General features: G+C 50.9%; 3 protein-coding genes across 3 annotated transcripts; all 3 read right to left on the bottom strand.

Annotated features, from left to right (window-relative positions):
• Nucleotides 1–18,911: 18,911 nt before the first annotated feature.
• IVD (isovaleryl-CoA dehydrogenase) lies at nt 18,912–37,503 on the bottom strand. Its single transcript, XM_034061529.1, has 12 exons — nt 37,364–37,503; nt 35,263–35,352; nt 33,318–33,369; nt 30,568–30,737; nt 28,319–28,412; nt 27,737–27,873; nt 26,755–26,851; nt 22,512–22,605; nt 21,367–21,448; nt 20,968–21,072; nt 19,716–19,788; nt 18,912–19,585 (listed from the first exon to the last, which is right to left on the bottom strand). Exons 1-12 carry the CDS (start codon nt 37,487–37,489, stop codon nt 19,452–19,454), a joined length of 1,254 nt encoding a protein of 417 aa, XP_033917420.1. The 5' UTR covers nt 37,490–37,503; the 3' UTR covers nt 18,912–19,451.
• Nucleotides 37,504–37,597: 94 nt separating this feature from the next.
• Nucleotides 37,598–44,618, bottom strand: KNSTRN (kinetochore localized astrin (SPAG5) binding protein). The gene is made up of 8 exons (XM_034061571.1): nt 44,495–44,618; nt 42,172–42,304; nt 41,968–42,021; nt 41,716–41,815; nt 39,957–40,071; nt 39,576–39,637; nt 39,386–39,460; nt 37,598–37,925 (listed from the first exon to the last, which is right to left on the bottom strand). The coding sequence occupies exons 1-8, from the start codon at nt 44,556–44,558 to the stop codon at nt 37,794–37,796; spliced, it is 735 nt and encodes a 244-aa protein (XP_033917462.1). The 5' UTR covers nt 44,559–44,618; the 3' UTR covers nt 37,598–37,793.
• A 1,706-nt stretch (nt 44,619–46,324) lies between these two features.
• DISP2 (dispatched RND transporter family member 2) lies at nt 46,325–64,168 on the bottom strand. The gene is made up of 8 exons (XM_034061457.1): nt 64,068–64,168; nt 57,731–58,177; nt 55,060–55,089; nt 52,945–53,068; nt 52,179–52,294; nt 51,596–51,714; nt 50,646–50,743; nt 46,325–49,758 (listed from the first exon to the last, which is right to left on the bottom strand). The coding sequence occupies exons 1-8, from the start codon at nt 64,130–64,132 to the stop codon at nt 46,339–46,341; spliced, it is 4,419 nt and encodes a 1,472-aa protein (XP_033917348.1). The 5' UTR covers nt 64,133–64,168; the 3' UTR covers nt 46,325–46,338.
• Between the last annotated feature and the right edge of the window lie 2,404 nt (nt 64,169–66,572).

The raw sequence follows: 66,572 nt of genomic DNA, 5'->3' as shown, positions 1-66,572 counted from the left end.
CACTGGCTCCGGTGGCATGAGAGATGGGGTTTAGTGGTCCCTCCTTTTCTTCCCTGCTCCAGTAAATATGAAAGGCCAAATGAATCCCTGGTGGAGTTCTATTGACTGACTTGGAATTACATTACACCAAAAGAGCAAATTGGCTGTCAGTATTTAGGGACGCAGCTTCCCAGCTGTGGTTACACAGGCAGCTTCCTTTGAGCTTTCTGCTTAAACATCAGCTTTTGCTCATTCTTAGCTGGGTGAAATCTTCCCTTTTCCCATGGAAAGAAGCCAGGAGGGATTTGGGATAGATGAGGGGGGTCTGCCAAGCCCAGAGGTTCCATCCCTATCTCATCACCTGCCTGGAAAATGGCAAAGGAAAAGGGCTGTGCTTGTGTCTCAGGGAATCACCTGCAGTTTTCAGCCTGGTTACTGCTCTGAGGGTTTCATTTCTGTCTGATTTCAGTCGTACTTGATGCTGCCTCTGATGCTATCGTCCACCGAGCAGCAGTGCCAGGGAAGCCCAGCCCATGTGCACTGCAGAAGGAGGGGGATTGCTGGTATGGTTCTTATTTAACCTCTCATCTCAACACTTCCAAGTGCCTTAGTGAGGAATACATAAGCACCAGTAGCCAAATCCATTGCTGGAGACTAAAAATGGAGGGACAATGAGTTTTCCTGGAGATGAGCTTGGAGGGGACCAGGAAATGAGACCTGGATTAAAGGCAAGCAGAAAATCCCAGGAGGAAGAGTTAAAGCCGAACCCAAGTGTTATCACAGGCAGAGGTGAATGGAGGTGTGTGCATAACTATAGTGCAAAATCCGGATTAAAGCCACGGATGCTGCTTTATGAGCTGGGTCGTGGCTGTGCTAGTGCAATATTCCTCTGCAGGGGAAGAATCCAATGTTCTGCCTCACGTTCCCGAGGTAGCCATTGCTTTATGAAGTGTGATTCACAAAACCAGGGAGGCTGGAGAGATGGGAACACGAAACACATGTCCCAGGAAGACAGGATGGGAAAGCAGTGACTGCAGGACCATCTGTGGCCGCACTGCTGCAGGAGGGGGCTGCAGCATCACTCGCCCCCCGCTCGGATGCTGGGCTCGGGGCAGAACATTCCCTTGGATCAGGCAGTGGGAACAAACCCATCGCTGTGTTTATGACTTCAAACAGGGCTTTTTTCCTTGCACAGAGCTAATACAGGAAACCCAGAGAGAAATCCCGGAGGCACAAGCTCGGCCAATCCATGTTTCCATAGGAAACAGCTGCAGCTCCAGGAGAAACTTCAGCCCCTTCTCTCCATGTCCCTAAGGTGGATGGGAGCTCCTGCCAGCACACGGATGGGACAGGGATGTTCCTCAGGTCCCTGCCTATGGCAGAGGGGACAGCATCTGCTCCTCCACGCTCTGGCAGCTGCATTAAGACAACCTGCTTTGGTAGCAGGGAGGGACAAGAGTATCCTGGGTGCATGGAGAGCAGTGTGGCAGCAGTCGAGGGGGTGATGCTCCCCCTGTGCTTGACCCTGGTGAGGCCACATCTGGAGCACTGTGCCCAGTGCTGGGCTCCTTAGTACAGGAGAGACAAGGAGAAGGGTCCAGGGGAGGCCCTGAGGATGCTGAGGGGTCTGGAGCATCCCCCTGATGAGGACAGATTGCAGGAGCTGGGCCCCCCTGAGAGGGGATCCATCACTCAGCAGATCAAGAGCCCAAAGTGGGTGCAGGGAGGATGGTGCCAGACTCAGACAGGATGAGGAGCAATGGCCATAAACTAAACCACAATAGGTTTCACCTCCACATGCAGAACTGCTTCTTTCCACTGAGGCTGCCCAGGGGGGTTGTGGAGTCTCCCTCTCTGGAGCCATCCCGAAACCCACCATAGACACGTCCCTGTGTGCCCTGCTCTGGGTGCCTCGGCAGGGGTTGGACTGGGTGCCCTGAGGTCTGGGATGTCCCTATGGGGTAAAGCAGGGAGGATTTGGGGTGGCAGCCATTGAAACCACTGCAGCGGCTCCTCTGCACCCTGCCCAGGGTTCAAACAGACAGGACCGTGGTGTTCTGCTCACCCAAAGGGGTGTGCAAGCAGCTGAGCACCCATGTGCGGTGCTGATGCTGCTGCCTTGGCCAGGACCGACCAAGGGGCTGAGCTGGGATTCAAGCTCCTGCTGCTCCTTGTACCAGCTCCAGCATCGACATTCCCTGAGTAAGGAGCTGTTATTGCCTCAATGAGGCTTTGGGGGCTTGTTCTCTACAAAGAGCCCATGGAAGTGTTGCTGCATCCTGGAGATGCTCTGACCTCAAACTGCTGAACGTAACGAATAGAAACAACCCTCAGGGCAGAAAACACCCGATCACCTCTGAGTGGGACTGCTGAGCATCACTGGGAGTGTGGGGACAGGATGAGAACGAAGCAGCCAGCAGTGACCTTTCATTTTCACATAGAACAACAACTACAACAGCAAATGGTCCCAGCTCTGAGCCAGACCTTCTGGGTTTGGAGACGTGATGGGTGCTGCAGGGGTCTAAACAAACCTGTGATGGGTGACCCTTTCCCTTCAAACCCCAGAGCATGGGTGGCTGGATGCAGATGAGCACTGGCTTCAATGGGCTGTGTCTGGAGAACCGGTGGGATTGATCCATCATTGCCCCAATGGGCTGTGTCTGGAGAACCAGTGGGATTGATCCAGCATTGCCCCAATGGCTGTGTCTGGAGAACTGATGGGATTGATCCAGCATTGCCCCAATGGGCTGTGTCTGGAGAACCGATGGGATTGATCCAGCATTGCCCCAATGGCTGTGTCTGGAGAACTGATGGGATTGATCCAGCATTGCCCCAATGGGCTGTGTTTGGAGAACCGATGGGATTGATCCAGCATTGCCCCAATGGGCTGTGCCTGGAGCACCCGAGGGACCGTGCGATGGGATAACCCACCCAAGCCTTCTCCATAGACGGGCACACGAAGCTGCTGGTGCGATGTGCCCACAGATGGAGACCCTTCGGATGCGGCTGGTCCCCGCTCCCAGCGCCGGCCGGGCGGTGCCTACCGGAGGCTGCTGTTTAAGCCCCGGCCCAGGACGGACCCAGGGGCTCCCCTCAAACCCAACCGGATTCCTCGGCAGGAACTTTCCTTGTCCGATATTTGGGGTGTCAGGACCCCCCCCCCCCCCCCCGGGAGGTTGCGCAGCCGCCGCCGCCGCCCGCTCCCGGGCCGCCGATCGCCCCCCCCCGGATCCGGTTCCGCCCCTTCCCCTCTTTGTCCCCGCTCTCCCCGCCCTGGGCCCCGACACCTCCCCCGGGCCGGGCCCTCCCCGGCGGCTGCACCGGGACCCGGCGCATGGACCCCCCCGAGCATCCGAGCCCTGAACCCCCGAGCATCCGAACCCCCGAGCATCATCCCCCCACCTCTCCAAGCATCCCCACCCGAGCATCCCACCCCCCGAGCATCTGACCCTCCCACCATCACCCCCCATCCACCCGAGCATCTGACCTCCCAAGCTTCCGACGCCCCGAGCATCATCCCCCGACCCCCCAAGCATCTGAACCCCCGAGCTTCACCCCCCGTCCCCCCAGCATCCGACCCCCTGAAGAACCCGTCTCGATCATTGTACCCCCGAGCATCCGAACCCCCAAGCTTCACCCCACCGTACCCCAGCATCCAACCCCCTGCAGAACCCTGCCTTGATCATTGTACCCCCGAGCATCTGAACCCCCGAGCTTCACCCCACCGTACCCCAGAATCCAAGCCCCTGAAGAGCCCCACCTCAATCATTGTACCCCCGAGCATCCTTCCCCTGTCCCCCACTGCCCCATCGGCCCCCCAGGACCTCTCCATGCCCCCCCCAGTGTGTGTGTGGTACAGCCCTGCCCGGTGCAGCCGCGATGCCCCCACTGCAAGGGGAGGGGGTAAGGAAAGGGGTGACCCAACTTGGGTGGAGGAGAGCAGGGAGCCAGGGCTCAGGAGCCTTTGCTGGGCAGGTTGAATTCACCTCCTAGGCTGGGGTTTGGTTTATCTGCAGTTGTTACACACATACACACACCTGACATTGTGGATATATAATATCAATGGGATCTATCTATCTATCTATCTATCTATCATCTATCTATTCATCCATGTATCTATCTATGTATCTATCCATCTATCTATCTTTCCATCTATCTACCCATCCATCCATCTATCCATCTATGTATCTATCTATCTATCTATCTATCTATCCATCTATCTGTCTGTCTATCCATCTATCCGTCTGTCTATCTATCTATCTATCTATCTATCTATCTATCTATCTATCTCTTTCTGCATGGCACTCCTACCAGCTCAGCTCAATGGGTCCAAAGTGAACCTGGACCCATTTCAGACTTCAGTGGAGTAATGCAAGTGATGGAGACAGCCCCATCCTGGAGCCCCATTGGCTTCATGGTGAGCAGCTCGTGTGCAGGGTGAAGACACCCAGTGACAGAGCTCAGCAGGGAAACAGAATGTGTGGCTCTGTATGATTGACCACATTCCCAAAGGCCCCAGCACAGGAGGGATGTGGATCTGCTTGAGTCCAGAGGAGGCCACAGGGATGCTCTGAGAGCATCCTGCTGCCACCCCCTGCTCTGTTCAGGACATCAGCTGTGCTCTATCCATCATATGTATGTTCTTGAGAATAAAACCCACATCATGAAATGAAAATAAACCATACACAAAGTATGTGCAGATTGAATATGGAGTGTGTGTGACTGAAATGGTGTTTATCACAGCATCCCAGACTGGTTTGGGTTGGAAGGGAGCTTAAAGCTCCTCCAGCTCCAACCCCAACCCCTTCCCATGGAGCAGGATGCTCCAATCCCTGTGTCCAACCTGGCCTTGAGCACTGCCAGGGATGGGGCAGCCACAGCTTCTCTGGGCACCCTGTGCCAGCGCCTCAGCACCCTCCCAGGGAACAGCTTCTGCCTCAGAGCTCAGCTCAGTCTCCCCTCTCTTGGGCAGGTTCAAGCCATTCCCCTTGGCCTGTCCCTACATCCCTTGTCCCAAGCCCCTCTCTGGGTTCCCTGCAGCCCCTTTAGGCACTGGGATTTCCAGTTCAGTTCCCATTTCTGTCCTTCCTCTTGGTTCAAACCTGATGTATTCCAGCAGAGAGGAGCACTCAGCTCTCAGCAGGTGTCCTTTGGAAAAACACTGTGCTCCTCTTTAATTCCCTTCCCTTATCTTTCCTCATTGTTCTATTACAAGAGAGAAAAAGGAAAGGGATAAAGAGGGAATCCACCGTTTCCTCCCAGGCTTTGGGACACGCGTCAGCTTCGGGATCAGGTTTGATCCAATGGGAAGAGAAAACCCATTGCAGCTTCACTGCCTGGGAAGGGGCCTCAGAGAGCCCCCAAACCAGCTCCCATCTCCCCACCAGCCTCAGGCCTATATCCATGAGGAGTTTCCCACTATGTTTCTGGTCACTTCTCCCTTCTTTTCCTCTCTTTCCAGCCCAGGTTTGTCCCTGTGATGGTGCTGAGCAGCAAATGGCACTAAATAACTGCTCAGGCTCAGTGCACTGCAAGCAGCAGAACTGGGATTGCTGCTCATCCAACAGCCTCCTGTGCCTTGGGAAACACTGGATCATGAAGGAGCCATGGGAAGAGCTCAGCTCCCTGCACGTAGCCTGAGGAACCACAACAGTGACTTCAGTACAGGTGGAGGAGCTGCTGTGAGGCTGCTGGAGGTGCTGCCATGGCACAGCTGGGCAAAAAGGGGGTCTTGGGGGGGGGGTAATGGGAAGCTGGTTTGGGAATCAGGGCTGGTTTGGGCTGTGATTCAGTCAGGGGAGAGAGGGATGAGCTGAGCGGGTTTACACAGCTTAAGGCAGCATGTGGGATGATGGGGTATGGGATGATGGGGATACAGGATGATGGGGATGTGGGATGATGGGGATGTGGGATGATGGGGATGTGGGATGATGGGGTATGGGATGATGGGGATGTGGGATGATGGGGATGTGGGATGATGGGAATATGGGATGATGGGGATGCAGGATGATGGGGATGTGGGATGATGGGGTATGGGATGATGGGGATGCAGGATGATGGGGATGTGGGATGATGGGGATGTGGGATGATGGGAGCATGGGATGGTGGGGATGTGAGATGATAGAGTGCTGCTGCAGAGGAGGATGTGGGTCCTTCTGCAGGCACTGCCCCATGGCTGGGCTTTGTCAGAGGCTTAAACCAGCGTCCTGGCTGCTGTAGCCCTTGCAGAAGTAGTTATCAACCCCAGCATCCCTATTAGATGCTCACATGAGGACTCCACCAGGTGAAAGTATTCCCACAGTGGGAAGATTTCTGCCTTTTGGAGGCAGAGAAAAGGGAACTTGAATGCATTGAGGCAGTTTGCTGTTGAGCTCTGCCTGGCACATGGAGCTGAGGGTGCCTTGGGCAGTGACCACAAGCTCTGAGCCATCAGGGTGATTAATGACCACCAACACTCATCTAAAGAGGGGGTTCATTTCCCTAGAGCAAGGTAAGGTGTGATCCCAGCCATTGACATGGACTTAGTGCTGGAGCCTGTGGGGAGCAGTGTCTCATCAGACACTGGATGTTAATGATTGCTCTTGGCCTTACATTTGATAACTTATTCCTTGGATGTATCAATGAAATCCCAGCTTCTGTCCCAGCCCCACATCCACACTGGAGGAATCAGGACATCACTTGTGTTTCTCTCATCTGAGTCTCCATCCATCACCACCTCCTGCATCTTTCACCACCTCCTGCATCACCAGCTCATTGCTGTGCTTTAAAGGCCTGCTCATAGGGACCACCTGGCCCAGCACATGGGCTGGCTGGGTCTGAGCCCCTGTGCTGCTCCTCAATGGGGTGATCACATTGGAGAAGACCCATATTGAATCCTCCGCTTGGGGCAAAGTGGTCCTTGCATGGGAGTGCTCGAGGTGTGAGCTGGGTCAATTGGTTTGACTGGAGTGGTCAGGAAGTTGGGTGGACACAGAGCTCAGACCCCCCCATAGGGCTCTCACACAGCATGGAAACCAAGTCAGCACTGACCAAGCTGAGACTATCTTGTTGTTTGGACAGAGCCTTAGAGCAAAAGCCGTTTATTTCGCTATTACAGTTCATTATTCCCAACAGTGTTACCCTGGATGTTTGAGCTGGGATCTGCCTAATCCCGTAAAGCCTGGCTTGTCCTCGTGCCAGAGCCGGGAATGCTCCTGCTGCAGCCTCCCAGCCTGTTGCTATGGGAATGATGCCACAGCCGCTCCTGCCCACACAGGTGGGAGAAGATGCTTCCCAAAGGGAAGGCTGCCCTGGCCTGAGCACTGCAGGGAAGTTACATCTCTCTCCATCACAATGAGGGCATCAGATCTGGGTTCTGGCTTGAACCACAGCCCAGAGCCAGCCTGGCTCAGCTGGAGCTCCCTGAGGATGCTGAGATTTACCCATTGGGGTCCTTGCCCCATCCCAGCCTTCCCACTGCTCCCAGGTCCCAGAACCCCCCCATGTACTGGGCTGCACCCCCAGAGCATGAGCAGCAGCTCAGGGGGGGGATCCTGCCCCTCTGCTGTGTGAATGGGGGACCCCCCTGCATCCTGATTCAGCTCTGGGGCAGCAGCACATGGGGATGTGGAGCTGTGGGGTTTGTTCAGACCTGGGGCAATGGAACCGATTAAACCCAAGTTACAAGCAAAGACAATCACATCCATGTCGGGCTGTGAACTCCTGCTGAGCCTGGAAACACAGCCCCTGGGGTCTGGATCCTGGGAGATACACCTGGAAAACCCCCCCTTTTCCATAGGCATCCCCTATCCCTGCTGGCTGGGAGAGGATCCCAGTGCTGGGAGAGACGTTTCCAGCTGGGCTGGGCTTGGGGACCAGGTCTGGCCCAAAGTACCTCATTTCCTTCCCAAAAGCCAGAACATGTCCCCCCCTGTGGCTCCTTCCTCCCCTCCCACCAGCATCCTTGTCACAGAGGGAGCTCAAGAGGTTTGATGTGATCTCCTCTTGACAGACACTCTCTGGCTGCTTCTTATCATCTTGTTATCTTCCAGGGGCTTAAAGAGGTTTAAATCCCCCCATACTCCGGCAGCTTTCCATGCATCAAAGCACAGCTGAGAGCTTTAATCCCCTTGGTCTTCCTCTTGACATTTGGGAAGAGGAATAGGAGCGGATCTGCCCTCATTCCCTTTGCTGCTGTGGGTTGGGAGGCACAATGGGTCAGGAATCACTGGATCCTGAGGCTCTTCAGCATCAGCAGCACCGGACCCAGAAGCAAGGGGTGCAGAGCTCCAAATCCCCTCTAGCATCCTCCTCCCTTTCCCTCCCTCTCTCCATCCTGGCAATGGGAAGTGGGGTTAATAGAGGAAAGGGGAATTGCCAAAGCAAATATTTCCTTTCCAAAGCTCTCTCCATTAGTTATAAACACAGGGAACCGCAGTGAGGAATGGATGTGGTTTAAGGGGGGTTGCAGCTCTGTGCTGTGGGCAGGAATGGGGGACACAGAGCTCTGGGTTTATGGGAAGTTAAAAGAGTCATAAGCTATGGACCAGGTCAGACCCCCTTAACTTTGGGCCAAGCAAGAGCAATACCAGCCCCAGCACAGAGCATCTCATCAGCCTCTATTGGCAGATCCTGCTGGGATAAGATGGGATGAAGCCATGAGCATCCCTTGATGCCCCAGCAAATAACCCTGGGAGCAACTTTAAGGCACCTGGGAATGAAAATGGTAAAGATCCCACTATTTCCATTACTATTTCCATCAGTAGCCTGGGGAGAAGGTGATGGGATCTGGTTTGCTTAAACTGAAGGGGGAAGAACTGGGGTAGGAGAGGGAGGAGGAAGAAAACACCTCCTCTTCCCACTGCATCCCTAGAGGGATGCTCAGGACCCTGCCCTGCAGCCATAGCACTGCCTTCCCCTGGCTCCTCTTCCAGTTGGTTGTCATTGTATGATGGGGTGGAAGCACTGGTGGGGAAAGGGTGATGTGGTACAATGGGAGAGTGCACCCAGCATCACTCCAGCAGCCACCTCCTGCATCCAGGGCTGGGGACGCAGATGGGAGATGGCTCCGGTGCCGTTTCCTCCCTCCTGTCAGGGATGATGGGATGAGATTCCTGTTAGTCCCGTTCGGGTGGGCAGCAAGAAGGTGTCTTCTCCACAGGCACATCACCCATTGAAGGTAATCCCTTGCCAGGAGACTTGTGCTGCAGCAATAACGAAGCACCAAAGTCCCGAGGACCAGAGAGCACCAGATGCTCTTTCCTCTTCCTTAAGCACCCATCTGAGCGCAGCAAGGATGTCAAATTCCCCATATCCATTCAGAAGCACAAGGGATGTGCAGACCCAATGGGCACTAAATCCCTGGGAGCTTCCCTCCTGTCCCTCCTCCTGAGGCAGAGGAGCAGAGGGGAGCATGGCTGAGCCCCCACCAGCCTGGTTTGCTGTGACCATCACCCATCACCTCTGATTGTGCCGCCTGCACCGTGTTCCATGCATGGTGTTCCTAACCCTAACCCTAACCCTAACCCTAAGCTTAACCCTAACCATAACCTTAACCCTAACCCTAAACTTAACCCTAACCCTATAACCCTAACCCTAACCCAATGCTCTGCCATCAAACAGCATGGGGGCAGGTGGTGAAGTGCATCCCAGGATGGATAAATGATGGGGTTCATGGCTGCAGTGGGGAGGAAGGAGAGGTTGGGATGCTCCAAATGGAGATGTAATTGATTTAAATGCCATTGTCCATTGTGGTCACCTGGGGTTGGGCACAGGCAGAAGAGATGCAGTGATTAAAGCCACTGGTCCAAAGCCAGCAGTGACTTGGATGTGTGATCCCAGCTCAGGCTTCCCATGTTCTCTGCCCCTTCATCCCTCCCCATCCCCAGGCAGGGATAGGAAACAGGGAGAGGGTCCAGGACTGACCTTGCAGTGCACATGGGGAGCCTGAGGCTGGGAAGGGATCCCAGGGAAAGGGGAAGAAAGGAGGGGAATGGTCCAGGGATAGAGGAAAGGCTCCAGGGGAGGCACTTCCAGAGATGGACCCAGCTTGGAGCACTGGGGGGGGGGTTTGACTGCAATGTGTATGTGGGTACCTGCAGAGGAGAATGGGCATTAAAGAGCTGCTTCATTGCATAAAGGCCCAAGCAGAGCCAATGCCTGGATGCATCCGGAGCCAGCAGCACTGAGCTGTGGTTTCTAACCCCATGGATGGGTCAGGATGACCGTGATGGAGAAGCCCACAGGGGTTTTGGCTCTGCTCTGCTCCAACAGCCCTGGGCAGGACTGAACCTCTTGAGCACGGCTCAGTCCCTGCTGATGGGGCAGGGTTAAATACATTCACTTGGCAGCCCCATGGCTGCATGGAGTTAATGATAACCTCAATCCCAGCACTGTGAGCCCCATATCCCTGAGGATGCTGCAGTCCTGGGTACTGTGGTTTGTCCTATCCTGTGCCCTTCAAACATGGCACATTTGGGGGCTCGATGCCCCCGGATGACATCCCAGAGGTGGGATTAACCTGACTTCGTGCCATATGCTGCTCTTCACAGGAACCAGTTTGTTCTGCAGCCCTGCCCATTGCTCTGCTGCAGGGCACCCATCCCCTCACCTCTGTAAAGCCCAAAGCAGGAGGCAAAGGTTCCTACCCATAAGGATGGCTCAGGAGGTCCCATCCACCCAGGATGGGGCAGAGCTGGGGGACCCCAAGGTGATGCCAGCAGCTGCAGCAGGGCAATAGGGGTTGGTGTATGAAGGACACAGGGCAAAAAGGGGCTTGATCCTGCCATGAGGACAAGAGATGTGTGGCCATGAAGGGGGGTTCTAATAGCAAAGCAGGGGCTGGGAAGCTGCAGGAAGGTCTCTGCTGGTGGCAAAAGCTGGGTTAGCAAATGGTGCTGAGTCAGTGTAAAGGAGGGTGGGAGCCTCTGTGGGCTGTGACTGCAGCTGCCTCCTTTGGGATCCAACAGTCACAGCATTCCTATGGGATACCGGCTGCTCCCATGGGCAGGGGAATCCCTATGGAGGCATCAGCAGGGAGCTGGGTGGGTGAGCAGTGATGGAGCCAGCCTGGGGAGCAGGAGGGATCCCTGTGCATCCAGGGAATAAAGAGCCCATCACACCCTGTATCCCTGGGAACAGGATCCCCATTCACGGTGGGGTCAGGGTTTGACTCCCAAACCTCTTCCTAATGAAAGTGGAAACCAGATCCCAAATGTCCTGATGTGGGGAAGGCTGTGGGGATGGGGGAGCTGCTCAAGGACAAGGGCGTGATACAGGGTAACCAATGTACAGGGGGTAATACAGAGGAATTGTACAAGGGGGTTAAAGGAATTCCTCTGTCCTAAGTACCCCCATTGCCATCTTGCCCAGGCATTGATCACTGCTGGAGGGGGAGAAGCAGATGCAGTTCTACTGACAAGGGACAAAAGCAGATGTTTGGTCCTACTGATAAGCCAGGGAGAAGCAGACTGGGCACGGACCAGACCCTAAGGCCAGGTCTGAAGGTTAAAAGGTGTCAAGTTTAAGAAGAGGAAGACTCATTTACTTCATCCTGAGACCCCTGCCCATGACCAGAAGGGCACTGCGCATGTGCAAAGGACCTTCCGGCTCATTGTAATACGAAGCAGGGATAGATACTAAATATGTACAGGCGGATTGAGCAACCTCATGTCTATGTATACCTTAAGAGAATGAATGTAAAGGGAGAACAGCCCTGAGGTGTGCAGGCTTTGGAGGAGCGATCCCCATGCACCTCAGTGCTGAATGAAACCTACCTGCTTTACACCTTTAACCAGTTGTGGGGTCTATCTGAGCATCACTAGGACCATCCAAAGCTGATGGGGAATCTCAGCACATCCTTATGCAGATGCCTGCTGTGGGCAGTCACATAGAGCAGAGCAGCCTCCAGGCTTCTCTACTCTCTGCTTGTTGCCAGCAGCCCCCAGAGCTGTCCTACAGGGCAGGGCTGATGGATCCCATCACACTGCCCCATGCCCAGGCTCTGGATCCCATCACACTGCCCCATGCCCTGGCTCTGGATCCCATCACACTGCCCCATGTCCTGGCTCTGGATCCCATCACACTGCCCCATGCCCAGGCTCTGGATCCCATCACACTGCCCCATGCCCTGGCTCTGGATCCCATCACACTGCCCCATGTCCTGGCTCTGGATCCCATCACACTGCCCCATGCCCTGGCTCTGGATCCTACCCCAGGGGCTGCATTTCCTATCAAGGAACTCGCCCCAGGCTTTCCAAGCAGGTCCCATCAGCTCAGATGCAGGCCAGCCCCATAGCACAGCATCCTCTCCTCATGCTGGTCCCATCAGCTCAGATGCAGACCAGTCCCATAGCACAGCATCCTCTCCTCATGCTGCTGTGGGCTCTGGATGGCTAAAGCCATACCAGGGACCCCACTGGGCTGACAGCAACCATGGGGCTGGACTCACCAGGAGGCTGCTGCTGCTCTTTCCTGTCCTCCAGGCCAATGATGGGATTGCTCTTGCTCCAGAGAACCCCATGTTCAGCAGGGAGGGATGGGGAGTGCATGGGTTGTGTGTGTCCTAATGCTGGTCCTGGGTGGTTGGCTCATGGGGAGACCTCGACCCAGCACAACCCCCTTGTCCCTGCAGACACCCAGAGCATGGCAGTGATGTTCATTCCTTCAGCAGCTGCAGCCGGCGCTCCTGAGGGCTGGAATTGCCCCAGCTCCAACACTGGATGTCCCCACACAGGATGTGCTTAAACCCCATCTTCCCTCTCTGCCCTGCTTCAAGCTTGGACACCAGCGATGCTCCAATGGGGTCTGTGCTGACTGGGGTGTCTCAGTGCTCATAATAGAGCTCACAGAGATCCAGGCTTGCCCCAGGGCACCTCTGGTGATGACACTGAGGGTAAACTACCCCCAATGGTCCTCATTGCAGGGCACATCCATCCCTAACAAAGAGGGTGATTGGGAGCAGTGGGATCCTCACCGGGTGATGCTGGTGGAGAAGGGTTAGGGTTAGGGTTAGCGTGTCCTGCACCAGCCCTGCCCCAAAGGAGCAGCATTGACTCAGAGAGGCCTGAGCTGCCCAGGGGCTCCCATTCCTCCTGTATCCCTTCCAACCGATGCTCCCTGCACTGGACCCACTGCTCCGGGTGCTCCATGTGCCACATCCCCAGCTCCGCTGCCCCTGCACTGGGCCGCCTGCCATCCCCTTCGGGCTTTATTCCCCCATTGAAGCTGACAACGGGGCCTCAGCATCAGCTGCTGGTTGCTCAGCATCAGCCTTTCAGTGAGCAGCAGGTGCAGGCAGTGCGGGTGTGATCCCTGCTCCCCCCTAGCTCCATATTGTCCCCTCGGCTCAAGAATGTTTTTGTCTCCCCTTCACAGTTGTGGATTCTTTTATACAGTGAATACAAATCCCTTCCCAATGGCCGGGCCGGGGCCGTGCTGCAAGGGGAGGATGCGCTCCGTCCTCGGCAGCAATCGGGATGCAGAGATGCAGGGATGTAGTGATGCAGGGATGCAGGGATGCTGGGATGCAGGGATGTAGGGATGCAGGGATACAGGGATGTAGGGATGTAGGGATGTAGGGATTTAGGGATGCAGGGATGCAGGGATGTAGGGATGCAGGGATGTAGGGATGCAGGGATGTAGGGATGCAGGGATACAGGGATGCAGGGATGCAGGGATGTAGGGATGCAGGGATGTAGGGATGTAGGAATGTAGGGATACAGGGATGCAGGGACGTAGGGATGCAGGGATGCAGGGATGTAGGGATGCAGGTATGTAGGGATGCAGGGATGTAGGGATGCAGGGATGCGGGGATGCAGGGATGCAGGGGTGTAGGGATGCAGGGATGCAGGGATGCAGGGGTGTAGGGATGCGGGGATGCGGGGATGCGGGGATGTAGGGATGCAGGGATGCAGGGATGTAGGGATGCAGGGATGCAGGGATGCAGGGATGTAGGGATGCAGGGATGGAGGGATGGAGGGATGCAGGGATGGAGGGATGCAGGGATGGAGGGATGCAGGGATACAGGGATGTAGGGATGCAGGGATGCAGGGATGTAGGGATGCAGGGATGCAGGGATGGAGGGATGCAGGGATGCAGGGATGCAGGGATGGAGGGATGCAGGGATGTAGGGATGCAGGGATGCAGGGATGCAGGGATGCAGGGATGCAGGGATGTAGGGATGCAGGGATGCAGGATGTAGGGATGCAGGGATGCAGGGATGTAGGGATGCAGGGATGCAGGGATGTAGGGATGTAGGGATGCAGGGATGCAGGGATGCAGGGATCCTGCCCTCACTGCTGCATCCCTTGCAGGAGCAATCTCTGCAATAGGGATGCACTAGCGCTCGCCCTGGCAAAGGAACCGGCTCAGCCACATGTGGGAGACACGGAGGTGACAGCAGCAGGGCTCTGCTCCATCACCAGTGTTGGACCATAGGGAGCTCTGCCAGGAGAAGGGGGGAATGGTTCATCTGATTCATTTCCTCTGCCTTGGGTGTAAGGCAAGCGAGAGCCTGAGCAAGCAGAGGGTTTGAATGCTGCATTGCTCTGTGCAGGAGCAGGAGGGATGCTCTAGAACAGGGATGCAGCAATGAGCTGCAGGATGCTCATGGGGCTCAGCCTCAGCACATCTCTGCATGGTGAAAATGGGACTCAAGGCACTTGTGTTATGTGTCACCCGGTACCGGAATTACTCAGCAAAGCAGATGCAGGAGGGGAACATCCTCCTCCCCATGGGTTCTCAAAGCCTCACAGAGCAGCCCCATGGGTAAGAAACCGCATCCTCTGCCATGCACATGCACACCCAGTCCCTGCTGCCACTGCAGTGTGGTGAGGGTTCCTGCCTTCGCCAGGGCAGGCATGGGATGGAGCCAAGGGCACAGGGGCATCCAGAGGGCTCTGCAAGCAAACAGGTCACCCTACAGCACCCCAACAGACTGGGATCCCATTGGGCACCCCCAGCAGGCACCTGAGGGATTGGGAGACAGTCTGGGGAGGGGAAGACCATGCACAGGTCCCTGCTGTGAACTGGGGACCACCACATCCCTACCGGGGTCCTCTCCTGCATCCTGAGCATCCCAGCATGGTTTGACCTTGCCAGGCTAGAGGAGATTGGCTTTAACCACAGCTCAGCCCCACACTGTGGCCATAGTGCTCAGTATGGGGCAGAGCCAGCCCCGCTGCACCCAAACCCATCCACAGCAGTTTGTACCTTGCACACATACATTAACCCCAATGTCCTTGGTGTGTTCATAAAGCAAACCTCACATCCATGCTGGGGCATCACCCCCACACCAGCCTCTGTTTGAACTCCAGTGTTGGACATGGGTTGGGAGAGCTGCCCCAGCAAGCACAGGGCAGGACAGTGGTGATGTTACAGCTTCCCTGCTACACCTTGACAGGAGTGTCTGCATCAAACAGGTTCCAGTACCTGTTCTGCCAGTGCCTTTTCCATAGGCTGCCTATTCCTGGGAGCAGCTCCAGAGGGACACACAGAGAAAGGGGCATCCACTGAAGACAGGGAATAAGCATCCTGTGCTTATCCCAGCTTGATGACAGCAGAGCTGCAGCATCCAAGGCACAAGCACTGGGCAGGAGAGCACAGCCCAGACCTTCCAGTGCTCAGAGCAGGTCAAGAACCCAGTTGCTGCTGTGGTCTCCCCCTTACCCCTCTGCAGGCAGCTGAGGTCAGCACATCCCCTGCTCCTCAGCAGAACACCTTCAGCTGCAGCAGTCACCTACAAGAGAACAAATGGAGCCAGAGCTCTGCTACCATCAGCACATAGAATCATAGAACAGTTTGGGTTGGAAAGCACCTCAAGATCATCCAGTTCCAACCCTTGCCATGGGCAGGGACACCTCACACTAAACCATATCACCCAAGGCTTCATCCAACCTGGCCTTGAACACTGCCAGGGATGGAGCATTCACAACCTCCCTGGGCAACCCATTCCAGTGCCTCAGCACCCTCACAGCAAAGAATTTCTTCCTTATATCCAATCTAAACCTCTGCTGTTTAAGTTTGAACCCGTTACCCCTTGTCCTGTCACTGCAGTCCCTAATGAACAGTCCCTCCCCAGCATCCCTATAGCCCCCTTCAGATACTGGAAGCTGCTCTGAGGTCTCCATGCAGCTTCTCTTCTCCAGGCTGAACAGCCCCAACTTTCTCAGCCTGTCTCCATACAGGAGCTGCTCCAGCCCCTGAGCATCCTCGTGGCCTCCTCTGGACTTGTTCCAACAGTTCCATGTCCTTTTTATGCTGAGGACACCAGAACTGCACACAATGCTCCAGGTGAGGTCTCACCAGAGCAGAGCAGAGGGGCAGGATCAGCTCCTTCACCTGCTGGTCACACTCCTCTTGATGCAGCCCACGATACAGTTGGTTTCTGGGCTGTAAGCACACACTGAAGCTGCTCATGTTCATCACACTTGGGATGCTCCTCCATCAGGTGCTCAAGCAGAGGGACCAAGGCACAGAGCACCTCTGATCACACCCAGTTAAGAGCTGGGTGCTCCAAGAGCTTCCATATGGGAACCAAGCACGGAGCTGCTCCCAAGAGCTCAATGAACTCCTAAACCTGGGAAACCCACCCAGAGGCTGCAGGATGGAGGCTTTAAACACAGGAACTGGTGGTGGGAGCACCTCCAGACCCAGCTGGTGGCTGCCACTGGGGCAGGGGCAGGGTTATCCCTGGACAGGCAGCTCCAGTGCCTAAAAGGGCTGCAGGAAAGCTGGAGAGGGGCTTGGGACAAGGGATGTAGGGACAGGCCAAGGGGAATGGCTTGAACCTGCCCAAGAGAGGGGAGACTGAGCTGAGCTCTGAGGCAGAAGCTGTTCCCTGGGAGGGTGCTGAGGCGCTGGCACAGGGTGCCCAGAGAAGCTGTGGCTGCCCCATCCCTGGCAGTGCTCAAGGCCAGGTTGGACACAGGGGCTTGGAGCAGCTGCTCCAGTGGAAGGGGTTGGGGTTGGAGGAGCTTTAAGGTCCTTTCCAACCCAAACCAGGCTGGGTTCTGTGATTTATGGATCCCCAATAAGTCATGAGATGCTTCATGCTCCTGCTTCACCCAAAATCCCCCATTCCATACACTCTGCTAAAACAAACCCTACATTTACCTTCACAGCTGTTCCCTCCCTCTCTGTGCTGAGTACCCAGCCTGCAAACAGGGCAAGCATCTGGAAAACCAGGAATGGAGCAGCACATCTCACCCTGCCCCACCACCAGCCTTATCAGCCCAGGCCAGTTTCTATCACAGACCCACAGCAGATGCTGGTAAGGTCATACCCAGAGGCACATGGCCCCTGTTCTCCCTGTGAGCTCTGCTGCTCTCCAGAGGCTCTTGTAGCACTGGAAGTAGGTTCCTTGATGAGAGTTAGGGGGGAAAAGCTGGGGTTGGTGGGAAGGAAGGGACAGGAAGGGAAGCAGCACTGTCTGCATTGCTGCACCGACCGGGATGCAGTGGGGACCAGTCAAGGACCACTGGGAAACAGCTCCAGCATCCCAGTGCTCCCACCCAACACTGCTTTCATCAGTGTCCTGTAAGGATTTAACCCCTTCCCCCTGCAAAACCCTTCCTCCATTGAAGCCTCCTTGGTGCAAGGGGAATGAGCCCATGCACTGCAGTGCTGAGATGAACCTGCTTAAGACTTATGAACCTCTCCCTTGACCCTGTCCCATGATGAATTAGACATTGATTCATATTGGCTCCAAGGTGCAGATCAGCCTGGGAAGTGAAGGTGTTGATCAGGTGCATTGAAATTAGAGCTCTCCCCTCTTTGAGGACACCTTTGGAAGGCTGGTTTTAACAACCCAGATCTCACAACACCTGATGTGGCTCTAGCACTGCCAGAGAAGCTCCTCAGGCCAGAGACCATGACATGGGGATGCAGCTGCTTCCTTGAAAGCCTGCAAGGAAAGCTGCAGGGGTTCCCATCTACTGAAGAGCTGAAGAACCCACAGGTCAAACAGGAGTGTCTGGGGTTGGAGATGCTGCCATTCACAGCACACAGGACTGGGATGCAGCCACCACAGTGGGTTTGACTTGCACATACAGCCACATACAGATGACAGCCGTAGGCAGTCAGGGGTAAACCAGATGTGTCATCCCATCAACAAGCTCAATGTCCAGTAACACAGTCTCACACATGAGGTGCACTCTCCTTGTGCTTCGAGGCTCATTCCCACAGCATCCTCAGATGCAGCTCAATGAGACGTCCTTGCCCAGCCCCTTCTGATCACTCTGCTGCCTCCAGCCTGAGGTTAAAGCTGGAAACCCATCCCAGGGACACTGCCAATGTGAACCTTCAGATGAAGGTGCTACCACCATTGGCTTCAGCAGCTCCCAGTGAAGCTCTGGGACATCCATAACCTACCTGGTGGTCCAGGAAAGGGAATTTCCCTTCCATCTGTGGCATTCCAAACCCCTCTGTTCCTCTGCTGTCAGCCGGTGCAGACAGATCCCAACTACAGCCTAAACCCACGCAAAGCTTTAAGCTCGGGTTTGTTAAAGCTGTTGGGAAGCTGCCTACGTGGCAAGTGTTTAATTAACTGTTGTGTCATATTTACAGCATCCTGTTGTGATTCAGTGGCACTTGGCTGGGCCATTTGCTTTACTCAAGCCAGCTACACCTCAGTTTGCTGCTCCTACCCTGCACTGAAAACAGCCACAGCCACACTCAGCCTGACTCCATCCAACCCAAGCTGGAGTGTGAGCACTGCTGCTACCAAAAGAACAACCTCCAGAAAGGACAATACCAAAGAACCCCAACCCCAAAAGTCAACCTCCTCCTGCCTGCCCCATTCATGGGTGTCACAATGCAGGTCTGAGGTTTAACTGTTCCCAGAATGATGGATGCTGACACCTCGGGATGAATAACCCAGCGGGCGGCAGTCAATCACAGCAGCTTGGGGCTGCTGTGGCAGAGGGATAGGAAAGGCAGCAGGAAGGAAACAGATGTGGTGTTTTAACAGGGTTTTAGGGCTCATCACCTAAACCACTGCGTGTGCATCGATGAGTGAGTGTTCGTGACAGACACCCCCATGATGTGGTTGGCGTCAGGCTCCCAGAATAGGAGTTATTAATCCCTTTGGAAGGTCACGATAGGCAATTTCACCTCCCAGTGGCAGTGCACTGAGCACTGGCTATTAAATGGTACCAGTTGTTTTAAAGGACAAAACCATCCCTTCATTGTCCATTTGGGGGGGTTTGGGTTGACTCCCTGTGCCTCTGCTTTCAGGCACGGTGCTCACCAGTGTGCTTTGGTTGTGGCATGGCCCCTGCATGAATCTGAGCCCTTAGGACCAGGATGAGTCAGGATGATGACAGGAGGAGGAAAACCACTTTTCCTTCCATCTGGTTCACTGGGTCAGAGTCCAGTCCAGCAGCATCTGTCTGCAGGTCAGGCAGAAGGGAGTCTACAAGCGGCCATCCCATAATCACAAGCAGAAGGAAGAAGAGTTGTGTGCTGCAGCCTCTACACTCAAAGGCTTCATGGTGTTACTTGAAAGTGGCATTAAAAGCCCTGCCAATGATGAGTCTGCGCACTTCACTGGTGCCTGCCCCTATCTCATAGAGCTTGGCATCCCGCAGGAAGCGTCCCATAGGAAAGTCATTGATGTAACCGTTCCCACCTGCAGGCAAAGAGAAGCCACAAGTCATTTCTCCTCTCTGCTATGAGGGGATGAAGGTGGATGGGACACAGAACTGCTCCTGGCTCTCTCCAGCTATCACCCATAGGAGCAATCACTGCCAGTGACTTACCCAGGCACTGAATCCCATCCAGAGCCACCTGCGTAGCACACTCTGCTGAGTACAGGATCACCCCAGCACAGTCCTAAAGGAGAACCACAGTGATGACAGTGTCACCTCATACATACAGAATGGGCTGCATTTAAACCTCCAACCCCAACCCCTTCCACTGGAGCAGCTGCTCCAAGCCCCTGTGTCCAACCTGGCCTTGAGCACTGCCAGGGATGGGGCAGCCACAGCTTCTCTGGGCACCCTGTGCCAGCGCCTCAGCACCCTCCCTGTGTCCCATCTAAATGCTGCTCTGCCCTTTCCATTACTCTACAGACATCAGTTAAGAAGCCTGTGGTCAACCACTGGATCACAGAGGTTCAGGACTCATTCCCCAGCAAGCAAGAAGCTGCAGGGCTCATTCTGTCACTGTGGAACACTCGTGGTGGGTCTGTAAAGGCCACAGAGTGCATGTTATGGGCTCTCACATCAGACCCACAGGAGACCAATGTGAACTGATCTGGGATGCAGGGCTCTGTGCTCTGTTCAACACTCGGTCCTCCCCTTTGACAGTGCTGCTTGGGGAGATGACACCACCTCAGCATGACTGCTACAGCCTCTTGTAACAGCCATGATATGGAGACTGAGCTTCCAATAAACACCTCCTGAAGCTGCTAAATCTGTACAACAAGGTTTTCTTTCCATTTTGGGGGAAAAAACCACGTTTTGCTGCAAGTGAGTGATTTTAACCCCAGCACAGAACCTCCACCCTTCATGGTACTGTTAAAACAAGTGCAGAGGAGGCCACGGGGATGCTCAGGGGCTGGAGCAGCTCCTGTATGGAGACAGGCTGAGAAAGTTGGGGCTGTTCAGCCTGGAGAAGAGAAGCTGCATGGAGACCTCAGAGCAGCTTCCAGTGTCTGAAGGGGGCTATAGGGATGCTGGGGAGGGACTGTTCATTAGGGACTGTAGTGATAGGACAAGGGGTAACGGGTTCAAACTGAAACAGGGGAAGTTTAGATTGGATCTAAGGAAGAAATTCTTTGCTGTGAGGGTGCTGAGGTACTGGAATGGGTTGCCCAGGGAGGTTGTGAATGCTCCATCCCTGGCAGTGTTCAAGGCCAGGTTGGATGAAGCCTTGGGTGCCATGGTTTAGTGTGAGGTGTCCCTGCCCATGGCAGGGGTTGGAACTGGATCATCTTGAGGTCCTTTCCAACCCTGACTATTCTATGATTCTATGATTCTAAAGGTGCTCCCCTAGCAGAGGTGAGCTCACCTTGGCATTGAAGTGGCCCTGGTCACAGGCCTTGGCCACGTTGTAGACGTACTGCCGACAGGCCATCAGGCGGGTGTACATATCAGCCATCTTGCCCTGCATGAGCTGCATGGAGGGAGACAAGAGGGTTGAGAACAGGAGTGAGGGGAAGATTGATTCCTGCATCACCTATTTCTGTCCAGAGAGCTCACAAGACCCACATTCAGCAGACACATGATGGAGCTGGTTGCCAATCCACAGGCTCCCAGTGTCAGCCCCAGTCCCTTCCACCTTCTCACCACATCACACATCCCCAGCACAAACTCCATCCAAAGCCTCCCATGCCAGAGCTCTTTGTCTTCTCATGTTGAAAGAGAAGAGCAAGGCAACAAAACCCATTCAATTCCCTTTCTGCCTCACCTGGAAGTGGCCAATTTTCTGCCCAAAGGCTTCTCTTACATGCAGGTATGGAATTGCATGGTCTAGGACAGCTTGCATGAGCCTAAAAGCACAGGGGAAGGAAAACAACACAACTATTACTTAATAACAATTAAACCTTGGAAGCACAATAAGGCAAAAAGCTTCTCATCCCTAACCTGAGATGCTCCTCAAAGAGTGAAATGCAAAGGTGCTATTTTATTCCCTAGTGCTCTACACGCTGCTCATTTGGGACATCTTGTGGTAAGGTCTCCATCATTCAGGGCACTGGGATGCAGAGCTTCCATACTGCTGTAGCCAGGACAGCTCGTGCTGCCTTGCATCTCCAGAGAGCACCAACTCAAGTGCTAGCCATGGGCAAGAAGAAGGGTAGAAAACCCTCCTTGTGCTTTGGGGGAGATGGTTTTGCCACATGAGGATTGGGACAGAGCCCCAAAAGGGGGGGACAAAGGGACTGTAGGGTCAAAGTGAATACTGGGGAGCTTAAGGAGTGGATAAATGAAGAGCAAAGCCTTTACCCAGGCCGGGGGTGTGTTAACCTGGAGAGTGCTTTGGGTTTTAAGGTATCAGTAGCACAAATGAGCTGGTTATTCCCACTCATTATTATTCCCACCATTATATTGTGCTACCATCAGTAGCACAAATGGCTGCAGGGACACACACACCAGCAGCTGGGACCAAGGCAGATCTGCCACCTCTGGAATGGTTTATGTCAAGCCCAGTCTAAGTTAAAGCCCATTCTGGAGGGGCTGTGGCCTGTGCTGCACTGGGAGGCAGAGACCTGCAAACACAGTGGGTGCTCCACATCCATGCATGAGGAGAGCAACAGGGAAGGTGAAGCCCACATAGAGTGAGCTGTGGCTGCCTGGCAGTGCTGAGCTGAGCTGAGCTTAGCTGAGCTGAGCTCCCTCCTGGAGCCCTCAGCAGCTCCAGCATCTCCCTGCTCCCACCTCCTTGCAGCTTCCCCCCCCATGCCCTGACCCAGCCACCTCCTCCCACCCAGCCTCTCCTCTCCCCTCAGATCCTGCCCAGTATCCCAGTTCTCCCCCCGGCTGCATCCCCAGTTTGAGACCCTGGGCAGGGTGACTGTGAAGGATCCGGCCTTACAAGGGATGACAGAGCCTTACCCCAGCGGCCCCCCCGACAGCACGAGCCTCTCCAGGTCCAATCCACTCATCAGGACGTAGACCCCTTTGCTCAGTGCTCCCAGGACATTTGCAGCTGCAATAGGCAGAGGAAAGGGCTTTACTCATGTGTAAAACTAAGCTCTGCTGTTGTGGGAGGCCTGTGGTCACTGGGAAGGAGGTTCAAGCTTCAGTCTGATTCACCTTCCTTGTTGGCTGGAAACACACTGAGGATGAGCTGGATGAGCTTCCTACCACTGCAAAGTCTTCTTAATCCAACCAAAGCCCAAAGGCAAAAGGGTTATGAAGCACATCAGCAATCACTGCTGTTCTCTTGCCTGTTTTCTACAGTGAGATGCTCTCCAGAGATCCTCCAGCTCAGCATTGGTACCAACAAGGAGACTTAACAGCCTGGGAGGACAAACTGGGACCTCCTTCACCATCCCATTGGTTTGTATCTAACCCCAGCTGACAGCATTGCCAGCTGATGACTACTGAGCATGGCTCTGAAATCAATGCAAATCCTGCTCTGATGTGCTTGGGTCACCTCTCAGCATTGCCAGCACAGGAACTGATGCTTCACAGGCAAAGCTCACCACTTACCACATTGGAGTGATGTGTATTAGTCTGAGAGTGGAGCACACAGTCATTATCCCCCCTCCTGTGAAGGGGGTGAAGAGAACACTGCAGTTGTTATAAGTGGGTTTAAAAGACAAGCCTTATCCTTGTGAAAATGGGACCTGAAAATGGCCACATTAGATGAGCTGAGAAACTGCTTCACTTTGGGACAAGCTGAAGCACATGCTACTGTTAACAAATACACAGAGAAGCAGGACCAAAAAGCTCATCTCAGCAAGGCTGTACTCTTCCAATCAGGGGAACTTAAAGCCTCACAACTGTGCTTTGGAGATGGACAGATTATGCACTGATCACGCCACACAGGAGAGCTGACACATGCTTCAGGCTTTGATCACAAGAGATCTGAGAGGTGCGATATGCAAAGTGAAAATGAGACAGGACACGGACACATGCAGACTGTCTCCTGAAAGAAATCATCTGGTTTCCAGTGGCAGAAGCTCACGGACCCCATTATCTCCTGCTTGTTGAAGTGCACGTTGATGTAGCACATGGAGAAGTGCAGGCTCTGCAGGGCCAGCATCGTGATGCTGGAGGCAGAAAGAGGAAGAAGAAGAATGAAGCTCCAGAGCCCCCAGACAAGAAAGAAAAACACTAATAGCAAACATTACTTTGAGGAACAGAACATAAACGTCAGCATCAGTAATAATAAAGTGACAAACCTGTTGGTGAGTAATGACAGCTCACAGCTAAAGGACTGGAGAGCCTGATACCAACATGCTGTATCCCAGGGAGAAGGGATGGATAGGTACATGGTGAGCTGAAGAACAAGCTGCTGACTGCACGCTGCTGGTTGTGCATCACAGCAAGAAAATGTGAGTCAATAGAACTGTTGGGGCTCTGAACCTTTACCAATGCAACACGACTGACTACACCCATGGACAACACCATCTATGAGACAGACACCAGTCACTCACTGCAGTGTGGCTGTGTCGTGGTTTAAACCCAGCCAGTAACCCAGAACCATGCAGCCACTCGCTCACTGCCCACCTTCCACTCCCTGCTCCTGGAGGGATGGGGAGGAGATTCAAAAGCATGTAACCCTATGGGTTGAGATAAGAGCAGTCCAGTAACTAAGGTGTAACACAAACCACTGCTGCTACCACCACTAATAATAATGATAAGGGAAATAACAAGGGAAGAGAATACAACCGCTCACCACCCACCGACCAATACCCAGCCTGACTGAGCAGTGATCTAACCCTTCTGGGTAACTGCCCCCAGTTTATACAGTGGCCATGATGTGCTGTGCTATGGAATACCTCTTTGGTTAGTTTGGGTCAGGTGTCCTGTCTCTGCTTCCTCCTGGCTTCCTGTTCCCTCTGGCAGAGCATGAGGCTCACAAAGTCCTTGGTCAGAGTAAACTGAGCAGCAACTAAAACCATTGGTGTTATCAGCGCTGTTCCCAGGCTGAAAGTCAAAACCACAGCACTGCACCAGCTACTATGATGGGGCTACAAAAGTGATGGACAGGGGTGGAGCAGTTGATGTCATCTGGACTTGTGCAAAGCGTTCGATACTGTCCCACACGACATCCTTGTCTCTGAATTGGAGAGACATCAATTTGATAGGTGGAGCACTTGGTGGATAAAGAACTGGCTGGATGGTCGCACTCATAGAGTTGTGGTCAATGGTTCAATGTCCGGCTGGAGACCAGTAACGAGTGGGGGTTACTGGGAGACCAGTAACGAGTGGTGTCCCACATGGACTGGGGTTGGGACCGGTCCTGTTCAACATCTTTGTCATCACAGACAATGGGATTGAGTGTGCCCTCAGCAAGTTTGCTGATGACACCAAGCTGTGTGGTTCGGTTGATAGGCTGGAGGGAAGGAATGCCATCCAGAGGGACCCTGACACACTTGTGAGGTGGCTGATGCCAACCTCATGGAGTTTAACCATGCCATGTTCAAGGTCCTACACCTGGGTCAGAGCAATCCCAGGCACAGCTACAGGTTGGGCAAAAAGGAAATTCATGGTAGTCCTGTGGAGAAGGACTTGGGGGTGTTGGTCAATGAGAAATGAACATGATCCAGCTTCAGTGTGTGCTTACAGCCCAGAAACCAACTGTATCCTGGGCTGCATCCAAAGGAGTGTGACCATGAGGGCAAAGGAGGTGATCCTGCCCCTCTGCTCTGCTCTGCTCTCGTGAGACCTCACCTGGAGCATTGTGTGCAGTTCTGGTGTCCTCAACATAAAAAGGACATGGAACTGTTAGAACAAGTCCAGAGGAGGCCACGAGGATGCTCAGGGGCTGGAGCAGCTCCTGTATGGAGACAGGCTGAGAAAGTTGGGGCTGTTCAGCCTGGAGAAGAGAAGCTGCGTGGAGACCTCAGAGCAGCTTCCAGTGTCTGAAGGGGGCTACAGGGATGCTGGGGAGGGACTCTTCATTATGGACTGCAGTGACAGGACAAGGGGTAATGGGTTCAAACTTAAACAGCAGAGGTTTAGATTGGATCTAAGGAAGAAATTCTTTGCTGTGAGGGTGCTGAGGCACTGGAATGGGTTGCCCAGGGAGGTTGTGAATGCTCCATCCCTGGCAGTGTTCAAGGCCAGGCTGGACAGAGCCTTGGGTGCCATGGTTTAGTGTGAGGTGTCCCTGCCCATGGCAGGGGTTGGAACTGGATGATCTTAAGGTCCTTTCCAACCCAAACTATTCTATGATTCTACTAAGGAGAAAAGTGCTACTGCTGAACCCAGGACAGGCTGGCAGCAAACCCCATGTGGAAGTGGATGAAATTGCAGCACTAGAAGCATCTTGATGTGAAAGAAAGATCCTGCAGACATAGCACATGGCATCAAACGGGCTCAGCTTCCAAGGCAGATCAGAAGCAGCATTAAGAGCCGGAGTGCAAAGCCAACACTGCAGTGATGTGCTGCTCTGAGTTATCAGGACATGGAAATCCCGTTACCATGAGAACCTGCTGCTCTGGATGGTGATTGCCCAGGAGATGATGTGAAGATGGGGCACTGATTTCAGAGCACAGAGACCCAGTGAAGTCAGAAACAGCAGATTGCAGCTGAAACTCTTCCACTTCCTGCAGAGCAGCTTTTGGTGCCCGAGGAGCAGAGTTACTTGCTCTGCAGATAAGCAATTAGGATTTCCCTGAGCTCTGATAAGGTGCATCCTCCACCTGCTCTATGGAGAAGGTCATGTTTCTATCTATTACAATAGCCACTGGAGTAACAGAAATGACCATTACAGTGGCTCCTGCTGGAGTAACTAATGGCACTGACCCCATCGAGGACTCACTTGTTGCATGCAACCCATGCATGTTGGATAATCTCCAGTGATCTGGGGGGAGAATGTCAAAGCAAATGTGAGCTCTCTCCTAGACAGAACATGAAGAGCTCTAATAGAAAACCCAAGTTTCTATGGAAGTCTCACCAAGGCTTTGCAGAAGCAGTGGGTGAGAGTCAGGTGGATGAGGATGTGCTCATTGACTGCACTTGTGGGGTTTCACCAGCTCTCCTGCAATGCTACCAATGGGCAGATAACCATCTGCAGAGCCCTCCAGGTCACAGCCCAAACAGGCCTGCAATTAGTGCTCCCATTTATCTGATGAAGAGGAAACCACCATGTTCCTACTGCCCTGAGTGGAGCCCAGCTCACCTGGGATCTTGCAGTCTTCAAAGATGAGCTCACAGGTATTAGAGCCTCTCATCCCCAGCTTGTTGAGCTTCGGGGCTGTGCTGAAACCTGCCATTCCCTGCCAAGTCAAGCAGTAAAAACACATTTGAGATCCGAGTTCTGAGAGACCCCATTAAGATCACTAGATAGCTGTGAAAGTGCCCTGACTACAGGAGCATGTGTAGGGTACCAGCAAGGAGTCAAAGCAGAGTGCAAAGGAAGCAGATGAGCAGAGAAACGTGCATATGGGGGCACACATAAACTGAGTGCACCCGTTTTCTAATGGGCATCAGTATTAAACCAATGAATTATGTGCACAGCAGCCAACACTGAGTCCTGGAGTAAGGCTTATTTTGCCAGGAACTCAGCCATTCCAATCTCTAAGTCAGGTTAAGTCCATCAGATGGTTCACTGATCACTGAGGTTTTATATTTCAAGTGCCATTTACTTTATTACAGCTTCCTATCTTCCCTGTGGTGAGAGATGTGGACAGCATAGCCTCAAATAAATAGAAGGGAAGAAAAAACCCAATAGACTCCTGTTTTCCAAGGGCTCCCTATTGAACAGCCTGTTTCTGCTCCCTTTGGCAGGCTCTGCTTTGGATTGGAAGGGGACAGTGCAAGGAAATGAAGGGGGAAGAAAGGAATAAAGCTATTTTAATGTCTTTGCTTTAAAATACCCCAAACCAAAACTAAACCCCAAACATGCTAAGTTAGATAAAGGCATAGCAGGACAATACTGACAAGGTCTCCAATAGCTCTGATAATTTTTGGCAACAAGCAAGCCCTTTTATATTAGAATCTTGTCCATTCTCCCTACATTTCTGGCCCTAAAGACTGGTTACATGCTTGGATATGGGTCTATGCAGTTCAGCTACAAGTGGCTTCTATAGGAGCCAGTTAGGGTGAAGGAGTTAAGTTTACAAAGCACAGTGCAAGAAGCTTGTGAGCATTATCACACCTACCCTCTCCACAATGAACGCTGTTATACCTCGGGAGGCTGGAACAGCATTAACATCAGTTTTAGCATAAACGATGAGAACATCTGCATCTGGCCCATTGGTGATCCAAAACTTGCTCCCATTCAAAACAAAGTAGTCTCCTAGGAGCAAAGAGCAGGAACCTGTTAGCTCAGGAAAGAGCATCACCTATCTCCTCCCTCCCCTTATTTCAAAGCAGGCTCCAAGGATGCTCTTTAAGGCCCCACAAACACCATGTACAAACCCTCCCCAGGTTCAAGAAAACTCATTTCTTTAGGTCCTGAATGATGGTTTAACCAATGCCTGACAAACCAAGGCACCCATCACCGGTTCCATCACACGACCAGCTTCCACAACCAGAAGTCCTTCAACCATCCCCTTTGTGTCTTCGCTCCCTGCCTTTATCACACACTGAACCTCATGGGAAGCAGCACAAGCCTGCAAACACCACCTGCTATACCCAGTGCTAAGCACTGTAACTCGGTGGTGCTGGGGAAGTTAATCTGAGTTTCCAGGGGCCATTACTGATAGCAGTTATCTGTCCAGGCAGCACTCGACAGGCTTTACCTTTCTTATCTGCCTTCAGCTTCATGGACACAACATCAGATCCAGCATTGGGTTCACTCATTGCTAAGGCTCCAATGTGCTCCCCGCTGATTAGCTGCAAGAAAAGACAAGTATAAGACAGAGAGGAAGCAGCAGTGTTTCTGTTCCCTCTTTAGCCTGCTGTGGGGTGGTTTTTACTGCACTGAATGTCCACAGTAGCTGTTGTATGTGAGAACCCCATGTGAGAGCTGATAGAGTCCAGGCAGAGAGCTCCCTATGCTGCTGTGCTGAGGGAAGAGATCCAGAGCCCAGTGGGATGAGAAGGATGAGCAAGATGAGCACACAAAACAGCACCTCCAGGAAGGTGCCAGAGAACCATGCAGGCAGCCATATGCCTTTCACAAGCTGCATCTGATGACTGCCCTTTTACATCAACAAGAGCTGTTAAACACAAAAGGAGGGGGATGAAAAGTGCTTAGCAATGTTCACACTGCCCAGTCCTCCTGCACTCACACTGCAATAGTGTATGGACACCTTCCTTGTGTGCCTGCTCATATCAAGTTATTGCTTTCTCTTCACTCCTTACTTCTTTCTTCCTCCCTGTGCACTTCTGTCCATCCTCTCCTCCCTTGGATCTCTTAGCTGTTCAAAACCAGACTCAAAGCTTAAGATACACATTGAACCAACTCAATCCATCAGTGCACTCCTATACAAGTCTCCGTGATCTGCTCAAAACCAGTGCCTTGTCATGACCCATGACAAGAACCAAAGTGACCACAAACCCCATTGAAAGGCAGTGAATGAAGACATTAAATATACACCTGAGCACCAAAGTGACCACAAACCCCATTGAAAGGCAGTGAATGAAGACATTAATACACACCTGAGCACCAATGAGGACAACTCAAGGTTACATATGAGCAGGCTGCACAGTGCTTTGAGGAAGCACCACTGAACTTTGCATGTGGTTTAAATCAAGCTTCTGGTGCTGATAATTTCAGTAGCTGGGATTCAATGTACTGGTTAAGTGTTTCCATGCATTTGAAAGCTGAAATCTGTTTAACATGTCACAAACATCACTGCCCCAAATGAAGTTTCATGTGCAATTAACCAGCACAGGCAAACCAGGCATCTGGAAATGAAGATTATAAACTAGGAAAGCAGTGACTTTAATTCAGAACTCTCCAAATGCTTTGGAATTTGGAAGGATATCATCCAGTGTCACCTCAAAGCCTCATTTAGTAACACAGCTCCAGAGAGCTGGACTATGCTGCCTACAGACATGGACCTCAGCACAGAATGGGCTGATGCCAACCTCATGGAGTTTAACCATGCCAAGTGCAAGGTCCTACACCTGGGTCAGAGCAATCCCAGGCACAATTGCAGGTTGGGCAAAAAGGAAATTCATGGTAGTCCTGCGGAGAAGGATTTGGGGGTGTTGGTCAATGAGAAATGAACATGAGCAGCTTCAGTGTGTGCTTACAGCCCAGAAAGCAACTGTATCCTGGGCTGCATCCAAAGGAGTGTGACCAGCAGGTTGAAGGAGGTGATCCTGCCCCTCTGCTCTGCTCTGGTGAGACCTCACCTGGAGCATTGTGTGCAGTTCTGGTGCCCTCAACATAAAAAGGACATGGAACTGTTGGAACAAGTCCAGAGGAGGCCACGAGGATGCTCAGGGGCTGGAGCAGCTCCTGTATGGAGACAGGCTGAGAAAGTTGGGGCTGTTCAGCCTGGAGAAGAGAAGCTGCATGGAGACCTCAGAGCAGCTTCCAGTGTCTGAAGGGGCTATAGGGATGCTGGGGAGGGACTGTTCATTAGGGACTGTAGTGATAGGATAAGGGGTAATGGGTTCAAACTTAAACAGCAGAGGTTTAGATTGGATCTAAGGAAGAAATTCTTTGCTGTGAGGGTGCTGAGGCACTGGAATGGGTTGCCCAGGGAGGTTGTGAATGCTCCATCCCTGGCAGTGTTCAAGGCCAGGCTGGACAGAGCCTTGGGTGCCATGGTTTAGTGTGAGGTGTCCCTGCCCATTGCAGGGGTTGGAACTGGATGATCTTAAGGTCCTTTCCAACCCTGACTATTCTATGATTCTATAATGTGGATTAATAGGACAAAAATGAAGGGCAAATTCGGCATGTAGTGTATTCCCTAAGGTTGGGTGACTGAAATCAGTTAGTGCTTAACATGGGACATGCTGTGAAAGAGACCCATCTTTGCATGAAGCCCAAACCCAAATGCTTCCCAGCCTCCCCCCTCTTCCAGCCACACACCTTGGGCAAGTACTTCTCCTTCTGGGCCTCATTGCCATTACGCACCAGCTGGTTGATACAGAGGTTGGAGTGGGCACCGTAACTGAGCCCAACAGCCCCTGATGCACGAGAGATCTCCTCCATCACCAGCACGTGGTCCAGGTATCCCAATGCAGACCCACCATATTCCACTGTAAAGAGGAGAGGAACCTCATGTTAAGCATTGGGGTGTATATCACACGTGCACAAGAATCCAGGGTTGGGATCAGTCCTGAATGAGATCCAAGACACAAGAGAGCTTCTGGCTTTGACTGACACTGCCCCTGAGCTGAGGACCTCTGGCTGCCCCCTTCTCTGATTTCAGTTTCCTTACCTTAAAGGCACAGTGGTATTATTTCTTCAGCATAATCAATAATTTACTTGTACATCACCATTTTCTACACAAAACATGCATCAGAATACATCTAAACCATGCTGCCAACACCTGCACAACAATGAGTCCTTCTTGCAACCTTCATGTTACCATCAAGATGAAAGCACCAAGTGGCAAACTGTATTAGGTGAGAGGACAAAGGAACACAGGTAAAGGCTGTAAAGGTCCATGTGTGTCTGTCATAACAAGGACCCCTCAACCTGCTCAATAAGTGGGGCACCAGGGACTTTTCTAAGCCCCCAGATGTGCAGACCAGCTGTTTGATGGGTGGCTGATTCACAAGTGCATGATGTAACTGCTGCAATTCACCATGAGCAAGAATGTGGGTTTCAAGAGAGGATGGAGTGAGACAGCAGCAGCAGCAGCATCGTAGCTGGGATCTAGCTAGGGATGCTCAGTGCTAGAACTGGTGGTGAAGATTAAAGGCACACAACAGAACTGGGAGAGAGGGAAGGCAGGGAAAAAAAGAGGCTGAGAAACATATAATGGCTTTGAGCAGCTGACAGCTTACATGAATATATACATGGATATACAGATATATACACACAAACACAGGCATATCCTACTGTAAAAGCTTTGTTCTACAGGCAAGCAGCAAGCGGGTGCAGTGCTAAGAGGTGAATTAAACCAGGAGGGCTGAAACACTGCAAAGGAGTCAGGGAGTCCATCTGGGAGCACTTACTTGTCATCAGTGTGAATGCTGGAAGTGAGCAGCAACAATGGTAAGAGCAAATATGTCTGTAAGCTTAGAGTGACCAGAGAGTGTGTGTAACCCAAGCTCAGGAAGGGCTACTACCCCTAATGCATCAAATCAGCACAACCTTTCCTCCCATGTCACTCATTCTGACTCCTGTCTTTATCTGCAGGGCTCTTTATCCTTTGGCATCACCTCTACCACAAATCAGAGTTTAGGCTTTTACACAATCACTTACACATGCCAAACCACGAGTTTTCAATTCAGTCCTACAGAATGATGGGCTTAGTGCTATTGCCTCTAGATAGGAAAGGTAACTGCCTGCCATAAGCAATACTGACCTAAGATCATGTTGTGCTGCAAGAGGTACAAGCAAATTGTCCTGCCAGACAGCTTCTTGTGTAATACAAATCACAGTGTGATTTAGAATGATGCAGCCCTTTTACAAGTACTTCATATGACATGCCTATGTTATCATTGCATTGTAGCTTCAGTATTCGCATTGCCTAACACAGCTCTTCATAAAACAACTGTAAAAGTACAAACCAACAGAGTTTTATTAGGTTTAAGATGAAAACAAAAAGCACTGTTGTTTAAAATGCTCCTTTAACAGACCTGACCCACTGGTGCCCAAACATGCCATTGAACTGAGCATAGGCCCGCCTAAGATTTCACATTATCTTCACATCCTAAGTCCCAGTCTCCACCTCCTACAACAAAACCAGTGCCAATAAAGCAAGTGCACATGACTCTACAATCAAAACCAAGGGCAAAACTGGGGGATAGGAAGGGTAAACCTTTGAGGAAACCCAAAAGGACAGGACTCGGGAGGGGACAGCTTATTGATAGTGTGGGAAACTGCTGTAAGCCTCAGGCACAACATCAAAGAAGAAAGAAGGTAAGAGTGAGAAAAACCAGGAGCAGCAGTAAATTGGGGAAACAGAAATCCAGACTCTTTCAAGCAGACTCAGTGGCATTGAAAGAAAGGCAGGGGCATTATTCGGAGGCATTGCTATTCAGCCTGCTGCTGCACAAGCCTTTGCACACACGCATCCAGAAGCAGAGACTTTACGATGGGGAAATAAAGGCCCCATTGCCTGCTTTTCTGCACTAAGGGCTCCTCCTCATTACACTGTGTTAGTGCATTCAGCATGACCACAGCAGCTCTAACATGAATCAAAACACTTTTCAGCTATCCTGGATGAGGCTGAATAAGATTTACCCTGATTCTTTCTGACTGGTTGGATGGGGTAGGCTCACCATCAGTTATCACAGCTTTCCAGGGGGTTGGTTTAGGCCCTTTAACTGCTCCTATTAGAGATGGATGTTTGCTCTAGGATACTCTTGTTCTTCAAAACTTGAGTAAATGCCTCATAGGAGAGAGGTGCAAACGTGTTTGAGTGGTTTATAGCTGGAGAAACCACTCCTGAAGAGTGCTTTTAAATGGTAAGAGGCATTTTGCACTCATCCAGAAGCCTAACAGGGAACAAGGACTCTGAGGCAGTGAAGAGTAACAGAAGTTGTGGAAGAGTTTGGAAGCTTCTGGATGAAATGGACATCCCATCATAGACACGTTGTTATGAACTGGGAAGGGTGAGTTCACATCAGTCTGTTGGGTTTGAAGAAAGGGGGGAACAGACTTACCAGGAGCTGTGATCCCCAGAACTCCCAGTTCCCCCAGTTTCTTCCAAAACTCCTGCAAATACAGAACAAGCAATCAGTGCAGGCTCAGGGCATCGGCATAGGAAGTTGTCCCTGGCAACTCACTGGACTCACCAGTTTACCTTATCCTTGTGATATCTCAGAGATAAACGCATTGATACCTAATTCCCCCTGCATCAGCAGCTCCATCCTTGGGACTAGGAGTCCAAGCAGACTTCAGGACACCAGTTATGCTACACAGGAGAGGAGCCTGTTGAATTCAGTGAAGATTCACAAGCCTAAACTTAACTCCAGAAGGACAGGGCCTGAGATGTAACTGGTTGTCCTCGTTAAGAACTTTGATGGCTCAACACCTCCCATTAATTTAAAACCAGGCTTTCATAGACTATCTCTTGCTAAGGATTATTTAGGATGTTACGACTTAAATTCATGCTTGTCTTTTATCCCACACATCCTTGTCACTGTTTTAGCAGCACTGCGTAGGCCTATCAGCCTGCTGGTACTGCAAATAGCAGTTAGCAGAAGCTATCTGTGGATGAAAACCTGAAGACATATATTACAGTGACTGTAATCATATATATATATGTGTGTGTGTGTGTATATATATATATATATATGAGTTGCTCTTTGCTGGCACTTTAAAACTCTTCTAGTAAAGCAGAAACTGGTAACTAAAGCCCAGAAAGCCTTCTTAGGAGAGATTGAAAAGGGGAATGTTGCACCCAGGCAGATAGAGGTGGTTCCCTCCTTGAAGATGGTACTACAGAAGTCATTAAAGGTGACCATAACAGAGAACTTGTGAACACCTTGGATTTGTGAAGCTAAAGGAGATCAATCCACAAGGGTCACTCAAGGACCCGCAGGTTCTCAGGACACACATAGGGATTGAACAGCACTACTGAGTTCTGCATAGCTGAACATGCATGTTACAAAGTTCATTGCTAGAGGACAAGCTGTCCTCCTTAACTGCCAACTCCTCTAGTTGTCCACTACCCAGATTTACCAGTGGCAATGCCACCACTCAGGTGACAGCCACACAGGGATGTACAGAGCAACTGCCTGATGAGAGACACACACATCAGCAGTGCCTGGCATACAGCATCACCAAGTAAGAAGGAAGATGTAATGCAGCAGGGAAAGGTGTCACCAGGGAGGACCCCATGCTGGAGGGGCCACCTCTCCCTGCCTCTCCTCCACTGTGTGATAGACACACAAGTAAATGCTTGTCAGATGGCCCTGGTGTCCAGCAATAAGATAATTATCAGTGAATAGTCTCTAGAGACTTCAAAAAGCATCATTTAATAGATGACATCTGGTGCACCAGGCTAAATTTATACACTTCACTTCAAAGCTGCACATCCAGCCCTGAAAATGTCAACATCAGAGCCCTGGGAAATCCGAGCAGATGTTCTGAGCTTTTCAAGTCTTGTGGAGCTTATGAAAACCAATAGTTAGATGTCTCATTTTCATCAATCAAAGCAGTCCATGGCACAGACTCTGGTGGGTTTATCAGGAAGGCAAGTTTCAGCTCGGGTCAAACGCTGCATTGCACCATTTGCACACAGGATTTTCACCATGACTTTGAGAGGAAACTCAGCCAGACAAGGCTCGTGGCTAGGAGAACACAAAGCACACATTAGGGAGGGAGTCTGAGCACAGCCAAGCAGGAATACCACGATAAGAACCCAAACAAGACCATTACCAATCCCTTTGAATCACAGCCTGGTTGGGCTCTGCCCCAGGTTGCTGAAGGCTGTTAACAACAGAGGAAATCAAAACCTGGGTTTTCTATGACTTTCAAGGTTGAAAAGTTACCGCACATGTTCCTGTGGTGTGGCTGGGATGCTGCGTCTGGATCACTGCACACATCAAAGCACAGACAGCCTTTCACTACCAGCTATATGAGGTGCACAGATGAAATACTTGCCCGCATGTCTTTGAATTCGTTTTCCTGGTCGATCTGTTGGGCCTTGGGAGCCAAATGCTCCTGACAGAACTTTGTCATGGTCTGTCTAAGCTGGGGAAAGAAATGAGGAGAAACACATGTTACATCTCATCAATATATTGCCGTCTTCTTCCCTAGGTTACTGCCAGTATTCCGTGCCAGGCAACTCCAGGATCCAAACCCAGAAGCACATCCCATAAGGAAATCAATGCTGCAGGTTTCTAGACCATTTGAAAGGCCCTTTAGTGTTTTAAGGAGAAGATACTGATGTACTTAAGTTCTTGTACTTTAGTTCCTCCCAGCATTTAACCTTAACAACCTTACCCCAGCATGAGCAAATGTTACTTAACTAATGCCTACATGAGAGTTTTAGGGAATGTTTTTAGGCAGGAGACTTTGAAAGTGATGAGCAGAGTTTATAATGCATTAACTCCACCCAGTAGCTGCTTATAGCTTCATTTAATTACAAGCAGATGCCTGTAATAAACATTCCAAGTGTTAAAATCTAAGTTCTAAAGTCTAAACACTTACACATGTGTACTCTGCAGACATACTAAGAAATGACATACAATAACTGAAGTGTATTTCATATGAGGATTTAAAAACTCTGCCTAGAGCTTTATAGGTAGAGTTTAATAATCCCCTTTTCCCTTATTCCCACAGATTAATGCTGATGAAGGAACAGTTTAGAGACTGAAACCCTCTGCTGCTTAACCAGAACCTGTAGAAGCAACAACCCAAAACATGAGCAAGCTTCTCTGCCCTTCCCAACCCCACAACCAAAGCATCCTCTTTTTCACATTGAAGAGGATATCTTAATTTCCATGGCTCCCCTGGCCTCAGGTTCTGGTACCACAGAATGAGTTTTGCCTTCATTGATAGACTTAAAAGCTTTAAACAAAACCAAACCATATTAAATCTACTTCCACTGCGACAAAGCTGATGGCAGTAAACTTGAGAATAAAGCTTAGAAGCCATAATTAAAACATCTTTATCAAATCAAAGACTGATGACCAGACTCAGACAAGCATCCCTGATACTCTAAGCCAGTTTAAAACAATCAATTCAGATTTTAACCATTAATTCACAGTTTGACATTACTGAAGGTCTAATTCTGATCCTTTTTTAGCTTTTCCACCAAACAGATAAGAATATTTTCCTCTTTTTACATGTGCTGAATTAGAAGTACAAAGAAACATCAAGTTAATTTGAGGCTATAAACCATGATGACAAGCCTGACAAAGAGTAAATCTGTAGTAAGAAAGAGACAAGAATGTTTACATTTATTTTGTACATCCCTATGCTCACACTGCCATAGTTATCTGGAAAGTAAAGCTACAGCTCCAGAGCTAAAAAGCACCAGGGAGAACAGTTTCATTGGAGAAGCCTGTCTGGATCAGCCCTTTGATAGGCGCTGCCTTGCACTCCATGCCCTGGACAGCAGGGAGTAAGTGGTGTAATAGGTAACACCAGGTGGCTATTGAACACAGAAGGGAACGGTAAAGCTGTGAACTATCACCCTAAATCTTTAGGTCTATTGGGCAAGAAAACAAGCTAGAAAAGCTGCATCACTTCTTTTGAGAGGATCTGATTAGGCCAAATGAACACAACTATATTGACAACTATATTTCTGATTGCCTATATTACCAAATATATTCATAGCAGATCATGTATACACAAGGAACTGGTCTAGTGGAAAGTGTCCTTGCCCAGGGCAGGGGACTGGAACCAGATGATCTTCAAGGTCCCTTCCACCCCAAACCATTGTGGCCCTTTGACTTCTGACCACACAGGCCCGTTGTGAACGCAGTGGCCTTCTCTGCTGCTTGGCTATGGGGTATTTCACCGTGAAGAGCCCCATTCTCCGACGACCAAAGCCCGGAGCTCCCGTCTCCTGCCTTCCATCCGCCCCCAGCTCCCCGCAGACACGTGCCCGGGGCGCGCCCTGCGGCCGCAGCGCCCCCTGTACGCGCCCGCGGATAGGCCGGCTGCCCACAGCCGCAGCCAATCAGCGCCCGCCGGCCCTGCCACACCCCCGCGGCGTGGCGCGCCGACCCCCGTTCCCCGCGGCCCCGGTCCGTACCTGGCGCTGCTCGGTGCTCAGCCCGTTCACAGTGTCATCCACGGCCAGCCCAGCACAGCCCCGGCGCAACAACCGGACCCGGAGCCCCGCACCGGCCACAGCCCGACCCAGCACCGCCGCCGCCATGGCTGCCCCCGGCAGACCCCGGCGCGCAAGCGCGGCCCAGCCCCGGAGGAGGGGAGCGACCGCCCCGGCTCGCTGCTGGCGCCCCGAGGGGAAGGAAAAGCGCCTGACAGCAATGTACCGGTGTTTAATGGATTAACACACATAGACACAACCCAACGAGGGCTCGGGACAGAGGACACGTTCACCAGCACCGGGGCAGGGATGGTGCATCAGTTCTCACCCCCATGCCAGAGTGAGGTCTGACAGAGCCCACTGGATTAGGAGTAAACCAGCAAAACCAGACACTACAGTCCATCGTCAATCCTCACATAGCCAGGCGCAGCTCCAGCTCGTCAAGTGCCAATGAACACTCCTTCATGAGTTCTTGGAAGGACAAACGCTGCTCCAGGGAGCATTGCCTCTCTTGTTCCACTGCTTTCCACTGCGCTGTCAGTAGCTGTAGGGAAGTCAGTGTACACTGTGGTTTATGAACAAAGCACTGAACAGCAAAGACACGTTGTAAAGCAGCTCCAGCTAAAGCATTTTAACTCCTCAGCAGGGTCTTAGCCCCAGCTAAACTGGGATTAGTCCACCTTGACTGGCATGTCTTTTACCTCAGTTCCTTGAGGAAAGTGGCAGTTCATCTGACTGACGTTTTGTCAGTCTTGCATAATAGTGATTTCACTGGTTAGCTCTTCAATGTCTTAATAGGATTCAAAAGGAGCGTGACCAGCAGGTCGAAGGAGGTGATCCTGCCCCTCTACTCTGCTCTCCTGAGACCTCACCTGGAGCATTGTGTGCAGTTCTGGTGTCCTCAACATAAAAAGGACATGGAACTGTTGGAACAAGTGCAGAGGAGGCCACGAGGATGCTCAGGGGCTGGAGCAGCTCCTGTATGGAGCCAGGCTGAGAAAGTTGGGGCTGTTCAGCCTGGAGAAGAGAAGGCTGCATGGAGACCTCATAGCAGCCTTCCAGTATCTGAAGGGGCTATGGGGATGCTGGGGAGGGACTGTTCATTAGGGACTGTAGTGATAGGACAAGGGGTAATGGGTTCAAACTGGTTAAGCAGGGGTTGATTGGATCTAAGGAAGAAATTTACTGTTAGGGTGGTGAGGCACTGGAATGGGTTGCCCAGGGAGGTTGTGAATGCTCCATCCCTGGCAGTGTTCAAGGCCAGGTTGGATGAAGCCTTGGGTGCCATGGTTTAGTGTGAGGTGTCCCTGCCCATGGCAGGGGTTGGAACTGGATGATCTTGCGGTCCTTTCCAACCCAAACTATTCTATGATTCTACAATTGTATGATTGTAGAACTGCAATTTAATGTCTATTTTGGTCTGTATATAGACAATACTACTGAAGCTGTGTGTGCTCACATACCTCTTAGTTCCCAGGGAGCCTGAAGTCTTTGGTATGCAACAGGTTCCAAGTTAGATCAAATATCCTGAATCCCCCATGTAACAATTGGACTGGAGGGCATCAGTGCTCTGCTGGGTGCTTGCAAGCACCTGAAACAGCCTCAAGAAACTCTCTTGACAGAAGCTGGCCTAAGCAGAGCGAGCTGCTTTCCAGTGCTGACATCCATCACTTCAGAGCAGACAGGGTCTAACTTGAAAGCTCTCAGGCATTAGTATCATATTCACCTTCTAACTTGTTCCAAGTTCAGTCATAGGTTGTTCAACCTGAAGTGACTTGGATGAGAATTAACATTAACCCAATACCATAAACTCAGCTTTAAACCCTCTCTTTGGAAGGGCAGGAATACAGCTTCTCAATATGTATTTACACCAGAAGCTGAATCTTGCAAGTTTTCAGCCTTGGTTATTTGGAGACTAGAATGGGCTCAGGAGCAAAACACCTCTCAGGATCTCACTCAACAAAAGGTGCTTGTTACCTGATCAAGTCAAAGTCACCATCTTACCTGAAGTTCCTCATTTTGTTTTGCAGCCATTTGATTAAATAGCCTCAATTGCTGTATGAGCTCCTCTGTGAACTGCTGAAGAGCCAAAAGGAAAATAGTTTAATACTCAGCAGCTGTTCCTACAAAGGCAGCAGCACATGGACCCCTCAAAGCCCATTTAACTCCTAGTGCTACCTCAGAAGTTTCTTACCACTGTTTGCCTCTGGCATTCCCGAGTCTTTCCTTCCTCCTCCAAAATGGTGCTGCCTGTAACTAAGGTATGAGATGCATTAGTGAATCTCTAACACCCAGGTAACTTTGCCTGCAAGAACTAACAGCTTTGCAAAGTGAGCTTTCTACAGCAAGAAAAATTAAGTTCTTTTCCAAGTTTATCCAGGATATGGTTTACTCCAGGAAGCAGCTTTTCCCCTAAAGCTAGGGGGCAAACCCAAAAATCCCCTGGAATTACAACAGTATTCCCTTAATGAGGAAGCAGAGTCCAAATGTCTCACGAAGAGTCACAACAGGGGGAAAACCAAATGTGTTTCAAAGCACGAGTACCAGAATGGCATGTGAAGTGCATGGTCCTTACCAGGATCAATGTTTCTGCTTTCCAAAATCACCATGCAAGTCTCCTGAAGTTTCTTGAACTTCTCAGCTTCTTGGACCAGGCCTTCTTTCTCATCCTTTAGGCCCTTTATGATGCGCTGTCATTAACACAGGTTGTAAGTGAATCATGTTTCCAAGGAGATTGTCTTCTCATTAGTTAGTAACACCTACTGTGATACCAGTGGCAATGCCACTAGCACCATGACTCAGATCTTGCCCTTTGTCACAAGCACCACAGCATATTAGTCTCTTGCAGATCCTTACTCCTGCTTCTTGACAGGATTAATACATTTGTCATGTCCACGTCATTATAATTAATGGAAAAATTGGATCCGAGAGACAAATTCCTTTTAGGCAATACTGGCATAGCTGCTCTCATGCTCCCTCTCATATCTATAGCTAATTCAGACATTCAGTGCACTGAAGAGCACATAAACATTGGGAAGAAAAGGGCCTCTTAGACTCTTTAAGCCCTAGCATTAGTCCGTACACAATTCAGGTATTACCAGGCAATCAGATTAAGCTGATCAACCTCACAAGTGGAATGCAATTCTCCCCAAGAGAATCAATAAGCACATGGATTAGGCTGATCCAGCTGATGGCGTCAGAAGCTGTTGGAACATTTCGTAGGAGGTCTCAAAGGCTCTTAAAGAAATCAAGCTGTGAGATGAGAGGAATGATCATCTCGTGGATTAGTAACTGATTGAGAAGTAGGAAATCAAGTGAGCTTTTACAGCTGCAGGTTACCAGCTGGGCCTCTTGCATAGAGCAGAGGTTGTGCTAAGTGTCCTAGAGCAATCTGCAAGAGGTGGAGAATGAAGCATCAGTTCTCAATCTCAACTTTATTCAAGGAAGTCCAGGCTGCTTGAAACAGAAGCCTCTGAAGAGTCCCAGCTCTCTCAGCCTTTCCTCCAGTCTCCTCATCTTCAAAGTGGCCCTTTGCTGGACTCCCTTCACAGCACCAGGAGCTCAGAACCGGACACAACAGTCCAGGTTTGGCCTCACAAGTGCTGAGCAGACATGAGAAAACTTGCAGGAGAAATGCAATGAAAGGTCAGGCACCAATAGCCACAATAGCACAAGAGGAAATATAAGCTCATATAAACCAAGCTCTGTGTTACATACTCAGAAGAGAATAAGGACACTCTCTGTAAAACATAGTGCCCAGTAAATCCAAGTAGAATGTTCTTCTGTACCAAAATAAGACCATACCCATCCCTGAACACACATCTTCAGTACCATATGCACTCTCACACTACACTGTGTGATGGGTTAACGAAGCTGGGAGACATGGGGCAAAAGGAACAAGGAAACTGAATACTTTATCTACCATATGTTAGGAGCTACATAAGAAAGACAACTAATAGACCTCAAACTATCAGTGGCAAGCGATTATTTACAGTTTCTCTTGGTGTAACTAAGAAGCATCTGGCAATATCAAGGCTGCTTTAATAAAACTTGAATCAAGTGTATAGTTGTGAACTTGAAATACTCTCCCACAGTGAGTTTTAAATGGAATTAGAGCTCTGATGACTATCTAACACTGATGTGGATGCCCTTTCCATCCAAGCACATCTGTAGTAATTCTGATCTAAAAGTTGTAGCAGATACCACAGGTGTCAGAGGAGAAAACCCAGCTTAAGTCTGCTGACTTCTGATGGAGACAGGAAAAGGAGCAAGACAACCCTTGTAGGGATCAGAATATAAGACTTCCTCAAGGATTTATTTTCTCCTTTCCTTACCTCTGCTTCTGTTAATTTGGATTGTAGCTGTTGCTTGACTGTTTCCAACACTTGATTCTTGGTCTTCAACTCTGCTTCTAGTTTGTATCTGTTGAGAGGTCTGTGGAGTAACATCAAACACTGAGGGACAAAATTATCAGTAGTACACACCTCCTCTTCTGCTTCCACAAAAATGCCCTTTTCTGAGGCTTTTGCTCTCGTTTCTGACCAAAAGGGAGCATTACTGCATGAGGAGACTAACAGGAAACATACCTTACTGTAGCTGGCTTCAAAGGCGGCTCCCCTTTCTTGGCAGATTTAGGCAACCTTAAAAGATGGGCAAAATACAATTACCAGAAGGCCACAGCATCTTTGCATGTTACCAAGTCTGTTAGTTTGACAAACTCTGCAAAATGCTCAGGCAGCTTTAGGACATTTGCCAAGTACTAAATCCATCAATATCTTACTTCTATTTACCCTTGGCCTGTCGCTTTGAAGACCTCATCTGCTGGGATGTTGGAGCTGAAGTTAAAATCAGGACATTTGTTGAACTCCAGGTCTGTTCTTTCATTGACACGTTGTTTCTTTGAAGGAACAGCTATTTGTGTTTCTGCAAGAAAAAGATAACAGTGAGAACCCCATGGCCTACAAATGACAGCTGAAAACAGAGCACCAGAATACACAGAGTTACTGGATCTCTTAAACCTTTGATTTGAGGTGAATCACAATTATGTCTGCCTAGAATGGACATTTTAAGGTAGTGACAACTAAGGCCAGTCTTCAAGGGTTACACAGGATCAAGGGTCCAAAACAAGCCACAGATAGTGAGACAGTAGTGTTAAAACCCAGTTACAGGCTAGCAATAGTGAATGAAAGTTTGAAAGTGATAATCCAGGCTCTGCTTGAGTGAGTCCATATGAGGCCATGGAGCTGCTGTGAGGGCTGAAGCAGCTCTGCTCTGGAGCCAGGCTGAGAGAGCTGGGCTGGGGCAGCCTGGACAAGAGAAGGCTCCTGAAGGGGAGACCTGAGAGCAGCTCCAGTGCCTAAAGAGCCCTGTCATATTTTAAGCCAAGCCAGTAAGTCAGAACCATGCAGGGATGGGGAGAAGAACCAAAAGAATGTAAATCCCACAGGTTGAGATAAGCACAGTCCAGTAACTAAGGTATAACACAAAACCAATACTGCTACCACCAATAATAATAGTGATAAGGGGAAGAATAAGGGAAGACAACATAAAACTAAAAGGGGGAAAGGAAAAGAAAACAATGAACACAAGTGATGCACAATACAATTGCTCACCATCTGCCAACTGATACCCAGCCTGACCCAAGCAGTGATCTGGCCTTCTTAGGAACTCCCCCCAAGCTTCTATACCGGGCATGACATGTTGTGATATGGAATACTCCTTTGGCTAGTTTGGGTCAGGTGTCCTGTCTCTGCTTCCTCCTGGCTTCCTATGTCCCTCCTCACTGCAAAGCTTGACATTATAAAGTCCTTGATCAGAGTAAACACTACTTGCAACAACCAAAACATTGGTGTTATCAACACTGTTCTCAGACTAAAACAAACACAGCACTGCACCAGCTTCTATGAAGGAGAACAATAACTGTTTCAGCTGAACCCAAGGGAAGGCTGCAGGAAAGCTGGAGAGGGGCTTGGGACAAGGGATGTAGGGACAGGCCAAGGCTTGAACCTGCCCAAGAGAGGGGAGACTGAGCTGAGCTCTGAGGCAGAAGCTGTTCCCTGGGAGGGTGCTGAGGCGCTGGCACAGGGTGCCCAGAGAAGCTGTGGCTGCCCCATCCCTGGCAGTGCTCAAGGCCAGGTTGGACACAGGGGCTTGGAGCAGCTGCTGCACTGGAAGGGGTTGGGGTTGGAGCTGGAGGAGCTTTAAGCTCCCTTCCAACCCAAACCAGGCTGGGGTTCTATGTTAATAGAGGAGGTCTCAACATCAAGCAGGCATCTTGCCTAAGGGTTCTAAACAAAGCTTTTCAGTACTGGAAGCAAGAAAACCCACAGCTCACTTGAAGCTCAGTTAAGAGAGCTTCATATTTCAATTCACTAGGATTAGATAACACCTCTAAAACAACACTGTTGAAAACAAGCTTTCTATACATAATATTTGGTTTTAAACCACAGCTGTTTGAGTATATAAAGCTTTGTCCATATGTTGTGGTTTAAACCAATCCGCACAGCTTGTGTGGTTTAAAACCCCAGCTCAGTCTCCATAGCACCACACCACGCTCCCGGAGGGATGGGGGGAGAACCGAAGCAATGCAACTACCACGGGTTGAGATAAAAACCAGTCCAGTAACTAAGGTATAACACAAATCACTACTGCTAGCACTAATAAAAACACAGCACTGCACCAGCTACCAAAGAGGAGGAAGATGACTGCTACTGCTGAACCCAGGACCTCTGAAGCACACAAGTTATACTACAGGAACTATACACTACAGGTGTTTTCACCTACAGACACTAGCCCCGTGCTTTCAGCACTAAACCCGTGTGCCTCACGTCCCTAAATCGCTATAACCGATATCAAAAGGTGCATCTTTATCCCTTGTGGGACACGTACTCCTTAGGCTCAGTTCTGGAGGGGCCGAGCGTTGATGCAGCAACATCGGAGGTGCTCCTTTAGCAAGAAAAGCCTTAAGGCAACCGAATAGAGCCTGCAACCAGCCCGCACCGCGGCCACCAGGCCCAGGCAGTAACGGAGCTCCACAACCGGTACCACCGCCCCCCTCCAGCGCCGGTCTGACCGGACACCAGCGGCTCCCTTACCCCCGGAACGGGTACACACCTTGGTGCGGGGCTGCCCGGTGCCGAGCACGGCACACGGGGATGCGGGAGGGCTCCGGTTCCATCACCACCTCAGTCCGCCGTTTGAATGAGCCCGTCGGTAACGGCTGCGGGGCTGCGCATGCGCAGAGCACCCAACCGGCCCCCACCGCAGCCACAGCGGGCAGTGTGCGCAGGCGCAGTGTGGCGGGGGGGGGGGGAGCGGCGCTGGTCACCAGTCCCCTCAGGGAAGGCTCCATGGGTATGGCGGATGTCTTAGGGACGGTGAAGCTGTTTCCCTTCACATCTGCCCTCAGGGGAACCGGCCATGGCCTCCCGCTGCCTTGCACTGTGCCTTCGGGCAGGCTCTGTGGCCTTCCGGGGACGCTTTGGGCTGTGGAGCCTTCCCCTCCTGTGCCATCTCGGTGTGAGAGTGCGGCTTGTGTTTGAGGCGGTTCCATTACCCCTCACACAGGCTGTGAGGGGAAAAGAGGCGCTGTGTAAAATGTGTATGGACTTTACTGGGTATTTTTACAGTGTTTTACAGCAGACTGTTCAAAATGGGTGAGAAATCCCTGCAAATAGTAACGGCTCTGGTGTGGGGAGGGGTCAGGGAAGGCCCAGGGCGTGAGGGCAGCTCTGGTTGCCACAGCACCCACCAGAACACCCAGTATGAGAGCACCAGGACACCCAGTGTAAGAGTGCACCATGGAAACGTGAAACTGAACATGTTGTGGATCTCAAATGCAGTTATTTGCTGTAAGAAAGCATATTCCCAAAGGACATCCAGCAGTTGTGGCCTGTCTCCCACAGAGCACCGAAAACTACTTGTGGGTGTCCGAAGGAGCAGATCATGGTAAGATGTATGCTTTGCTTTTGGTGGTTATACTGGAACACATATTGAAAGATGAAGTAAATGAAGCTCAGTGTTGGTGCAAATGAAGCATCACTCAGGTTTAGGAAAGTTTGTCATACACCTTTATTTTACCTCAGCTTGTCTAGAAGATGTTTTCTCTGGTTCCACAGAGCAAGGAAGTGTTTGTTTCCCTGCTCATTTTTGGGAAAGGAAGGAGAAAATGTAAAGTAAAGCTTGACCAGATAAACTTTATTGAAAGCTACACATCTGTGGGGAACGCCTCGAGTGGAAACAGGCTGTGAAGACAACACACGAAGCACCCGAGGGGACGAGGACACTTCTCAAAGGGGCAATCTCACATTGAACATCTTTGGCAGTACCAGAATTCCTGCTGATAAACCAGACTGAAAGTGTTCCTGGGAACAGATTAGGGCTGGATTCTGCAGCCCCCTCCATGCTCAGGAAGAGACTGTGCCAACTCATGTTGTTTTAGAACATCTGGACTGTTTGGTGAGATCTGTGAACCTGCACTTTGCATAAAGTAGTTTCTGATTCAGTAGAAAACAACTTTGTCTTTATTAACAATACACTTGATATCCAGGTTTGCAATAGCTGCAGGGTTTGTTCTCTTTTTTCCCCCATAAGCTCTTTCTCTGCCATTAAATATCTGGGGAGATTCACTTCATGATTTCTCTCCTACGTGACCTTGACAAGAAAACAAAATCTAATCACCTTGTAGGGAATGACAACACAGGTTTACTCAGTAACATTTGCAGTACAGCTGTGAATATGGCACCAGACACTGGAAGGGCTTGTACTCCATCAAGGCTGATCTCACATCCTCTCTACTATCAGATTTGCTGGTTCTGTGGAAACACAGGTAATTGCACAGCTGAAATACTTAGAAATAGTCTCAGCTCCAGGAGAGGTGGGAGGAAAAAAACTGATATTTACAGTTCCAAGAAGATTTTGACTTTCTTTTTCCCTACACTTTTGTTTTCTGCAAGGTTTCAGCTGTTGTAACCAGAACTTTGTGCACTAGATCGTTTGATCCAAACGTCAGGCATGTCTGGCTGGCTGTTTGGTAGCACAACTGGACTCTCACTCCCTAAGCCAAATCGATTCTTCCACGAAGAGCTGTTCTGCTGCGATGCTGCTGGAGAGATATCAAAGACAGTCTCCCTCAGGTCCAGCCGCAGGGTATCTCTCTTCCCGTTCAAGTAACCCCTCTCTGCTTGACTGTACGAGTCAGACAGCTCTAAGACATCAGGACAAGAACTGGCTGATTCAGCAAGCTTTAGGCCTTGCTCAAAATCACTGATTGACGTCTCACTGGAGATGTTGAGCATGTCGAAAGAGCTGCCAAGAGAACAAAGGCATCTGTGATTTTTGTAGATGTCAGCAGCAGGGAGATGGCTGTTGTCTGAGGTATAATTTGACTGCTGCTGGGCAGTGTCACTACAGCACTGTGATTTATTGAGCTGCCCTTCTTCTTTCATGCCAGCCGGCTGGACGTGGTCCAGCCCAGACCCATCCCAAGCTTTCAGGCCATACTTTCGACATCGACAATCTCGGCAGAGTCTCTCCCTCTGAAGTTCTGCTTCTGAGTTGCTGTGCTTGTAAGGAGAGGAAGTTTGCAGGGCAGGACACTGGCACAGGCCAACCTGCTGCTCTCCAAGGGTGTCCTGCAGATTCCGTCTGTCTCTCTCAAGGGAGGGGTGCATTCCTGTTCGGGGGCATCTGTTGTCTTCGACTTGCATGTCTTCTGAGAGCACTGAGGGCCGGTTGGACAGCTTGCTTGTGGAAGTGCTGTTGTCAAAACTGTCGCTGAGTTTCCTGGACAAGGGCTGGAGCTCGTATTGCTCGTTTGCAGTGTTGGATTCCTGCACCTTCCGCAACCGGCTTTGCTTCTCGCTCCCCCCACAGGCAAAGCTTCCGTTCAGCCCCGAGTCATCAGAATAGTCTTTCATGGTGTGGGCACAAGGCCAAAGGATCTGCCCACAGTTCTTCTCTGGGCCAAAGAAGCAGCACAGAGACTGGAAGAAGAAGCTGGCAAAGCCACAGCTGATGCACTTGATCATCATGATGAATATACCCAGCTTCCTGTATGCCAGGACTGTAGCAGGCAGCATAATGACCCCTGCAGAGAAGAGGGCAGAAGCTGCCATGGCTGTGGCACAGCTCATCTGCTTCAGGGAAAAGGCCACACGGCTCAGGCGGTCCGAATGGGGGCACAGGTGGTAGGAGATGCAGTAGTTGACTGTAAAGTCAACAGAGAGACCTACTGCAGCTGAAATGAAGAGAGACTCCACTGCATTGAGCTGCCACTCCAAGAGGACCAAAAGGCCAATGGTTACCAGGACAGTGCCCGCAATGGCAGTAACAGAGAAAACACTGAGGAGAACATTCCAGGTAGTGAGCAGCAGCACCACGAAAGAAATGGCTATGGAGAGTGCCATGACCACCATTGTTTCTGTGCTGAGACTGTGCTGGAGATTGTATAGCTCCAGTTTACTCGTAAACCACCCATTCTGGAGCCCCACGGGGGCAGTTTTCATTTCCTCTGTTACCCAGAGGTCGATTTCCTCATAGAACTGTTTGGCTTTGCTGTAGTTGAAGCTATAGTAATAAATAGTTTGGAACTGCAGCACTAAGGCAGCGAGATTTCCCTCCCCATCAAACCTGAGGCCCAGATCATATGTTTCTGCCCCTTCCCTGCCCTGTTCCAGGAGCATCATTTTGATGCAGTGTAGGAAAACTTCACTTCCATAAGGGAAAGAGAACTGGTTACAGCACAGGTTGAAGCTGTGGTCTCGCTGGGAGCACTGTCGACTGTTCATCCACCTGAGAAACTCCTCCATGAAGCACACAGTAGATTTCTGCTCTGCATCAGGGTAATAAAAAGTTTTGTTCTTCACTTTTTGGCAGAATTCAAGGAGCCACTTCTGGGCATCAGGGTTTTGGATTGTGAAGGTGACATCTGTTACCAGGGTGCCATTGCTTTTAGGGTTGAAATGGTCCCCGTTATCCACGGGCAGAACACCCCAGACTATGGTGACAGGCATGCGCTGCCCTTCTCCATGCTCCAGCCTCTCAAACATGAACTGGTGGCAGTACTCAGAGTCATACCTCTCAAAGGGGTGGCTCAGTCTAAACACCTGGAGAGATGATGTCTCCAGAGTCGGAAGCTTGAGTTTGGGGTTGGAACAGGAGATGTAGGCACCTCCTATTGCCAGGGCAGCAAACCAGCAGATCCAGATGTACCGAAACTTGATGACCCCACAAGGCAGAAGCTTCTCAAAGAGCAGCTTGGAGGTTTCAGACAGCGTGTTCTGGAGACCCCTGAGAACGTAATGGAAGGAGAGAGTGACTCTCTTATGGCCACTGTTGTTCCAGTAGTCTTCTGGCTTGTAAATGCAGGTGGTTGCTATGTAGCGCTCATACAACACAGCTGAAGAAGGGAGCCAGGTCACCATGAACACCAGGTTCACCAGCACTGCAGTGCCCATGTAGATGGCGAAGCAGCGGATGGCAGTTATGTTGCTAATGTAGCTGGCATAGAAGGCAGCACCCGTTGTGAAGCAAGATGCCAGCATGAGATATGCAAAATGGTGCATGGTTTGACTCACCCACTGAGAAAGGCCAGCAGAAGGGTTCTGGTTCTTGCTGAGGTTCCAGAGGTCGAAGAAGACGAAGGTGTGGTTGGCACAAATGCTGCTGAGAATGATGACTGCTGTCAGGTTTACAAAAGGGAAATAGGTGAATCTGAAGGCCACCTTGTACAAGAAGTAGGAGATCATTAAGGAGCTGACAACAGCGAGCAGGACCATCAAGGTAATAAAGACTGAGCGTAAATAAAAATAAATGCTTAGAAAAATAGCTACTATTGCCAGGACTGGGTACTTAGTATCCAGTAAAAGATAGTGCTGGAATAGTTTCTGTTTAAGGCCCAAGTCCATTCCAGTGATCGATGTATAGTTATCAAACAGATCCCAGGATTCAAGATTGTCTAAGTAGATCCCCATCATTGATGCACCTTTCCTTGTAGGCAGAAACAACAGGCTGTATTTGAGAGATGGCACTTGGTACTCCATTGTCTGGGGACTGAGAAAGTCCCTGTCGACCAAGAAGTGAAGAAGCTGGTAGATGGCATTGAAACGGGTGCATTTTTCTGGGACTTGGGCACACTGGGAGTGTTTCTGTCTCACAGGCTGAGGACCTATGCAGGATGGAGTGAGGATGCCTTTGTGGTAGTCTGGAGCACAGGCACGAAGGAGAGCCAGGGTATGGGAGATGTCTCCTTGGGTTATCTCTAGACACGATGACCTATTGTACAGGACAGCAATGTAGTTCCCCAGGGACCAGCTTGGGCAGCATTCGTTGGCTTCAGTACGTTGGCAGAGGTCTCTAAAGTGAACATGGGAGCGTATCTGAAAAACAGATGGGGGAGGGGGTGTTGTGTGTGTGTGTTACATCAGGCCTCCTCTGCAGGCAGGGCCACCAGTGTTCCTTGTTCCTTTCACAGCCCTCCCCTCCAGGTGTGGCGATCATGCCTCTGGAGAGGGGCTTTTGACATGGGCCTGTAGGGACAGGCCAAGGGGAATGGCTTGAACCTGCCCAAGAGAGGGGAGACTGAGCTGAGCTCTGAGGCAGAAGCTGTTCCCTGGGAGGGTGCTGAGGCGCTGGCACAGGGTGCCCAGAGAAGCTGTGGCTGCCCCATCCCTGGCAGTGCTCAAGGCCAGGTTGGACACAGGGGCTTGGAGCAGCTGCTCCAGTGGAAGGGGTCCCTGCCTGTGACAGGGGTTGGAGCTGGAGGAGCTTTAAGGCCCCTTCCAACCCAAACCAGTCTGGGATTCTATGATTTATAGTTTGTAACTTCTAATGTGGAACTTTGGATCCTATGGCAAACACAGCTAATCCAGTTAAACTTCCCACTCACAAAACTTGCTGTCACAGCCTCCAAAATTATCGCTCCATTTTAGTAATTAGGTTCTGCTGCCCCAAATTCTCAGCATCTTCTGGCAGACACCTTTGGCTTCTGGACCAAGTGCTTGTGCAGTGTCTGGTTTTTCCTGTTTAATGGCAACTGCTACTTTGCAGCTGGACTTTAGTGGCAGGTGGAATCCTAGACTCATAGAATCACAGCATGATTGGAGTTGGTATTGCTAAGTAGGTGCAATGCTTTGGAGCCTTCTAGGCTAAAACCTGTTCTGCAGCTTTTGTTATTTTTGTCTGGCTCCCTTTCAGCTAGAGATTAAAGATCACAGCAATTGGAAAAGAGACAGCATGTATCCATGTTCCTCCTGACATTACTAACCTTGTCTTGTTCAATTTGGCACATGGACTGAATAGCTTGCAAGTTCCATAAGCTCCCAGAAGTTGTGGACATAAATACCAGCTGGGAATAGCTCTTTTCTGAAAGAAAGAAAATAAATGTATATATAAAAAGGATTAGATAATGAGGATGAATCAGCCAAGCTGCTTGTGTAGACTGTTCATAGGGAAAAAATACATCTATATCACTGTCTGTATAACTGCTGTGGAAGATTCCTGATGGGAACCAGGTCACAAAGACTTGTAGTGAGTGGTAGCATCTGCCTGGTGTGACCTGACCTCTGCTCCTCTCCCATCTGTCAGCAGCAGGAGAGCAGCACTGGGGTGTTTTCAAACACACTTTCCATGCTGTCAGCATGCTTCTAGTGATGGCTGGTGTCTGGTTCTGCACCCCTGCTCCAAGTGAGGAGCTTGGATCAGCCAGCATCTCCCAAGGACCTGCAGGTTTGGGGTTTGGCTTCAGAGGGGGAGTAGAGGCAGGGAAGAGAATAAAAGTATCTGCATGCTGTTCCTCTTTCTTCTACTTACTAGCACCCATTTTGGTACAAATGGAGTATTCTGCTTTTCTCTCCAGGTTTTACTACCATTTATGTGTCTTAAGAAAAGAAAGAACAGAGAGGGAATGTGAACACAGAATGAGTGGGCATGTGCCATTTTTTTCAAAGTGTTTTGATATGGGTATATGGTGGCAACATTAGGCCTTTTACTGGTGCTCTTAAGGTGTATTTCTATGTAGGTATATAAGGTGTATTTCTATGTGTGTAGATAAGGTTTATTTCTATCTGTTCTACTTGGAAGGTGACACAGCTCTCACAGGGCGGGCTGGGACACGCTGCTTAGAGCATATTCAGAATGTTTCCTTGTGTCTTAAACCACTCTGACAGTTCTGGGTGCTGTTGATTTCTGGGGGTGTGATACTCAGACTTCACTCACCTGGGGGACCACAAAAGAAACCATCTGCTCCATAGATTTGTTCCACCATTCTCCGTGTCCTCACTTCTTGTTCTCCCTGAGCAACCTTCTGTCCTCTGTTAATGCCAATGTCATCATAGCTAGCAAGAGATCAGATTATTGTTGTAACTAGGGATCATCTGGCTCTGAGTTACATTCACTGACAAGGCTCTGGTGCCACACACATCACTGCTGCAGCATTAAGGATCCTCACAGCCCTCAAAGAGCATTGCTTGGGTGGGAGACTTTTACTATCAGGGTGGCTGTGCCACTTTAAAGGGATCTTCATGAGACTGAGTGGGAAACCACATCCCCTTGTGCAGATGTGCTCAGTCACCTCTGCAGTCTCTTAAAGGTAATCAGTGCAGTAAAGGTAGGAAAAGCTCGGAGCCTAATTCCTGCTTTCCAGAATAGGAAGTCTGCTGCAGGCAAACAGACTTGAAACTCTGCAGTGCCTTGCTTGCTTTTAAATAAGGCATGTATGTTGTAACTCACAAAGGTATCTTGCAACATTGATCAGTATCTTTACAGCCAGCATCTTTCTCTATCTCCCCAACCCACATACCTTTTCTTCTTGGCATACGGAGAAAGGGACAAGGTCTTCTTGTAGCCTGTGTGGCTCTCAATGTTCCTCCACACAATGAGCTTTCTGCCAATGTCGGTATCCCGTGGCTTGAAACCCTGCAGCCAAGCAAAGGGGTTTTGTCATCAGCGTTTTAGTTTAGCTCAGCTTTCCTTAATCCTCCTCCTCGACACAGAAACTGGATGAGATTATTACTGCATCTTGGAGAGAGACACAAATTGCATTTCCTCTGGAAATACTGCATTCCCAGAGCTGACAGGACAAAAAAGTCCCCTTTCCTGTCTAGGGAAGGATGGTTACAGTTCTCTCTCCCTAAGAACATTAAGACTCTTCAAGTAAAATAGTCATTCACAGAAATGGGGGCAATTTTCCTCTTCCTGAACAAACTCTATTCTTACTTTTCCCAGATTCTTCATTAATGAGAGACAGGGATGACTTAGAAAATGTGGGATCCTGTGCAGAAACCAAGGTCCTGTGCAGCAGTACTCAAATGGGGTAGTCCCTCCATTTCAAGAGCCTCAGATAAAGGCTGTAGGAGACAAAGCCAGATCCTCCAGCCCATCTCCACCAGCTCAGCTAGTCCTTTTGGGCAGCCCCAGCCTTCCAGCAGTGGAAGAGCAGCAAGAGGAGCATCCTGGTTCATGTGGGAAGGAAATTAAAGGCTCATTTTACATGGCAGAAGGAATATATCAGTTTGGTCATGAATTTTCCTTATGTTCATGTCGATGTATGATCTGTAGGCACTTACCAGTAAGGGTTCTGAAAAGTCAGGCAAATTCCCAACCAGCAGAGCAGTGATGGTGCAGACCACAGCCACCACTGAGCACAGCACCAGCACAGCCAGCGGCCACTCTGCCATCACTTGGGAATAACTGGAACCAGAAGGAGAAAGGAAAACACAGCTGTTAATGTGGTTCTGCTCTTAGCACAAACCTGCTGGTGAGCAATCAGTGAGTAAAAGGGAAGAAAAGAGTTTGGGCTTTCTGGGTTTGACCATTGCAAAGCTCAGAGGCTCTTGTGCAGTGATTCATGAACATGTTACACCTCCAACTGCATGTGTGCAGGCAATCGGAATTAACTTGGGGAGTTACATTTTGCCTGCCTACATTTCCCTGCCTTTTCAATCAGAAATAATAAAACCCAGACTCTTGCATCCTAGGGCAAAATGAAGCTTTGCATATTTAACTTAACAGATTGCATTTAGAAAGAGCTTCTTCCTTTTTTCCCCCTAGTTTTGCAGTGTAAGCTTGTAGCTGACACACTGGCCAGCACATGCACAACCTGTGGACCCTGGGGAGTCTTTGTGCTAATCTGAAGTGTTCCTTAAAGAAAACTAACTCAAATCCATTGTCACTGGGCTAAATTCCCTCACTTTATGAAGTGAGAAATTGTGTGGACATCTGCATGGCAATAAAGGATGGGAGCTGCTGAGGTGATGTGTAACTGATGGGAGGATTGCCAACAGCAGTCACAGCACAGGCAGGCACCTTCTGCACCCTGGTGAGTGGATCCTGACTCCTGATCTCAGCCTCACAACCAGTCCCTGAACCTGCAAGAGCTTCTGCACATGCAGCAGAGCAGGTACCCTTCAGGGTGTGGAGAGCACACACAAGCCCATGTCCTGGCTCTGCCTGGAATATCTCTTAGTGTGGCACACACACTTTTAATGCCATTTCCATACAAACAAACCACTTCCAGAGAAGCCCCTTACTGTGTCTGAAAGTATTTTTACCAGTTACTTCTTAAGGGCAAGTCTCTAATTTTCCATCCAAATCCTGTTTTTCTCCTGGGACAAACTGTCTCTCCTATAGGTTGATCTATCAGAGTTCCTATCCTACAATGTTTTACCAGTGCAGGTTTGACTGCAGGAAGACTTCTGTCTTCCTCAGAAATAGCTGTTGAGATACAAGGTACCAGAACAGTTCCTGCTCTGCTTTGGCAGGTTGCAGGTAGTTCATCTGTATTCAGATCTACTTCTGAAACAGAACAAAGTCTTTGTTCAAAATAGTTGACAAATACTTGAGCTTCATGGGGCAGTGCAATATTTATGAGCATCTGCCTCAGGGTGCAATGTTCCTGCTTGCCTGTTCTCTGGCTCCTAACTTCAGTGAGTCAAATCATGCACTCTTCCTCATCACTAGAAATCATCACAACCCTTCAAAGAGCTTTCCATGTCACTTTTGGTCAGGTATTCTTTTCAATGTTAGAGTGTCTTATTGAGTTTGTTTTCAGAGATAAAGTCTTTGCTATGAAAATGAACAAAAGTTGCCCTTTCATATGTTAGAATAGCTGATTTCTGGAGGCTGGTGGGTGATTCCATGTCCAATTACCAGGAAGAAAAAGGGAAAGAGGAATGAGTGACAGTATCTGCTGAGAGAAGATACCCAAACCCTTCAGAAAACATGGCCTATAAAAATCAGTTGAAAGCAAATAGATTAACTGGGGCAAATGCATTAAAAATCCTCTTGCCTTTTGAAATAGGGGAACTTACTTTGTGGTTGGGATTTTATGTCCTGATTGCTCATCTGGTGGGTCAGGCTTGGATTAATTCTATATATGTATATACACACACATGTATATGGAATTATTAGATATAAAGCTACTGTGTGGAGTAGAGTCAGGCACTGCCCAAGAACAGCTACCACAACACTATAGCTATTCATTAAGGAAGGTTAAACTGATCCCACATGCAAACTGGGGGTTTCCAGGTGGATGGGAAGCCCTGAGTGGGAAGCACTGACCTTGCCTCTGAAGTGGGGCCTGCTGGGATGTCACCAACAATAACACTGCATCTCCTAATAGCAGGGTAGGGGAGCAATGGTAATAGGGGAGAAGGACAGGAAGCTTTTGAGAGCAAACGTACCTTTTTGGCATCTTGAAAGCTTTGTCATGTCTGCAGACAGAAGGAAAAGAGATGTGTTCATTTATTGCTTTTCTGCAAGGAAACCCTGCCAGGGGCTGCACAGCACCAAGCTGAGCTATTGCTGCCACAGGACTGGCACTACATGGAGCAGTTTAATGAGTAATAGGGTCTTTTCCTCTCCCATTGGCAGGGATGGGAAGACACGGCGTCACTCCTCAGTTTTACCCCTCTAAGAAAACCCCACAAGAAGTAACAGACATGAGCAATGCAATCCCATAGAAATCACACTGCAGCTCTTATCCATAAAACCTCTCTGGTTTAAGTGCTTGCTTTCTGCATTTTTCAATCACTTCTTGACAAAAGCAAACCTCTTCATTGAATTTCATGAGCTGGGCTAGCAGTGCCTATAAATAGCTTTTATTTCCTGTTCCACTCAGCAAGGGCTTTCCAAGAAAGAGGATCCTATTGTTTCCTTGTCCCTTCCACAGGCAGCACGTATCCAACCTGGAGGAGCAGAAGGCCAAAGCATTTCACCAGGGCTTCCTTCACAGAGGAGCATCTCTCACTCCTACCTGTAGGGCTCTGAGGAACAAAATAAGCCTTCCCTTAGGTTACGTTTGTTGGTGGATCCCTTGCTGCACAAGCCTTACACTGAACAGCAAGGCAGCACCTCGGTGGTCCTTCACCACATCTGAAGGACCTCTCTCTGGTTACACTAAAATGCCCCCTTGAAATCTTGCATGGCCTTGACTTGCACTCCAGCTTCCAGTGAATTGTTCCCAGCTCTGAGCCATGCCAAGCTCAGCCTAACGAGTGCTCCTCCCTTCACCCTTCCTCTGTGTTCTTGGCTTAAACTGGGAGAAGCTCCTGTTGCACACCAGTATCTGCATGGGACAAATGCTCTGCTCCATCCCCACAGCTGTCTCATGAATTGTGGCAGCTCATCCTTCCTGGTAGGTTGTGAATGGAAGAAAGGAAAAAGCAATGGAGGACAGTTCCCCATAGAAGAGTCACTCAGGGGCTCATGTAATACATTATGTGTCCCTCATTGCACTAATTCCCTGTAGCTCTGGGAAAGAGGAGCAAAGACAAATCCTCACCAGATCATGACAGAGAGGTTTCTTTCTGGCAGCACAGTGCCCATCCTGTGCTAATTCCCTCACAATAGCTCCTCAAGCAGATTTGCTTGGATTAAACCCCCATTCTAGTGCTATCATGTTATCACATTTCTGTCTGCCAGTGCTGCACGTTCTGCCAGGGATTCACAATCCAGCTGCCTGTCCTACTACAATAACCTGTTACAGAGAATGCAGCTGACAGTCCTGTTGGTGGTATAGGAGCTAAAAAGGATCCAAGCTCCACTCTTCTGATTGTAATTGCTCTATGCTTCAAACACAAGCAAATTAAAACCTCCCTTAATGGCTAGAAAATCACAGAATCATAGAATGGTTTGGGTTGGAAGGGAGCTTAAAGCTCCTCCAGCTCCAACCCCTTCCACTGGAGCAGCTGCTCCAAGCCCCTGTGTCCAACCTGGCCTTGAGCACTGCCAGGGATGGGGCAGCCACAGCTTCTCTGGGCACCCTGTGCCAGCGCCTCAGCACCCTCCCAGGGAACAGCTTCTGCCTCAGAGCTCAGCTCAGTCTCCCCTCTCTTGGGCAGGTTCAAGCCATTCCCCTTGGCCTGTCCCTACATCCCTTGTCCCAAGCCCCTCTCCAGCTTTCCTGCAGCCCCTTTAGGCACTGGAGCTGCTCTCAGGTCTCCCCTTCAGGAGCCTTCTCTTGTCCAGGCTGCCCCAGCCCAGCTCTCCCAGCCTGGCTCCAGCCCTTGCAGCATCTCCATGGCCTCTGGACTCACTTAAGCAGGTCCACATCCCTCAAAATGACACCAGAAAGGGCTTTTGTGCCTAACCCTGCCCTGCTGTACATAGGCAAGGAAGGATTCTTGTGCCATCTTATATCAGACTTCAGTGGCTTCTGCTGTGGTAGCAAAGGGATTATGGTCTTGAGTACCAACAGTGGACTCCAGAAGGCACACACAGGGAGGAGGGTGGTGCTGGTTGGATGGAGTGGAGCTGACCACTCAGGCTGCTGGGATAACCCATTCTGTGTGTGCTGCCCAGGAAACATCCCCCAGCCAAGCAAGTCTCTGAGGTGCTCCATGCATGGATGGAGTTTGCCTGATACTCTCATGGACAAGAGTTTACAACCTTGTTCTGCCCAACCTGGAAACCTAAATCATCTTCCCTGCTACTGTATTCCCCACTGCTTGGCTGAAGCCAGTGCCCACCCTCTGCTGCCTCTCCCTTCCAGCACAAGCAGTGGCTTCAATGGGGACAGAGAGAGAAATTAACTGCTCTTATCACTGAGAAACTCTGTCAAGACACAGGATTAGCAGCTGGGTGTCTCACAGGAGAAAATAGATCCAAGAAGGTGGGCATCATTCCATAGGCATGATCTAGGAGCAACAGAGAGCCCTTGGCTTTATCCAGTGAGTCCCCTTGAGAAGCCAGTCCTGCCTCTCCCTGGTATGATGACAGCAGCTCCCCCAAGCTGAAGAGCAACCCCATGTTTCATACATCCCCACCCAGCTCCTCCCCATCTTCCCACTTCCCACCACAAAGCTCAGGAGATGCTTTTGGAGGCCCCTGAGCTGCCCTCCATGTGCCTCTTACCTGACTGTTACAATGTGATGCTGCACTGGCCGTCGCTCCCCCGGGGACCACTGTTTCCAGGTGGTTTCCGAGGCCTCATGCTGGGATGCTGGCCCAGGATCACCACTGGAAAGGTGGGAACACAGCATGGGCCTGTCGCCATGCCCAGGCAGCGGGGGCAGGCCATAGCTGCCTCCAGGCTCCTGCTGGCTGCAGGGGTAATAGAGGTGATGCTGCTGTGAGTCCAGGGAGCTTGATGGCACTTGACCATTGGACTGGGTGGAGACTGGTCCCAGTGTGTGGCTGGAGGAGGGCAGATGATCTGCTCCCAGCCTGGGGGATGCAGGAACTGGGCAGTGATGAACCGGGCAGATTCTTTCCCAGGAAGTGCCACTGTAGCTGGGCTCGGTGTTCCCGATCTCTGGCATGGCAAGGCAGGTCTGGCAAGGTCCTGCTTTTGGCTTTTCTCTGTAAGGGAAAATAGGGCATGGTGAAACAGCAGAGCAGGAGGGAGGCTGTGCAGGGAACAGTGTCCTACACATAGGAGACTACCACAGGGTGGGAAAGCTCACTCACTACTTGCTGTACAGGGCTGAGCTGGGTTTATAAAGCCATCCATGACTCACTCAGGGATTCCAAGGGACATCTTTGTGCATGTTGCTCCAAAAGTTGGGAAAATTGGGTAATAGCCCCTCAAATAATTCTTCAAGATGCTTCACTGTGGAGGGGCACTGGCTGATGGGAATGACAGGGTCCTAAGGCCCAACCAGAGTGATGATGGAGATCCCAGGAAATGGAAACCAAAGGAGGCTGCACAAGAGCACATCCCCTTGGCTCTGGGGAGCCACGGGGCAGAGCTAGTTTGGGGGAGCTGGTCCCTCAATCCATGTTCAAGCCTGAAGTGTAATTCCTCACACTCTTCCCAATGGCTGGCATGCCTGCGCATCTTACCTGTGGTTTGTGGTTCTGTACTACTAGTCCTGGCTTAGGGAGTTTCACCAGCAAGCTGGGCTTGTGGCAGTGTTGTGCTTTGGCAAGCTCTAGACCTTTTCTCACTCCCTTTTTGATGCCTCTGAGTTCCTATTTTCTACCTTGTTCCTGTCGATTTTTCCCTAATTCTTGTGCACTTTAGGTAGGTGTTGGTTCCTACAATGCAGAATTCCCAGTGTCACTGCTGCACTGGCAATTTGTGCTGTTAGTATTCCCAGACCTGCACAGTATTTGTGTTCTTTTTTATTTCAAAGGAAACCCAGAATTCCTTCTCATTTCAACAACTGGATCCACACAGGAAATGGGAGCAGAAGCTTCCAAACTGGGTTAGTCTGGTGGCTGTGCTGCTGGGTCTGCCTCATCTGATGGGGAATGTGTAATGCTGCACAGAACACAGAATGGGCTTTGAGGATGGTCAGGGAGATGCAGGAAGCACAAAGTGACTAATTCCTCCTGCAAAGGCTCCTCAGCTACCAAAGCTGGTGAGGGAAGCAGGTCCAGACTCCTGGAGATCACACATTGCCTCCAGTCTTGATGCACTTATGCTAATATATTTGATTCTAATGCTTCCCATGAAGCTCACTCGTCTTGTTTACCATCTTTGCTGCATAATACCATCAAGTTCTGCTCTTTCCTCCCATGCAGTCTCTTAATCCCCTGCAGTGACTTCATATTTTAGGATAACTTCGGTACTTCAAATCATTCATTTGTGACTCTTCATTATCTCCTTTCCAGACCAAACTGTTACAGCTCTGTCAATCACCCTCTGGATAGGAGCTGCCTTCTGCTCATCTCTCTCCAGCTCCATGACGATGTGACCTCGGTTATCCAGAATCTCCAGGGAAACCTGGAGCTCACAGATAATGATGGCTTTGGGTAATCATTGCTGGCAGTGCTGCAGGATGCAAGGCTTCACTTGCTATGTTCCCAATTAGCCACAGTGCTTCTGGGCTTAACATTTGATGTGCTGAGCTCTGCACCAGAGATGTGGGCTGGTTCTTTGCCTGCAACCGTGTTGCTGTTACAGTTCTGGGCCCATAGGACCCTCAACTATGCTGGAAAACTGCTTGGGGGAGTTGCTGCTGTCTGTTCACTCTCAGGCAGGACAGCGGGTGGGCACAGCACTGCACTGGACTCTGCTTGATCCACTGACACTAACTGAGGCTAACAGCAGGGGAAGAGAAACAGGTTCTTTTAACATTCCCAATTAAAACTAGGTTCATTCCCAGTCTGGGCCATGTCAGATGTTTTACATCTTGGAGGTTTAGTGGGCAGAAATGGTGTCTCAGCCACAGAAAAGCTCATGGAAGCAGGCAGACACCCCCCAGTTTATTCATCAGGCTCAGCTGGATGCAACCAAGGAGATGCTGGGCAAAGAGAGAACAGGGAGGTGCAGGGCAAGGCATAGGCTGGAGTTAACTGTTCCTGCTACCCACAGCAATGAGTTGTGTTTCTCAGGCTTTTCCTTGGATTTTCCTGATTTGCTTCCCCATCTTTCCCTTGAGATGTCTGGACAGCACCAGAATCCAGTTTAAGACACTGCCTGAGTCACTGGAGTGCAGCTGTGACATGAGTACCAGGGCATGGGCAGCCTGTCTCAGGTGGGGCAGCAGCAAAAGGCCAGAAGCTTCTTCCCACCAGAAAAAGGGTCAAGATCCCCAAGGAGACACCTTTCTGTCATTCCATCTCTACAGGGATACAGAGCTGTGGGAGGCACCCCCAGCCATGGGCTGTGTCCCTCCCCACAGAGACCAGCATCCCACTGGGAAGCACTGCTTCCCTCAGCAGGACATGGCTTTATCTGCCTCAGCATCCCACCCCAGCAAGAGGGGCTGTGGGCAACGTGCTGAGCTCCTGCCTGTCCCAGCTCCTTCCCCTGGGGTGGTTTGACTCAGCCAGCACATGGAAGGAGCTTGGCAGGACAGGGAATGATGGAAGGAGCTTGGGAGGGCAGGGAATGATGGAGGGAGCTTGGGAGGGCAGGGAATGATGGAGGGAGCTTGGCAGCACAGGGAATGATGGAAGGAGCTTGGGAGGGCAGGGAATGATGGAGGGAGCTTGGCAGGGCAGGGAATGATGGAGGGAGCTTGGCAGGGCAGGGAATGACGACATTTGGTCATTTTTAATTCAGCCATTCCACTTCTTTGGCACGTCTCAAGTCTTGCTTCCCTCTGAGCCACACAGCAGGAGAACGTGTGTGTCTCTGAGAGAAACAGCCCAAAATACACAGTGTTTTGAAAGGATGGTTCCTTTCTTGCTCTGCCTAATTCCAGCGTCATCCCCTAACCATTTCTGTAAGCACTTCTCTTTCTGTAATAGAAAGATCCTCTCACCCTTTGCATACTAAGGAGAGGCTCAGGAAAGCAGCACTTTGCATATGAAAGATGGGAAACACCTCCCGAGTGAATGGAGTCTGATGCCTGAGTCAAACCACAACCACAGCCCCTCCTGTTGACAGAGAATCTCAGCGGGGAGGAAAACAACAGGGAGAAAGGGCAAGAGTTTGTATTTGGCTACAAACCATCCCCAGGAAGCTTTGCTCAATCTAATGCTGCAATATCTAGTTCATCACAGAAGAAGGGAGTTTTACCTTCTTTCCCTTTTATATTCTTACTCCAGCAAGGTTTTGCTTGTGTATCAGCTCTACAGGCTTCCCAAAAGAGGAAACACAAATTCTCTCTGGATTAAAACCGTGTGGATGGGGCTTGGAGCAAGCTGCTCTAATGGAAGGTGTCCCTGCCTTGGCAGGGGTTGGCACTGGATGAACTTTAAGGTCCCTTCCAACCCAAACCACTCTGGGATTCTCTGATTCTATAGCACAGCTTCCACTTAGATTAAGGACTTGTTCTTTGAAAGCTCTAAATGACTTTAAGAATGGGGGGTTTAATGGGATTTAAATAGAGGTTTTCTCTTGGAATACACCACAGCAAAGCAGCAGTGGAGCTCTGGAGGAAAAGAGCTGCTTTGCTTCTGTTCTTTAGGGAGACGAGTGCCCTGTCCAGAGATGAGGTTTGTGGTGTCTCACTCTCACCTCCCTATCTCTCTCCCTGTCCAGCTGATGGGGAGAGATAGGAACCTTGTGAGCACTTCATCTCCTCCCCGGCCTATGGCAAACTGTGGTGCACTGAAGCATTTCTGTGTGGTTCCAGTCTGGCTTTTTTGGTTGTGTATCCTTGAGCAGACCTAAAATCCTTTAGTTAATGAGACTCTTGAGTACGTTAAATCAGCATGAAAAATTAATGAGACTGCAAAACTGCTTCCCACGTAGTCTGCCAAGAGGAGTTTGGTTTTACAATCCTTCCCATTGACTCCTCTGAGCAGCTTTACCCTTCCCCAGCAGCTGTTGCTGCTGCAGGCACAGGTATGTGTGTGACAGGAGCACAGAATCCCAGAGTGGTTTGGCTTGGAAGGAAACTTAAAGCTCCTCCAGTTCCAACCCCAACCCCTTCCACTGGAGCAGCTGCTCCAAGCCCCTGTGTCCAACCTGGCCTTGAGCACTGCCAGGGATGGGGCAGCCACAGCTTCTCTGGGCACCCTGTGCCAGCGCCTCAGCACCCTCCCAGGGAACAGCTTCTGCCTCAGAGCTCAGCTCAGTCTCCCCTCTCTTGGGCAGGTTCAAGCCATTCCCCTTGGCCTGTCCCTACATCCCTTGTCCCAAGCCCCTCTCCAGCTTTCCTGCAGCCCCTTTAGGCACTGGAGCTGCTCTCAGGTCTCCCCTTCACACAGCAGAGGGGCAGGATCCCCTCCCTGAGCTGCTGCTCACGCTCTGGGGGTGCAGCCCAGCACACGGGGGGGTTCTGGGCTCACGTGCACACTGAAGCTGGGTCATGGAGAGCTGCTCCTCACCCAGCACCCAGATCCAAGGGACCCAAGATCCCTGCCCAGCCTTCAGCATCAGGACAGCCCTGGGTGTATTTGCTGTCTGCACAGGCAGTGTAAGATGCATTGGGAGAGCCATGGTTGGTAAGCCTTGTTTTGAAGGATAAAGAAATGTAATGAAAAGGGAAAGGAAACACCATCTTTCACCCCAGGCTTGCAGGAAGGGTATTTGCAAACCTCTGTATTGTTCTGATGATGGACTGAGCTTTGGTGATGAAGAGCACTGGCTGGGGATAGGCAATGGGACTGCAGAGCCCTTTGGCAGCCATATGAAGAGCTTTGAGTAAAGGAGCATTTGGCTATAGGCAAGCCCAGGAGGGGCAACTTTACTGGACTTTATTGCCAGAAATCAGTGTTCTTGAGCATAGGTGAAATTCAAAATACCCTGTTTCAGGTGGCTTAACTCATCTCTTTACCTCTTACAGGCTGGAGCATCCATGTCAAAAGACCTGTTTGACTGAGCAGGGATTACCCCAGTGAGCAAAGCTAAGGTTGCCTCGACATAGCCCTGACCCTGTGGAATGCCCAGGATCCAAACCAGCACTGGATTGTGCCGCAGTCTCCCAGCCAGCACCGACACCCACCAGCCTCTGGCTGAGCTCTTCAGAGCTGTGTGAAGGGAAGGGATGGCCCCGTTGGCTCCCCGGGCATGTGGGGATGTCTCAGCACCCATGTCTTGTACAGTGCAGCACTGAAACTCTGCCTTTCAGAAGGAATTTGTGTTCTGTTGGCCTCGGGGAGGCTCTGGTCAAACAGAATCCGAGGAGCTCAGATCTGTTGCCTCCGGTCTAACGAATGCAATGTGCTTGCAAATTTGGGGATGGCTCCTTGCCCATGGTTATGGGCTTGTTGACGTTTCCAGACAACGACAATGATTGTGGCCACCAGCCTGCCTTGAGACACCAGGTAAGGGAACATATAGCACCGGGGGGAGGCGATGGGGGCTTTACAGAGACGTTTGGAGTGAAACCCTTGCTTGCTCTTAGCCTAGCACAGCAGGGACTCGGGGTTCAGCACCAGCTGCAGCCCACCCCTTGCGGCACGGGGGCCTCACCGTGCTCCACGGTGAAAGCCGGCCAGGGGGAACCGAGCCCAGCGCCGGTAACGCACCCCTCCGAGGGGAGGCGGCTCGGCCGCGGCTCGGGGCTTCGCCGTGCCCTCGGTGGGGCCGTGCGGGCTCCATACCCCCCGCCCCGACAGAGCCGCGGTGGCTCCGGACACCTCCCACCCGCCTGGGTACCGGCTCCGCCGCACCGAGCACAGCCCGGACCTCGCCCGTCTGCGCTGCCTGCGAGGGAGGGAGCCCCCGGCCCCGTTACCCCCGGCCCCGCTGCCCCCGGCCCCGCTGCGCCCGGCCCCGCTGCCCCCGGTCCCGTTACCCCCGGTCCCGTTACCCCCGGTCCTGTTACCCCCGGTCCCATTACCCCCAGCCCCGTTACCCCCGGTCCCGTTACCCCCGGTCCCGTTACCCCCAGCCCCGTTCTCGTACCTGGGGGAGTCGGGGCGGCGGCCGCGCCGCGTCCCCCCGTGCGCAGAGCCCGGCGCGGCCTCCATGGCCGCGGGGCGCTGTCCGCACCCGCGGTGCTGAACGCTCCCGAGCCGGCGGCGGCGGAGGCGGCGCTTGCGCCACCGCGGAGGCGGAGGCGGAACCGGTGCGGGTGCCCAATGGCCGCGGGGCGGCGGTGGGGGCAATGCCGGCAGCCCCTGGGACAGCGGAGAGGGGGGAGCACCGGGAGCGAGCCCGAGCCCGGGGGCACCGCGGGGCATGGAGCCATTGACGCATGGAATCAACCGGGTTGGAAAGGAGCTTCAAGCTCATCAAGTCCAACCGTTCCCCACCGACCCTTGTTCCTTGGGAGCAGAGCCCAGCCCCTCCTGGCTCCATCCTCCTCTCAGGCACTTGGAGGGAGCCATCAGGTCCCCCCTGAGCCTTCTCTTCTCTATCTGAACCCCCCAGGTCCCTCAGCTCTTCCCCATCTCTTGTGCTTCAGGCCCTGCTCCAGCTCCATTCTCTGGCCCCCCTCCAGCATCTCAATGTCTCTCTTGCAGTGAGGGGCTCAGAACTGAGCTGATGCTGGAAGAGGCCCTCCCCAGCATCCTTATAAGCCCCCTTCAGATATTGGAAGGCTGCTCTGAGGTCTCCATGCAGCTTTTTTTCATGCTACATAAAAGCTGAAGCAAATAGGAAGAGTATTAGACCAGCAAGTATTCTATAACTCCCAGTAATCCTTTAGCTGCTTAGAATAAGCCCTTCCTTCCTTAAAGACTTCAATGCCTAAGACAATTGAAAGAACAAAAAGCTTTTCCTAATGCCAGGGTGTGTGACTCTCCAAGCGCAGGCTGGAGGCTGTGGGGACCAGCCTCTCTGAGCCCTGCACAGAAACACTGCTGGTCTGGGAGGGTCAGGTACAGTGTGAGGAGTCTGGATGATGTGGCCCAACAGGAAAGACAGAAACCTGGTATCTACTGAAGAGCTTAACTGGCATCAATGTGCTGACAGGACCTGGGTGCTATTTCCTTTCCTTTTGATGCTATATTATACTACTTGTGACAGTGATGATAATTATAAATCCCTGGGAGCGGAAGGGATGGTGGGATGGGCTGGACTGCAAACATCCCCCTGCTCTGACAGCCACATCTTACAGCCTTGAGCTTGGCTCAGCCTCATGTGCCTTGTCTGCGAAGCGGGGGTGATCACACTTCCTCACTCCCACAGCTTGGCAGTTTCCTTTGGGCCCTGCAAAGCATTCAACACATGAATTACTGGGGTTTTAATTATCCTTAAGCAGGGTCTAAGGCAGAGATCGTGCTCCCAGCTCGATGTGAAGCAGTGCTTCACACCCCTCTTGGGGCTGTTGCTACACAGCCCTGCAACAGTCGGTTGGTACCTCATGTTGGCTTCATTCTGCTCTTCATCAGATTGGGAGCTGGCTCTTTGCCATAGCAACCTGCATCTGAGACCTGCCAGCATCAGCTGGGTCCAGCTGGTCCCTGGTGTCCCTCTGATGTGAAGGGAGGTGAGGGAGGGTGAGTGAGAGGGACAGTGAGGTGACCGAAACAAAGTGGAAGCAATGAGGAAAAGAGCAAAGAAAGGAGGTATAGGGTCAGGAATGTCAAAAGCCAACAGACAGGAATGGATACACGTGGCAAAGAGAAAAGGGCTGGTGAGCAGAGAAAGGGGAGAGGGGGACTGGGAAGGGAAATCTATGGGCAGGTGAATGGGACAGAGATGCTGTGGGGGTGATGTGGAGGTGGCTGAAGGGTGAGGCATATTGATGAGGCCAGGTTGGACAGGGCTTGGAGCAACCTGGTCTAGTGGAAGGTGTCCCTATCCCTGGAACTGGAGGAGCTTTAAGGTCCTTTGCAAGCCAAATGGCTCTGTGATTCTACAGCTATGAAGCTGCTGTGCTGCACAAGGCCCTCTCTCATCTAAGATAGCAGTTTGCTGCTGCTGACACTGGGAAACTTCAGGGATCCATCAGCTGCTCCTCATCCCATGAGAAGCATCCCGGAGCAGGAAGGCTGTGGGGTCAGGGCTTGAGCTCCCCAGACAGAGCTGGAAACCTCTGCTTGGGAGAGGCTTAGGAATTCACACATGGAAAAGGTCAACAAGCACTGCTCCCAGGAGAGCTGAGCTGCACCTCCTGCCTTTCACCTGCATGGGAGGAAGGCTGCCACAGGGGCTGTGGAGCTGAGCCTGGAGGAGACACTCATTCCTATTGAAGATGGATTTCTCACCTCTCCTGCTTGACCTGTGAAAGAGAGAAGGGAAGAAACCTTTGTATTTGTATTTGAGCTTTGAGCCATTTCTACATGAAGCATCTCTTGGCTTTGTAGAGCTCATTCCTTCTCCCACCCCTCCTGCTCCCTTGCATTGCTTTCACAGACAGAAAGCAGGGTTCCTCTGCAGCTCTCCTGTCTTGTGAGAAGTCTGAGTCAGAAGTGAACACTTCACTTGCTGTGTGCATGCAAAGCCCCCCAGTCTGCACTTCTC

This window comes from Melopsittacus undulatus, chromosome 4, assembly GCF_012275295.1.
Source record: "Melopsittacus undulatus isolate bMelUnd1 chromosome 4, bMelUnd1.mat.Z, whole genome shotgun sequence".
In the NCBI taxonomy this organism is placed as follows: Eukaryota; Metazoa; Chordata; class Aves; order Psittaciformes; family Psittaculidae; genus Melopsittacus; species Melopsittacus undulatus.
The sequence above is the reverse complement of the archived record's forward strand: the minus strand, read 5'-3'. Positions and strand labels throughout refer to the sequence as shown.

Excerpts from the sequence above, each read along its gene's own strand:
- IVD (XM_034061529.1), bottom strand. The coding sequence starts at position 37,489 with ATGGCGGCGGCGGTGCTGGGTCGGGCTGTGGCCGGTGCGGGGCTCCGG. Across the intron at positions 30,738-33,317 it reads TCTGGGGATCACAGCTCCTG|TGGAATATGGTGGGTCTGCA; the intron begins GTAAGTCTGTTC and ends TCCTCTTTACAG. Across the intron at positions 27,874-28,318 it reads GCTGAAGGCAGATAAGAAAG|GAGACTACTTTGTTTTGAAT; the intron begins GTAAAGCCTGTC and ends CTTTGCTCCTAG.
- KNSTRN (XM_034061571.1), bottom strand. The coding sequence starts at position 44,558 with ATGGAACCGGAGCCCTCCCGCATCCCCGTGTGCCGTGCTCGGCACCGG. Across the intron at positions 39,638-39,956 it reads AAGCAGAAACATTGATCCTG|TTACAGGCAGCACCATTTTG; the intron begins GTAAGGACCATG and ends CTCATACCTTAG. Across the intron at positions 37,926-39,385 it reads AACAAAATGAGGAACTTCAG|CTACTGACAGCGCAGTGGAA; the intron begins GTAAGATGGTGA and ends ACTTCCCTACAG.
- DISP2 (XM_034061457.1), bottom strand. The coding sequence starts at position 64,132 with ATGGAGGCCGCGCCGGGCTCTGCGCACGGGGGGACGCGGCGCGGCCGC. Across the intron at positions 58,178-64,067 it reads CGCCGCCCCGACTCCCCCAG|AGAAAAGCCAAAAGCAGGAC; the intron begins GTACGAGAACGG and ends TTTCCCTTACAG. Across the intron at positions 49,759-50,645 it reads GCCAAATTGAACAAGACAAG|ATACGCTCCCATGTTCACTT; the intron begins GTTAGTAATGTC and ends TCTGTTTTTCAG.